This window comes from Equus caballus, chromosome 30 (genome assembly GCF_041296265.1).
Source record: "Equus caballus isolate H_3958 breed thoroughbred chromosome 30, TB-T2T, whole genome shotgun sequence".
Lineage (NCBI taxonomy): Eukaryota > Metazoa > Chordata > Mammalia > Perissodactyla > Equidae > Equus > Equus caballus.
In genome coordinates this window covers 8578002-8650090 of record NC_091713.1, presented here as the reverse complement: position 1 = coordinate 8650090, position 72089 = coordinate 8578002, and the positions used below count along the sequence as shown (strand labels likewise).

The window sequence follows — 72089 nt, the reverse complement described above, 5'->3', positions numbered from 1 at the left end:
TAATGGCCACTAAAATGTTAGGGCCAGATATATTTTCAAGGCTTTCCCGCCTGTGGAGGTGTGGAGAATTGATGGGATTTTGGAAGAGGTTGTCTCGTTATTGTTACCAAACCAAAGTGGGGTCCCCCCTGGCGAGTTAAAATCAGGTTCTCCACCACAAGTAGTTGTCACACAATGTCCAGCTTATTCGCAGCAAACAGGAGCCCAGGTGGAGTGATTTCCAAAGTTGTGGCTGTCCCAGCACATGGGGAAGTAGGGTCCTTTGACTTCAGGTGGGGAACGAACATTCAAAGGGCGAGGTGGGTGTTGGCTTGCGCTGCTCACTTGGCCTCTCTCAGCTCATCTGTGTGGGTGCTGCTCTTGTTCTGGGGCTCCGGTCTGGTTAAAGACGGCTGGTGATTGCATCTCTTAAGATAACCAAAAGAACAATTTGGAGAAACAGTTACATGCTTCTGAAACCCCCCTCAAGTTCCTCCGCGTCATCAGTTGGTGACATTATGACTTCCTATGCACGTGGGAGCCATGTTCTCCCAGCTTGTGGGTAGCAGCTCAGCACGTTGATCTTTTGCCTACGTGGCTCTTTCAAACCAGACAGCACACCCAGGGGAAGGTCCAGGCAGACGGAACTGGGTGCTTGCCCACCCACTCTCCCTTGGCTAAGAATTGCCCCAGCCCCCAGCCCTCATATTAAATGACCTTGCTCTTCCCAGGGCACAGAGGCTAGAACCCAAACTGCGTCAGAGGAATTTTCTCTCCCGGGAACTGGAATTGGGACAGAGGTTCTGGTTAGGTATGTGTGGGTGCGGGACCTGGACAGTCATGCCGGTTCAGGGGTGAGGGCACCTTCATACCCAAGCTTTACATGTATATAAACGTGCAGGCAGCTATCTCTTCAATGGACTACTTAAAACCCTTTCAAGCAAGAAATATTCATTTTGTTGGATAGGACAGACTAAGATTTTTCAACAGACGTGAAGCAATTTCTCAAGGTCATACAATAACTCGCTAGAAAATCAAAGTGGAATTTGGATTTCTCGAATCCAAAGTCAGCTTGTGCTCTGTGAAGGAGAACTGCTACCTCCCTTGGAATGTCACATATATGTAGCTCTCATCACCCAGATAATGAGAATTAAAATGTGGAACAGTGCTAAACACCAGGCAGCATTGTAACCTGAAAAACTGAGGGGGATCATCAAAACAGCTAGCATTCAGCAGGAAGTTGCCAGCCCCTAAAATCACTGCACCTAGCAGAACTTCCAAATTATGTATATTGGAGGAGATGAATGTTATCTTCAGCTCTATTTTTAGCTCTGCAATCCTACAAGATTTGTAGAACAGAGAAGATCTCTGTGACAGAATCTATTAAGTGTGAACTGCTTACCTGGTATCTCTGAGGCAGAAACACTACAATTTCGCAGGTTGCACTGTTTTATTTTTGGAAGGTAATACAAATAGATTTTTAAATTTTCACTTCATGGTAGAATACTTAACACTTTGTAATGGGAACATTCCTCAGGATCTCTAAATGAAATCATTAACACGTACTCTTCTTCAGGTATGAAGTTGTTGAGAAGTCTGCAAAAATAGGATTTCGTTTTCCTTGACATCCAAATTTAAAAACTGCAGCCAGAACGATGTTCACAACGAAGTATCGGGTTGGTAGCTTAGATTTCTACGACGAATGCACTGTGTTCACATCTCCGTGCAGCGTGCCAGGACCCGTCTCCTGGTGGATGGATCATCGGGGAGCCTCCTTAAACTCAACGTGACCCGGGCTGAATTCACTGTCTTCCACTTCAGCAACATCAACACAGAATTGATGGAGATAATCCATGTACAGAATCTAATCATTTAGGAATCAAGATTCAGGGAATGAAAACTGCAGTTAGGAGGTGAACTGAGGAGCAAAAGGAAGTGGGGCGTCATACGGGATATTCGCCACAGCGTGGGCTCTCATACTGAGGATTTACTCCCCCAGAGGTTATGAAGAGAGCCATGCCCGGGAACACAGGGGAGAACACCCCGTGAATTTTTCCACAACACCAGATGGCGATTGTCACCATCATTTCTAACCCCTGGGCCACTCTCATGGTTCTGATTAGGGAAGCCAGGGCCCTGATGAGGCCAGAAACCAGAAACCACACCCATCCCCAGTCACTGGTCACAAGGGACATCAGAGAAAGTGGTCCCCAGCTGTGGTTCAGAGGGGCCGTCCCCGCACCATGCACAGCACAAGCCCCCAGACCACACTGCAGGCTGTCGGGAGCCAAGGGTTCGCTGTCAAGGCCTGGCTCTGCCACGGGCCGGGCAGACTTCCTTGCTTCTCTGAGCCTCAGTTTCTTCATGTATAAGATGGGGAATATTTTAATATCATCCTCAAAAGTGTGAGAATTAAATGTGAAGTAAGACAGTACTTTGTTAAGAGCAATAAAATGTGAGATATCATTATGGTTGCACGAGGAAACTGAGGTTCCTTGTAATATAATAGCATCCAGCACGTGGTCCTTTATGCAGGAAGTACTTAATAAATATTTGAGGTCAAGGAGGATTATTATGATTATTTCAAAGTCTGTTGGTCCCCTACCCGCTCCTGCAGCAGACCATGAAGTGAACGGGATGCAAGTCATGAGTGCAGAGGAGGGCAGAGTGCCCTCTGATCTCTGGTAGGGGCTGGACATCCTCGGGGGTGGTCTTTGAGATATGTGGGAGCGAGGAAGCTTCCGTAGGCGCCTTCCATAGGCATCTGAAGCTTTCTTTCCTTAAAAACAAGGTAACAATCTAACGGGGCTTTAGTTTCCAGGCAACCACGTTCTGTTGAGTCCCCGGTTTTGGCAGCTCGTTGATGGGTGAGTCATACTTACGGTGACTGCAGTGAGTCCAGAAGAGGAATACAGCTTAGACCCCGACTGATGAGAACGTGGCCGACTTTCTTAACCTTTCCTTGTGCCATGGAACTGTTTGGCAGTCCAGTGAAGGTTATGGACCTCTTATAAGAATAATGTTTCCATATGCATTAAAAGTAAAATATATAGGATTATAAAAGAAAAAAATTAAATCAAATATTTTTAAAATAAAGAATCTATTTACCTCATTATTAACACATTTAACAGCAAGATCGAACAGCAGGTCTAATATAACTATCAAAGTTGTGCAAGTGATATTTCATGAGCTCCAGAACAGCTGTAACATGATATAAAAATGTCTGTGAGTTCCATGGGTGACGACGTCACAGGACTACTAATGCTGCTGTGGTTTGTGGCCTGCATTTACAATGGGAGGAAGTGCTGGGTTTCAGTGGGAGGTGAGTAAACTTCTAAGTTCGTGGACCTCCTGGAATCTACCCATCGCCCCAGGTTGACCTCTTCCTGACAGCAAACAGTTGGAGGTTCTCAGTAACTTCGGAGGATCTCCCTCCCAGCAGGACACAGGATCGACTCATTTATTATTTATTTGCTGGTCATTAAGAGCCCTGTCTAAGCAGAGCCTCAGGAAGACATACTGGTGGTGGAGTGTAGAGGTGTCATGGCAAAAATGAGCACAGAAGATGAAAGAATGATAACGGGAGAGGAGGGGAGGGCTGCGGAGGGAAAGACAGACGTCTGGACGCAAAAGCACCCCCCTCTCGCAGCCAGGGCTGCCTCTCTCTGATTCTCAGCAGGGCACTCAGAGAGGGCTGCCACCCTCAGGTCAGGCCCCTTTCCTTTACTCCTACAGCCAGGAGCAATGCTTCCTATATGCTCAGATTGCCTTTTCATCTCCCTTCCCCTCACCCCTCCCAATCCAAACATTTAACTCGGCCTGAGTGACAGCCCATCTCCCACCCAGCATAGCCTGTTCACTGCTGTCAGCCTAGGCTTGCTTCTTCATGTGGTTTACCCATGGATCCCTTTCTGTCCAGAGGAATCTGCTGGGCCTCTCCAGTATCGCTAGTCCCAAGGTGCACATCTCTTTCTGGCTTTTGGGGCCCATCATAATTTCACTCCATCCTGTCAGCCAAGTTTATTTCTCATCTGTTCTCAGCAAGTGCCCAGGTCCTCCCGGTACGCACACACACACACAAACACACACACACTCCTTCTTGCCATACTCATTACTTTGTTGATGCTATGTCCATACTCTGAACAGCTCTCCTTCCTACACTCAGCCAAACCGAATCCTGCCCATCCTACAAGACTCCCTTGGCCTCCTTTTCCCTGGCTGAGTCACACTGACCTAGCCCCGCTCTCAACCCTGACTGCGTGGACATTACCACACAGTTTGGTCCTGAAGTGTTTCCCCGCTATTTCCTGTACGTTCTCTCTCCTACTGACTCTAATGCATTGCGGACAGGGAATCATATCTTACGTCCCCCTATATTTCTCCCTGTGCCTAGACTAATGCTGAGATATGGAAAATTCATGTCATTGGTCAAGTTATAATGAGATGGGGAAACTTTTATTTCATTAGATCTCTTTGGGGAAGCACTGTACGTGCTTGGAAGAAGTACTCTGACCAGCCTCTTGAGGATCAGAGCAAGGCCTCCCAGGGCTTTCTCAGGCAACAGATGTTCGCTAAATTACTATCCATAATTTATGGAGCTCCTGAGAAGGAGGAAAAGCAAAAAGGGATGGGGACTGAGACAGGGCCACTGCACACTGTGTCACAATCAGCCACCCGTCCTCCAAAACCTTCAGTAAAATTATACTAAAATTCACAAAATAGTGGGTACAGATGGATTTCTGATGGAAACCAAGGAAGGGGCCAAGTTTTTTAGCCAGGGTAATGTGAGGTTTCGAGACATTCTATAGATGCAGGAGCCAGCTGGACACGGAGGCCTCGGCTGGCATGTCGATCAGATTCCAACGAATGATGGACTGACTGACCAGTGTGGACATTTTTCATGGAAACGCTTGTGGTGGCACACGGGCCCCAAATGTATCTTCCTGCCTCCTCCACCCCACTACTGTCCATTTGAGGAAGTATTAAAGCGAAGGCCAGGTGGGCCTCTGTCTGTAGCGTGACAGTCACAAGTCTTTATTAAGAAAACTCACTTGGAATTTGCTTCTGTGCGTTGGATCTGCTTCTTAGTTCACCTCAAGGCTGGGCAAACCATTCAGGGAGCTCACCGCTGACTGTTAGCTCGGATCGCGGGGGGCCGCGCCAGGTACAGCTCTGTGTATTCAGGGTGTAGGTGGAATTTTGCACTTACTCATTCCATCGTTTGTAACTGTCCTCATTTGGGGAGATGTGAATTCTGCCATCTCAGCTACATTGAAAACAGGATACGCAGTCCTCCGGAGGCTTCCATTTCATCAATATTATAATTCAAGAAGAAATACAATAGGAAAAATAAACATTTCATTTATAAGACATGACAGATGCCAGATAAAGACTCCACATACTCAATTCAAGTTTGTTAATTAACACAGACTTTGTTCATTACATTAAGCAAATATATTGCAAAAGCAAGTAGGGTATGTATTAGTCAGTGACTAATAATTAGTCACTGACTAATAATTAATCAGTGACATGACACACAAAGACATTTTGGTCATGACAGACCACATGTACGATGGTGGTCCCATAAGATTAGTACCATACAGCCTAGGTGTGTAGTAGGCTAGGCCATCCAGCCTTGTGTAAGTGCACCCTATGATGTTTGCACAATGATGAAATCACCCAATGATGCATTTCCCAGAACGTGTCCCCGTCATTGAGTGACGTGTGACTCTGTGCGAATGTCTATGTATATATATACATGAATGATGTCTCTCATTAGCCAAGTTATCGCTGCTTCCTTCCTTTGACATTTGCTGCGGGGGGTTGTTCCTGCCAGCCACAGGAAAAGACCAGAAGCTCACAGAGCAGTTGACCCAGTGCCCTGGATGGAGCAGCTCTGGAACCACCTGCATCCAGACGTCTCACTATGTGTGATAACTAAATGCCTGTTATTTCAATAAATTCAATTCAACAATGTTTTTTTAAAAATGCCTTAAAATATATAATATGCTTATATATTATATGTATATATGGAATTGGCTCATGTGATCATGGAGGCTGACAAGTTCCAAGATCTGCAGTCAGCAAGCTGGAGCCCAGGAGAGCTGATGTTTCAGTTCAAGTCCAAAAGCAGGAAAAACTTTGAGTCCTGGCTCAAAGGCAGTCAGGCAGAAGGAGTTCCCTCTTCCTCAGCCCTTTTGTCCCATTCAGGCCTTCACTGGATTGGGTGAGGCCCACTCACGCTGAGGAGAGCAATCTGCTTTCCTCAGTCGACTGATGCAAACGTTAATCTCATCCGGAAGCACCCTCACAGATGCATCCGGAATAACGTTAGACCCAGTGTCTGGTCACCCCACAGCCCAGTCGTGTTGACATATAAAATTAACCATCACAGGGCACAACAATTTATGCTAATTATATAAAGTACAAAAACAGGCAGAACGAGTCTATTCTGTAACAATTAAAGTCAGGAGAGTGGTTGTCCTGGAGGGCCTTCTGTTAGTGGTCAGTCTTATTTCCTGATTTGGTCCTGTTACACCAGTGGCTCACATTGTGAAAATTTATTGAGCTGTATACTTGGGATTTATACCCTTTCTGAATGTATGCTGTGCTTTGATTCAATGTGTTTTGTTTTCTTTTCTTTTTTTTAAATTGAGATAATATCTGTTGCCAATCTTTTTTTTTCTTCTTCCCAAAGTCCCCCAGTACATGGTTGTATATTCTAGCTGTAGGTACTTCTAGTTCTGCATGTGGGCCGCCGCCTCAGCATGGCTTCATGAGTGGTGCCATGTCAGCACCGAGGATCCAAACCAGCGAAACCCTATGCTGCTGAGGTGGAGCGCGTGAACTTAACCACTCGGCACAGGGCAGCCCCCAACATGTTTGCAAGAGGAGGGTGGGAGTGGGTACTTGGTCTATTGGAAACATCTGTTGAAGTGTCCTAAAACATAAATTTTATATATCCCTTACAAGAAACTTACGTTTTCTTGGATAGTATCTTTCAGCCTCTCATAATTCCTGGCCTGGGAACAGAATCTTAAGCCTCTTGTTTTGATTCCCTTCAATGAAAGCCCAGCTGGGTTGAGAGGCGTCTCTTTTGCCTTACATGGAGTCCCTGCCTGGAAGGACAACGTCAGGCTCTGGCCACAGGACACTCACATGACTGCCAGAAGCACAGGACCCCAGTCCAATCACAGTGGGGGCCACAGCTGGGAAATCTGGGCGAAGCTGACAAACTTGGTGACATCACTTGAGAACCTTGCTGGCGAGGTTTCTTCCATTTTTGTTGCTGTCCTAGTGCCCGGGAGTCTCCTTCTGAACATTGCTGCCTTGAGACTTCTGGGCAGAAAGAAATTAATTTAAGTCCTGATTCATAGCTGGCTCCAGGGGAGAGCCACAGCACCAAGTGAGCCTTGGATAATTTCTTGAAGACAGATGCCTCAAACTTTTTTCCTCTTAACTCTTCCAAGTGCATATTCTTTGAGACTCAAATCCACAGGCACTCAGTGAAACAGAAATTGACTGGTTAGGTTAACCAACGCAGAGTACCAATCTAAATGACTTGGCCTCCAAATTATAATTTTGGCCTGAATCAAGTGCCTTGTTAAAATTCTTCAAATTAAGTTTATCCTTTCATTTGGCAGAATATTTATCTAGGCATCATGTCAATGCTGGAAAGGGGTTGACCTGGTTTGGGACTCCAGCTCATCAACCCTAGCAGAGTGACCTTTGGCACATTATTTCGCCTCTTTAGGGCTGTTTCCTCAAACTTGCAGTGTTGTGGGATGGATTAAAATGCAGATATGCAAAGTGCCTAAGCACTGTCATTACTCAGATCAATAATATATGTTCATCATCATCTTCATCATCATTTCAATATCCTGCAAAGTCAGGGTAGGCCTGGCCTAATGGCATCAAGGTAGTTGAACTAAAATAGTGCATGAACTCCTTTATTCTTCAGGAATACACTCAACAGGACACATTTAAAAAGAATCTAGACAAAGTTGAAACTGTCTTCCAAGTTCAGTAGGTCTTGAATGGACCCAGATTAGAGTATTTGTGATTAGGTATGCTTAGTCTTCAATAAAATGGAATAAATGATATTTATTTAAAATAGCATTAGCATTGCTGCCTTGATGTTTTTATTACATTTGATTGATCCTGTTGATGACACAAGTGGTTGGTAGGAAAGTAGTGTAGTTAATTGCATTTTGATGAACTGATAGATTTTTAAATCTTGATAAACATAATTCAAAATAACAAATATAATTCAAAAATAGATAATAAATGTATGTTAGAATAACTAACGACAGTGAAGATATCTTGGTGGGGGGTTCGTATCAATTTAACCTTCTTCCTAGCCTTAGAAAAATTAATTTTTGACATAGTAATTTACAAAGTGTGACAATAACAGGTCTGAGGTTGATTTTAACAAGCATTTTGAAAATGTAATTACTGAAGAAAGTGATGAGATTTTTTTTCTTTAAAGGGGGGAGAAAAAATTTCTCTTCCTGAAATTATCATGTCATATCCAATCCAATCCAAGGTGTAAACTGAAAAGAAAATAATTATGTAATCCCTCTGCTTCATCTATCTCCTTGTTAAGGAATATAAACTATTATAAGATACTAGTGAGAGTTGTAATACATGAGTCATAGCCCGTGAGTCGTGGTAACACATCAAAAGGTTCTTACTGGGAAAAATTGACCATTCCCATTCCTACACTAACATAATAACCCCCTCCCCCAGGGGCTAAAAGAAAAACATGGTTTTTCAGCAATGAACTTTAACTTCTTTTCTTTATTTCTTCCTGGTTTGATTTTTATGGGAATCTGGTCTAGGATGGCTGGCTCCTCCAAGATTTATATTATTTAGGGCTTTCTTCCATCCAGGATGTAATTCCTGTTCACTTGCCCTCTCTCGGTCTTGAATTTCTTGCCTTCGTTTGCTGTTATCTCTACAAAGATAATAAAACATTAACAAGTAATTTGTTTTAGAAGCTTTACAGTTTACCAAGCACTTTCATAATTATTTGAACATCTTAGCAACTTTATAGAAGAATATAAATTATTACCCATTTCTGCAGATCGGGAAACTTAGGCATGAGAGAGGTGAAGTGATTTCTCAAGTTCCAGCGCCTCTTTCTACCACGTCCAGTAAATCAAATCCCTCATCACTCGGACACCAGCCTGCGTCATCATGGCAGGAAGAGGGAGCGGGGGATGGGGATGGCGAAAGGTTCACAGGCACGGAGAGCGCGCAGAGACTTTCTTTCATGGCAAAGAGCACAGAAACTTAGAGAGATGGCTGCCTGGTGCAGAAGACAAGGCAGCACACTCCCAGGCAGGGCAAGGAGCTGCCCAGGGCCGCAGGTCCCCATGCAAAATGAGGATTCGAGGACAAGAGAAGCTCACCCTATCTCTTCTCACTGGGCAGGTCGGGGAGAGCTTCCACCTATCTATCCTGTGCTGCACCCCCAAACAAAGCATCGCACTGAGTTGATCAGCCATTCACTGAAGAAGCAGTCATCTGTTGCCTATGGGTACGTAGTGGGAGATATGATTATGCAGGCAAGACCATAAATACGGTGCTCAATGTAAAAGCAGACTCTTTGCTCTGCTCCCCTCTCCCCTCCTCTCCTTCCTTCCGGCATGGTCACCTTTGATGCCCCTTCCCCAAGCAAAGCCGCTGGCACCTTCACGGAGAGGGCAATGCTTACTAGAGACTCTCTGTGAGGACAGGAGTTCAGACTGGCCTCCAGGAACACTGGGCAGCTTGGCTGGCTTCCCAGGCCCTGCAGCTCCTCTCCTCCTGTCTCAGCCACCCACATCCACAGTCATGCCTTAACCTTGTCGTTACCCAAACCTGTAGCCCCTCCGCAGCTCGCTCTTGGACCACCTCCTCCATCCGCCAGCTAACTCCCTCAGTACCCCAATTCCAAGGATGCTATGACCCCACTGAGACCTGGAGTCCTACGGTCTGGAGATCTCACCACCTTCTCACTGTCCCCCAGCATCCTCACGTCCTCCCCTCTCTCCTCATCCACCTCTTCCGTAACAAATCACTACCATCACTCACTTGCTTATCCATCCTGTGCCCCTGTCTCCACCTGAGACCTTCATAACCCTGATGAAATTTAACTCTCCACCTGCTCTGGGCCTGTTCCTCCCGATGGCTGGAGAAAAACACAATCACACTCTAGTCACCTTTAAATCCATGATAGTTCAGTGGGGCCTGAATGATGCCCCACACATGTTATACTCATCTAGTCTATTCTCTCTCCCACTCCCAGATGATTTCATATCTTCTCTTCTCTCGCCAACACCTCCTCTCCTCTTCAACACCTCCCCATCTTCCCTCTCAGCAGCCTTGCTTCTCCCCTCACCAAGAAAATGGAAGCAATTGGAGCAGAGCTCCTCTACACTCCCACCACCACATCCACCTGCCCCTGCTTCTGCGTCTACGTACCTGACCTTCCCTCATTACTGTGGGTGCCCCGCCCTGCCCTGCCCTGGCCAAACCCCGCCCGTCACACAATGGGACCCTCCTGGTAGCTACTCCAGGACGTGGCTCGGGCACTTCTGTCTTCTCTCTCCCGCACCATCACCTTCTCTCTCTCTCTGCTGAATTATTTCCATCCGCGTATAAATATATGCTATTTCTCCCATCTTAAAAAGAAAGAAAAAGTCTCTTCCTCTCACTTCCCCCTCCAGCTACCACCTTATGTTTCCTCCTTCCTTTACAACAAAATTCCTTGAAAGAATTGCCTGTCTGGACCTTGTGCCACATGCACGTCCTGTCTTCTCTCTCTTGACTCCGCGGCAGCCCGGCTTCCACCCCACAGCTCCACGATCAGTCCTCAAGGTCAGCTGTCTGCCCCCTTCTCTCTGGACCCGCTGACGACATTTAACCCAGCTGGTGTTCTCTCCTTGACTCTCTCTCTTTTCTTAGCTTCCCGGATACCACACTCTCCCGGTCCTCCTCTTGCCTTTTAGCCACTTCTTTAAAAGTCAGGGTGCGCCAGGGCTCCACCTTGGGACCTTTTCTGTCTTGAATCTACAGTCAGTTCTGAGGGAATCTCATCTCATCTTACGGCTTTCAATATGATGTACATGAGGATGATCCTCAAGTTTTTATCCTCAGCAAGAACCTTTCCCCTGAACGTCATACCCACATCTCCAACTGCTACTTGACACTCACTTGGACGGTTAAGGGGCATCTTAATAGGCCCCAAACTGAGCTCCTGATTCTCCAGTCACTAGCCTTTCTGGCAGTCTTCCCATTTCAGTTCAAGGCAACTTTTTTCTTCTAGTTGCTCAGAGCAAAGGCATTGCTACAATACTTCACTGTTTCTTTCTCTCCTCACACACATCTGGTGTGTTTGCAAATCTCACTGACTATACCTTCAAAGCATATCCAAAATCCAACACTTTTCCATCTCCCCCACACTGCCGCCCTGGTTCAAACCACTATCATCCCTCACCTGGACTGTTGAAACAACCTCCTCACAGGTCTCTGCTTGTATCTTTGCCCCCTACTGTCTATTTCAACACAGCTTCCAGAATGAGCTCGTTAAATTCCATCACCCCACTGCTCAAAACCCTCCAATGTGTTTCCATTTTGTGTAGAGAAAAGCCATAGACCTTAGCGTGAACCTACCGTCTCCCCCTGACCTCGCCCCTCACCGCTGGGCCCTCATCCCCTACTGCTCCCCACTCACTCTGCTCCAGCCACACTGCCCTCCTCTGCCTGGGATGCTCTTCCCCCAGGCAACTCTGGCTGTTGAAAATTTCATCCCTCCCCACATTCCTTATCCACCTAGCCTGCTTTCTTTTTTCTCCTCAGCTCGTACCACCACCTAACATACTATACGTTTCACTTCCTCGTCTGGTCAATTGTCTGTCTCCCCTCTAAATGCCGTTGGGGGCAGGGAGTTTTGTCTGTTTGGGTCACTGCCATATCCCAGTAACTGGGAGAGTTCACAGCAGCCACACGGCGGATGCCCACAAACGCGAGTTGTTTCATAGTTGGGAAGGCCCATCCCTAAGCCGATGGGATGAATCCCTCCCTAACCCTCAACAGTCACTGTGAGGCGTGGTTTTGGAGCCCACACCCTCACACCTCGCGTGCCGCAGAGAAGCGGGCATGCCGCTCTGCCCTCCCTTCCGAGAACCACAGGCGGCCCGCGAGGCGGTGAAGAGCGGGGTGTGTGGGGCCGGGCGGGCCTGGGCCGAGTTCAGTCTCCAGCACCTAGTAGTTTGACCCTGGGGAAAACGCTCTCTCTCAGCTTCAGTTTCTTAATCAGTACAAAGGGAATGATGCTACCTACTTTACTGAGGATTCAATGAAGCGGGTTGTGTATTTACTATAGCGCCTGATACACAGTAGGCACTTGAAGAATGGAAATTATTATTTCTTTTTAAAGATTGGCCCTGAGCTAATAACTGTTGCCAATCTTTTTTTTCTTCTTCCTGTCCTCAAAACCCCAGGACATCTAGCTGTAGGCCCTTCTAGCTGTGGCATGTGGGACGCCGCCTTGATGAGCGGTGCCATGTCCGGGCCCAGGATCCAAACCGGCGAAACCCTGGGCCACCGAAGCGGTTAAGCCCAACTTAACCACTTGGCCACGCGCCAGGCCCCTGGAAATTATTTTTATTAGTAGTCAAGCAAAGTTACAGGAGCTGCAGGCGCTTGGCCTGGGGAGAATTTCACTGGTGATTCCACACAGGCTTGTCTGTCGCCAGGAGGACGCAGATGGAGGAGATGCGCTTCAGCCACAACAGGGAAGGGTCGGGTCCAGCCTGGGGAGGACGAGCCAGCTGTGGGGGCGAGCAGCCACGGACCCGCTTATTCACGGAGAGGAGCCCTGACGGCTCATTGAGACGGATTCTAAAGGACTAATGTCCTGGTCCATCTAGTCGCAGACTCCTTGGGCCTTTCTGGCTGGGAAGTCCGGGATCTGAAGCGAGCCCCACCAGGCGGGCGGTTGCGGGCCCCGCGCGGGCTGAGGGCTGCGAAAGGCGTCTCGTCGGACCACACGGAGACCAGAGCGCGCCGTGCCTGGAGCAGGAGGCGCGCAGAAGCTCTTGGCACCTAAACCATCCTGGCAAATGCTGCTACCAGCGAAAGAGCTGGTAGGAGCCTGGGACTTCAGAGACTGTTTTGAAAATAACCTTTAACCCTTAAAATGTCTACAATACTGATTAGCTTACTCAATAATTAGCTTCTTGGCAGTAATTCCACTAACATTGACGTTTCTGCTTTCTAAACGCGTGTGAGTTTCCTTGTGTCAACCACGAAGAGGATTATTGTCCCTCCTCTTCCACATGCCAGGAGGGAAAATAAAACTCAAGATTCTCTTGAAGTTTTACTTATACGAGTTTGAGAGTCTGTGTCTCACTTGTAGTCGCAGCATTAGCGGATCAGCATGACCAGCGTCTCGGCTTCCCTTTGGAAGTCGGCGGCCCTCGGCTCCGGCTGCGTCCTAGACCGCCTCGTCTTGAGCAGCCAGACCAGTGATGAGGGAGTGGAATCACCGCAGGAAGTTTGGTGGCCCCAGGCTGGGCCAGTTAAAGTGAAATCAGGGTTTCTGGAGATGGGGGCAGCACCAGTGTGGTCTAAAAGACACCCTGGTGACTCTAAGGCTGCCGGTGAGAACCCCGGGTACAGCCAAACCAACCCAGATCCTGGAGATGGAGCAGAGTTTGAATGGAAGCTCCATCAGCAGAAAGATTAAGAAGATTAATCCAAACACATGCCATTTACGACTATAATTCCTCCTAATATATTATTTCCATAATCTCCAAAGCCCTTTTATTTTGGTGTTAAAATTTTAATAAGATCCTATTTTTAGGAAAAAACCCTGTTTCTCTTTTAAACACACCAACTTTTTTCTTTGCAATCAGACCTTTGCCTGGTGGTTAAAAATTTAAAGATAATTGACCTCTTTATCCTCATTAGGAAGAAAGACTTACTTTATATAGATTTCTCAAACTTTTCAAGATGATACCTTCTTTTTACTGCAACTCTGTCCTAGGAGCAGAGATGTCCCAGTCCCTTTGGCGTCTGTTTTTATGTTTTCTTTATAGAGCTGCTCTGTCTGATACTGTAGCCAATAGCCACATATGGCTGTTTATTTTACTCCAGAACATATAAAGAACCCTTACAACTCAATAATAAGAAGACAAATAGAATTTTTAAATGGACAAAAGATCTGAATAAACATTTTTCCAAAGAAGATCTACAAATGGCCAATAAGCACATGAAAAGAAGCTCAAAAATGTCTCATTAGTCATTAGGGAAATGCAAATTAAAACCACAGCAAGATATCACTTCACATCCACTCAAAAAGTTTAATCAAAAAGATAGACAGCAAATGTTGTTAAGGAGGTGGAGAAGTTAGAACCCTCATCCACTGCTGGTGAGAAAGTAAAAACGGTGCAGCCATTTTTGGAGAACAGTTTGGCAGTTCCTCAAAATGTTAAACCTAGAATTGCCGTATGACCCAGCAGTTCCACTTGTAGATACCCACCCTAGAGAACTGCAAACATATCCACACAAACACCTGTACATGAATGTTCGTGACAGCATTATTCATCATAATGGCCAAAAACTGGACACAACTCCCAATGTCCATCAACTGATGAATGGATACACAAAACGTGAGTATATACATACAATAATACATGCTACAACGTGGGTGAACCTTGAAAACGTTATGCTAAGTGAAAGAAGCCAGACACAAAAGATCTCTTATTGTATGATTCTGTTTGTTTGAAATGTCCCAAACAGGCAAAGCTATAGAGATGGGAAGTGAACTGGTGGTTGCTTAGGGTGTAAGAAGTGGAGGAGGCAGGTGACTGCTAATTTATATGAGCAGGTCTTTGAGGTTGTGAAAATGACTATGGTGATGGTTGCACAGCACTGTGAATACACTAACGCCATCGAGTTGTACACTTAAAATCGGTGAGTCACGTGGTCTGTGACTTATATCTCAATAAAGCTGTTTAAAAAACCCAAAAAATTTGGTTGGTGAGGCCACACCTGTGAGTGCTGAATGACTGTGCCAACGAGGACCTAGACTCTTCTCTTCAGAGGATGGAAGGTGGACCTGCAGCATCTCACGCCTCATGCCAGACCTACTAAATCTGAGTCTGCATATTCAGACCCCCCTGGGGATTCGTATGTGCACTGAAGTTTGAGAGACATGAAAAGGCTTCAAACTCTAAGGAAACAACATCTAGAGTGAGTCAGTAATTGATAAAGATTGAGAGGATGTACTTAACTTGTACTTAGCTTTTCTATTTCTTTATTACTTTCATCTTTTTTACTTACTTTGTGAATCAAGGCCAGTGCTTTGAGATAGTTAAATGCTTACACTGTTATTCAAACATAATAGACGTGCTCATAACTGACGTGCTCAAACCAGCTCCCCTCCCTTGCTCTCCATGCCTGCTCCATGTGCACTGCCTGGTTCTGAGCACCCTGCGCCTCCCTGTTGAAGATTTGCTCTTCCGGCACCAGGGTGTGTCTGCCCTCATCAGCTAGGAGAAGCATCCTTGGCTGATGTAAATTATTTGCTTGCAAACATCCAATTTTGTTGCTTACAAATTATTTACACTAATCTCACTTATTATTACTACGTAACCTAAAAAAATGTATGTAAACCAATAAAACAAAGGCAAAAAAATTCTACATAAACTAAGTGGAAAGCTTTGGAAAGACTAGATATATAGATGAGTTACTTAAAAAAAAAAATGCCATCTATGGGAAAGATTCCTGTCAAAAATTAGAGGAAGAAATTGTGATAATCTGGAAGGATTTGGCGCTCAGATTGTTTAGCATCTGTCTAAATTCTTGCTCCACTTATGTGACCAAAACTGGATACTGTTCATGATGAATCGTGAGTGCGGTTACACAAGCACACTCAGACACAACTCCAATCAACGGATCCATGCTCAGCAAGAAGGCCTGCCCTGCAGCAGGACATCAGCAAAGCAATGACCATTTCGTATTTGAAGTTGAAACGTTTGATATAAGGGGCTGTCCCCGTGGCCGAGTGGTTAAGTTCACGCGCTCCGCTGCAGGCGGCCCAGTGTTTCGTTGGTTCGAATCCTGGGCGTGGACATGGCACCGCTCATCAAGCCACACTGAGGCAGCATCCCACATGCCACAACTAGAAGGACCCACAACGAAGAACATACAACTATGTACCGGGGGACTTTGGGGAGAAAAAAGGAAAAAAATAAAAAAATCTTTAAAAAAAAATTATTTAAAAAAAACACAAAAAACATTTGATATAGATCTTTTTCTTTTTAATTTCCACTTTGACTTTATCAACTCACCAACTACTATCCTGGTTGCCTTGGAGAAGACAGCTTCCTCGCAGCTGTATCTACTTTAAGAGAAATCATTAGCTGGCTCTTACATTTTCTTGTTTTTCTCAAATTTGTCTGCCTCAGGAAAGCCTCTGAGGGGTACTTCACTCTTGTTGTTAAAAGATATCACCGTTTACAGCAGGCACGTACTGAGGGGAAATCAGCCTTCACAGGACGGCTTTAGAGTTTTCTAAATCAATTCTGTGGTATTAGTTACAAAGAAAACCCCCTTACACCCATGTTCACAGCAACATTACTCACAGTACCTGAAATGTGGAAGCAACCCAAGTGTCCACGGACTGATGAATGGATAAACAAAATGTAGTATATACATACAATGGAATATTATTTAGCCTTAAAAAGGAAGAAAATTCTGAGGCCAGCCCAGTGGCGTAGTGGTTAAGTTCGTGTGCTCTGCTTCAGGGGCCCAGAGTTTGCAGGTTCAGATCCTGGGTGTGGACCTACACACCACTCATCAAGCCATGCTGTGGAGGCATCCCACATACAAAATAGAGGAAGATTGGCACAGACGTTAGCTCAGCAACAATCTTCCTCACCAAAAAAAAAGGAAAAAAATCCTGACACATGCTATAACATGAATGAACCTTGAAGTCATTATGCTAAATGAAATAATCCAGTCACAAAAGGACAAACACTATATGATTCCACTTATATGTGGTATCTAAAGTAGTCAAGTGCATAAATATACAAAGTAGGATGGTAGTTGCCAGGAGCTGAGGGGAGGGGGAAGTGAGGAATTGTTTAATGGGTACAGAGTTTCAGTTTTACCAGATGAAAAAGTTCTGGAGATCAGTTGTACAACAATATGAATATACTTATGACTGCTAAACTATACACTTAAAAATGGTTAAGATGGTAAATCTTATGTTATGTGTATTTTACCACAATCCAAAATAAAAATAATAAAATAAACTCACTTGAAAAAATGTACTGCCAGCTTAAGGCCACCATATCACACACAGCAACCACTAAAACTTTTCTAAAGGCCACTGACAGCTCATGATCCCTTTAAGCTCATCTTATCTATCTCCAGGGCCCAAGAGTTTAACAACACTAAAGTTATGTTGATGGTATCATAATTTCCCTGAAATGAACATGAGCACCAATGCTAACAGTAGAATATGCCCAATGTGACTCTGAAATGGGTCCCACAAGGAGGATGATGGAATCAAATATGAATGATAGCAATAGCATAGCTTAACATTCGGTTCAGATAGTGAAATACGTAAAATCAGGCAATACTGATCATTGGAAAAGACTCTCAAATATTTTGTTTACAGATGAAAAGTCAGAGGCCCATATGGGAAAGATTATAAAATTTTGAAAGGCTTAAAAAATACCTAAGTAGATGGAGAGTGATACCATGCTCTGGATTAGAAGATTTAATACTGTAAAGATCTCAATTCTCCCCAATTTATCTATGGTCTTAATGTAATTACAACCAAAATACCAACAGAGTTTTTCATGGAAATTAATAAACTGACTTTGAAATTTATATAGAAAGATTAGTAAAAAGCCAAGAATAGTCAAGACATCTTAGGGTGGGAGGCTACCCTCAGCACACACTGAGACTTATTTTTATAAGTTTCTAGTTAGTAAGACAGTGTGGTATGGTGCAACGGTAGACCAGTTAACCAGTGGAACAGACTAGAGACCCCAGAAAGGCCACTACAACCACAGAGCTTTGATATGGGACGGGGGTGATACGGCAGATCAGCGAGGAAAGTGGTCTCTATTCAGTAAATGGAGCTGGGGAAAAATAGTCACACACACAGACTGAGACGCACACACACACACAAGAAATTAGAGCCCTACCTCTCTCCATATGCAAAAATAAACTCCAGGGTCATTAAGGGCTTAAACGTCAACAATACTTAAAGGAAAATGTGAGTGAATATATTTTGGACCTGGGGATAGAGAAGGATTTCTTAAGATGTAAAGTACAAAATACAAAAAAAAAGAAGGCTGATAAATGTGACTATGTTAAAATTAATAATGTCTATTTATCAAAGATATCGTAAAGAAAGTGGAAAAATAAGTTACAAATTGGAAGAAGATATTTGCAACAAATTAGTGTTAAAGATTAGTATTAAGAATATATGAAGAACTCCAACAAATCAACAAACTACAACAACAATGAAAAGGACAAATGACCCAGTAGGAAGAAAATGGGCAAAAGACATGCGCAGGCATTTCAGAGAAGAGGATGCGCACATGGGTAACAAACATACGGAAAAATGTTCACTCTCATAAACAGTCAGGGAAATGCAAATCAAGACCGCAATATGATACATTGTAACTGTATTCAAAGGACAAAAATTATAACTGACAACACTAAGTGTGAAAGAGGATGGGGATCAACAGGTTGTGTTATTCATTGGTAGAGGGAGCATGTATTGGTAGAGCCATTTTGGTAAACAGTTTAAGATAATCTTGTAAAGCTAAAGATTTATGTGTCCTGCAACCCAAAAACTCCACCATTAGAAATATACTCAAGGAAACTCTTATACTTGTACACTAAGAGACGTGTACAAAAATGTTCCTAATAGCAAAACCATGGAAACAACCCAAAAGCCCACTGACAGGAGAATGAATAAGTAATCTGTGCTGTATTCACACCATGTAATAGTAGTACAGCAACTTCCGCGTCAGTGTTTTTCAGTTATTTATTGCTGTGTAACAAACCACCCCAAAACTTAATTGGCTTAAAATGTAATGGCTTAAAACAGCCATTTTATTATATTTCATGATTTTGTGGGTCAAGAATTCAGACAGGGCTCAGCTCCACATGGTACTGACTAAGGTCCCTCAGTGGCATTCAGCCAGTTGGTGGGCTGATCTGGAGGGTCCAAAGTGGCTCCATTCACATGCCTGCCATGGTGGCAGGGATGGTTGGAAGATAGGGCTCAGCTTGGAATGTCCACCAAAGAGCCTGCATGTGGCCTCTTCAGCACAGTCGCCTCAGAGTAGTGGGATGTCTCATGTGGTGGTCCAGGGCTCCCAGAGTGTTCAAAGAGACAGGAAGTGAAAGTTGCCAGTTTCTTAAGGCCTGGACCCAAAACTTGCATGGCATCACTTCCACCATATTTTATTGGTCAAAGCAGGCACAGAGCCTGCCCAGATTCAAGGGGAGGGGCCATAGAACTCCCTTCTCAATGGGAGAAGCATGAAAGAATTAGTGACCATCTTTTATCTCCTGCAAATATAGATAAATCTTGAAATTAATTTTGAGTGAAAAATAAGTACTAAAAGACTTCCCACACAGGATGTCCTTTTCATAAAATTAAAAACAACTAGAACAAAAAATATATACTTTTTAGGAATAAATGTAAATGTGATAAAACTATATAAAAAGGAAAGTATGAGAATAAGATATGTGAGATTTAGAATGGTAATTTCCTAAGCTGGTGGGAAGCAGACAGAAGGGAGAAGAAGATGGGGGCGGATGACAAGGTAGTTGCAGGCAAATGTCAATGACCCGGCTTTTGTGTTGGGTGGTGTTTTCATAGATGATGAAATAGAAATGGACTTATGAATGAATGGAAAAGAGCCTTGCATGGACCAATGAATAAAATATGTCATGAACAAGGATTAGGATTAAGCCAATTCTGTGCACTCGAAGGACTTTTTTTTTTGGTGAGGAAGATTGGTCCTGAGCTAACATCTGTGCCAATCTTCTTTTATTTTGTATGTGGGATGCTGCCACAGCATGGCTTGATCAGCAATGTGTAGGTCTGCACCTGGGTTCCAAACCCGTGAAACCTGGGCCACCAAAGCAGAGTTCACGAACTTAACCACTACACCACATGCCAGCCCTGACATTATTTTTTTAAAGGAAGAAGAACCCACTACAGTAGTGACCCACGGAAGTCATATGGCTCATCTTCCACCATACAACTAGTTAGAGGTAAAGCCGAGACTAGAAGCAAGGTTTCCTGTCTCTGTCCCGTATTGTTTCCCTTGAGCCATAAGACGCAGTAAGAATCTTACAGAAAGCAGGATAGCGCCATGATCCAGGGCCTGGTTCCCTGCAGTTGTTTTTGCACTGTGCCCTCTCCACAGAGTGAAAACTGGGAAAGGACATTGCAGATTTGCCTCAGGCACAGAAATGTGACCAGAGCAAACATTTTAAACAATCATCTTAAAAGATTGGGTAGAACTTAAAATATTCTCCCAACTCAGCAAAAGCTTTCCCACCCCTCAAACCCAGTTGACCCCTGGCCTCTTGGACAGAGATGGCCAGAGCCCAGCATCCACGGTCAGCTGCCATACTCAGGCCCTTTGGACTCTCCTCCCTCCCACACTCATGACCTTAGCGGAGGGTGGGTTTTAGTTCCCGGCATGTTCACTTACTGACAGGAGGCCAACATAAAGGTTAGAAGGAGATTTTCAGCACAATTGCCTATCTTTGAAAGCGAATATGGAAATGTTAACACTAGACGAAATGACGTGTCTGGAGTATTACTGACATTTTATGCTGCTAAGACAGATGAATGATCATAGGATCATGGATGCCATGAACACAAATGACATGGAAGCAGGCTATTTGGCCTTCCAACGGTCAAGACCAAACCAAAGCCAGTTAGCAGATTTGGGCCAGATATTGAAACCAAAGCCCAACTTGCATGCGTCTCTAACCTTTTGACCTAGAAATCCCACTTGAAGGAGTCTATTCTAACAGTAGTGGACAAATGTTGCCTCTGTCCTGCATCCATCTTGGGGGAACAGCACTTCCTTCCCGTGTTGAATTTCTCCACCTCCTCTTCAACCACACGGTTCTGGTGAAACCTGCCAATTTACAGCGCCCATCCCCTGAACACAGATGTTGGTCCAAACTGGGTGTCCACATATATCCCAACCAAGCCAGAGAAGGAGAGCCCTTTCCAGGGATTTTTAAATACTGGGATAGAAATCAAGTATTTTCTTCCCTCTGGGATTTATGATTTGGGCTGACTCAACCTGGAGCTACCTCAGGGCACATCCTTGACTCATATAGGAAGATTATATAGAATAGGAGAAAATGAGACCAAGCCCAAAGGGAAATGCAGAGGACAGAGCTAGAGGGCCTCGTTTGAGCCCTTGGGACCAGTCAGTCATCCCTGGGGCAGGTCTTCCTCTGCCCATTATGTAGCAAAGAATTATCTGGCCTAAATGTCAACAGTGCTGAGGTTGAGAAACCCCGGTAGGGGTAATGAAAAGGAGAGAGTCCAGCTTTCTCTTTCCCTGCTGCTGTTTTCATCATCAGGTGGATAGTGGGTCATAAATGAGAAATTCTGCAACACATACATGCAAGTGAGTTCACAGAGCTTGCAAGGTGAATTTTATTAAGTAGGCATTATGAAATGTTAGCTTCTCTTTGTAAACTGTCTCAGCATGGATGCAATTGGTCATATTATTTCCTCCTCTTTTTACAGGGAAAGTGAATCCGATGTGAATAGAGCTTGACCTGGAAAGACATTGAGATAGACTTGTGGTAACCATTTAATGCACAGTTGCCTGAGGAATTAAGACTAAATGAGAGTTAAAACAGAGTGAGTATAATTTGTAACGGGCATATGCTCTGACAATGTAGATACAGTACAGTTGTTTTTAATGGGGCAGGAGCAGGGTGAGGGAGCATACAAAAAAATTTTTTTTAAACTGTTTTTAGTAATCATATTGGCAGTGGTAGTATTAACTGTTGCTTTGAGACTGTTGTGTGAGTAATATAGAATAAAGCAAATGACTAAGTATGGAATATTCTAATTCTATTATCTATTTTGTTTTTGATAATGATATTCTCAATTTGGAAGAAAGTATACAGGTGTAACATAGAAGAGGTTAAATAAAACTTTGTAGTCCTGAATTAGATGCATCAGTATGAACACATGGGGTATTTATATATTATATTACATTATATTATATTATTACATGTTATATATTATTATATATAATCTCCACTGAAAAGGCCCAGAAACCAAACAATGACCAACATAGTAGCAATGAGCATCTTTAGTACCAATTATTATTTTGAAATGCCATTTCCCACTAAAGGAAACCAAGGATTCTTGATGAAATAGCTGATTCCTGGTTTGGGGCAGGAAATGTACACATTGACCCTTGTTGTATCATTTTCTCATATCAGATGTCAGTGAAGCTATGAAAGACCACTAGGTCTTGTAAAAAAGATTCAGGAGCCAACTGGAAGAGGCATCCACTTGCCAAAGATAGGGTATGCGGACCATCTTCTTAGTGGCTGCCAAAATTCTATTTCTTGACCTTGGTGGTAGTTGTAAGGGTGTTATAATGATTCATTAATATATGTCTTATAACTAAATATTAACACATTAAATATTAATATTGTAGCAATATTAAATTAATGTTAATATATGCCTTATAATGATTCATTAAGCTGTACATTCGTTTTCTGTGATTTTATGTATCTGTTTTGTTTTCCGACAAGAAGTTTTAAGAAATTAGATGGCAGAAATTTGTGGAATCTTCGCACAGTAACGCAAATACAAAGTGGGGTTTTTTCTTTTCTTTTTTTTTTTTGAGGAACATTAGCCCTGAGCTAACATCTGCTGCCAATCCTCTTCTTTTTGCTGAGGAAGCCTGGCCCTGAGCTAACATCCCTGCCCATCTTCCTCTACGTTATATGTGGGACACCTACCACAGCATGGCTTGCCACGGGGTGCCATGTCCACACCCAGGATCTGGGCCAGCGAACCCCAGACCGCAGAAGCGGAACGTGAGCACTTTAACCGCTGCACCACCGGGCCGGCCCCATACAGTGGGGTTTTTAACTGTTTTTACCCTTATCTTTAGTTAATAATGTAACGATAATTACTCGGGTTGGCCACTAGGGTGCGCTATTTGTTGCCTACAACATCTCAGCCTGCGCTGATAAAAGGGGATTTTAAATGTGCGTGTAATGCCGTTGTCAGGAAAAAGCGAGCCGTTATTCATTGTCCTTTGATCATGATCTGCATAAATGAGTATCAGTGCTGACAGATTTCACTTGGAAAGTTAGATCCAACATGTAAATACAGTGCACATACTTAAGATACTGGAGCTTCCTCCTCCTTTAAAATAAGTTTTAATTTATTTAAAGTTATTCTAATAAAACCTTATAAGCCATCATAACAAAACAGTAGGACCTAGAATATGGAGAATGAAAGGTGACAAATTTTCGAAGTGGTCTTCTAATAAGAGTTGACAGAGCGCCTGCTGGTGCCGGGGGAGGAACACTGGAGGGCCATTCAGAGCCCCCCTCAAATGTGTCGCCCAGTCCTGGAAGGAGAGAGCGACACAGCAGGTGGCCGGCCGTGGAGGGAGGAAAGGGAGAGGGTCTCTGCGGGGCCAAAGCTTTAGAGCGAGGGCCGGGCCACGTGGCCGCTGACCCAGGAAGCGTCTTCCCTTACATGCAGTGTGGAAAGGCCTGCTATTCACAGCCTGTTATTGATCTGAGCTCAGGCTCAGCTTGACAGGCCTTCATCTCAGGCGAGCAAGGGGGCTCTCCCGGAGTCACTGCTTGGTCTTGCTCAAAGGGGAGAAGGTGATACGACCACTTTCTGGTAACAAATCATGGGCCCCAGATGCTCTGGATTGCTAAGGAAATAAAACGCTTATCAGGGGCTGGCCTGTGTGCACTCAGCTTCAGGGTTTTGTGAGTCTGGCTCCTGGGCGTGGACATGGCACCGCTCATCAGGCCATGCTGAGGCTGCAGCCCACATAGTTCAACCAGAGGCACTCACAACTAGAATATACAACTGTGTACTGGGGGGCTTTGGGAAGAAGGAGGGGGAGGGGGAGGAGAAGAAGATTGGCAACACATGTTAGCTCAGGTGCCAATCTTTAAAAAAAGAAAGCTTATCAATTGTTCACAGGCTGAAAAAAAGATGCTTTCAGGTTTAGAATTTTTCTACAAGTTAGAAATAGTACAACAGCAAATCTTAACCTTGAACACTAACTGTTGTGTCCTTCTGCCATACCTCTCTGGCCATCCCAAAGGGTGATACAATGTCCACGGGTATATATGTGTATCCGTTTGTTACAGTAGATTAGAATTACTCCTTCTGTTTACTTTTTGAGATTTCACACATTGGTACATCAGGGACACCCTGGGGTCCCATGTCCTTCCTGTTGTGATGATGTATCTCGTGGAGGAGAGGTGGGATGCTGATTGATAGTGAGGAAGTGGAGAGGATGACCGGGCTAAAGAATTCCCACTCCAGTGGACACCCTGGCTTGTCCCTAAACCCTAGTGCTCTCTAGGGACCCTAGGGACCCACCCCTAGAGCCAAATCCAGGATCTCTCATTCTACATTCTACATTCCCAGGAGCCTCAGGAACACACTTTGCTCTGGGCTTGCCCCTGGGTTAAGTGCCCCACAATGCCCCCAACATCTAGGCTTCCTCCTGCCCTGCCAACCTCAAGCCCCGAGGCCCCTCAGGCACCAGGCCCCTCTCCAGGGCCCTCCTGCGATGCAGGCGCACTGGTGAAGCAGATGAGCCTTGGAGAGAACAAGTTAGAATCCCAGTTCAGCCACTTTTATGTGACCTTGAGCAAATCATTTAACCTCTCTAAGCCTTGATTTCCTTTATCCATCAAATAAGGACGATAAGGATAATAATATTAACCTAATATTGATTGCTTACAAAGCAAACACTCCCCTGTAACCAGAGCCCAAATCAAGACCTAGACCAGCCGGCTCCCAGCACTGCTGGCGGCCCCCTCCACCGGCCCCGCCCCCAGCTTCTACTCCAGAGATTTACTTTGTTTTTGAACTTTATATAAATGGTAACCTACAGCACTTTTATGTCTGGCTTTTTCCACTCAACCTTCTATTCCTGAGATTCACTCAAGTGGGCGCATGAGCAGTAATTCTTTCCTTCTCATTCTCCCGCCAATGGGCTGTCACCAAGAGAGCTGCAAGCAGCCTGCCAGAGGTCGCCTTACGCAGCAGAAAGTAAGAATGCTAAGCCTGTTCTGAACCAGGGTGGAACGAAGTTCTAGACTTAAATACCACACATGATACAGAGTTGTTACTGACAGGTAACATGGCAGAATGGAAAAGAATATAGGTTTTAGACAAGACGACTTGTGATTGAATTCTGGACTTTCTACTTACTAACTGTGTGACTTGGGCAGTTACTTGACCTCTTCGAGAATCAACTGCTTCATCTGCAAAACAGTAATAAAAATATCTCTGTCGTTTGGCAGTAGAGATGGTTACACAAGAAGGTGTCTGCAAAGGCCCTGGCATGGCGCCCAGCACGCAGAGGGTGACGTGGAGCTCACAGCAGGTCACTGGCCAGAGGCGAGAACAGGGCGGAAGGAGGAGCCTCTTCTCTCCTGGATGCATGCACTCGAGGTATTCATTCAAACAGATCTCCTGGAAATATTTTTATTATAAAATTAACAAAGGGGAGAGAAATTCTTAAAATATCAGAATGCTTGAGCAACTGAAATGAATCTAACTGCATATCAAGTTGGTGGCACATCCTCACAGAGAAAGACTAAAACAGTGTTGACTGCACACCTAGTGGAAAGAGACAGGAGTATAAAATCAAGAAAAGTTAAGTAAAAATCCTGTAACCCATTAATATGTACTATTATTTAGTAAACAGTGACAGTCTACTGAGAAGGCCAAGAAGCGATGACACCTGATAGCAACAAGCATCCCTAGTGCCCAGACTGTCAGTGTCCTAAATTGAATATCAATGTGAATTCATGATTTAACAAAATTTTTCTTTCCATCTCTGCCCACTGAAAAAGCCTAGAAGCAATGGTACCCCTTGAACAGTGAGGTCACCTAACGACCAGTTCTTGGTTTTAAAATACTATACTCACTGGAAAAAAACCCAACCAAACAAACAGGGCTCTTTGGAGAAATGGTTGAGTACAGGTCCCTGGCAGAAAATGTACAAGATGTTGTTCCAGGGACATCTTTTGTGTCAGAAGGTAAGGAAACCATCACAGACTTCTGAGATCTATCAATCAGAGGTCTCTCCACCCTCCTGAGAAAAGTCACTGCTTGTCTTTGTAGGTGACTACGGTACCAACATGTTTCTGAAAATTGGTAAATGAACGAAGAGTCAAACATTTATCCTGTCCTCCTATTCGGCCTGTATTTCAAAGTAATCAATAGTTGATAAAGGAAAGCTCTTCTTTAAAAAAGAAGTCCAGTTAATAAATACAGAAGGAATGAATAATATATGTAGGCCACAATTATCAACAGCTACTAAAATCATCAGCTGGAAGGTTGATGGGAAACTAAAACGGAGGATCAATCTGACACCACTTCAACCACGTGACCAGTCTTTGAAAGGGAAAGAGGAAGTACACGGCACCACTATGAAGTATTCTTGGCAGCAAACCTGAACCTAATCAAGCCTACAGCACTACCTACCTGTTGACAGGAAATAGGAGGGTACAGGAACAAGTTAAATGACACAACAGAAACCAATCAGCCAAACCCAACATAGGGGGAATTCTACAGGCAAATGACCTGTGTTCTTCAACAAATAAATATCATGGGAAAAAAAAAAGCAGGTAAGAGGGTGATTGAAATAGACTTAAAAGAGATGATAGCAACCAAACGCAGTCTGTGAACCTTATTTGGGTCCTGACTTGAACAAATCAACTGTAAAAAGACATTTTTGAGACACTCAGGGAAATGCGAATATGGACAGGGCTCTAGTTGATATTACTGGCAATTTTATGACATATAATAATACCACTGAAGTTATATATATATCTATTTAATGCCCTTATCTTTCAGAGACAGCCACTGAAGTATTCATGGTAAAAATAATACGTCTGTGATTTGCTTTAAAATATTCCAGCAAAAAAAAAAAGGGGGGGAGTGATATAAATGAAATAAGATGGGTCAAAGGTTGATTTTTTTATTGAGATATAATTGACATAACATTATATTAGTTTCAAGTTTACACCATAATGATTTGATATTTGTGTATTGCAAAATGATCACCACAGTAAATCTAGTTAACACATACTATCATACATAGTTACAAAATTTTGTTTTCTTGTGATGAGAAATTTTAAGATCTACTCTCTTTGCAATTTTTGAATATACAATACAGTATTATTAGCTATAGTCACAATGCTGTATTGAAATTAGATGAAGGATACTTGAGAGCTCATTATGTTATTCCATTTTGGGGTATATTTGAAATCTTCCAAAATAAAAAAAATTTTTTTTTCTTTGAGGAAGATTAGCTCTGAGCTAACATCTGCTGCCAATCCTCCTCTTTTTGCTGAGGAAGCCTGGCCCTGAGCTCACATCCGTGCCCATCTTCCTCTACTTTATATGTGGGACATCTACCACAGCATGGCTTGCCAAGCAGTGCCATGTCTGCAGCCGGGATCTGAACCGGCGAACACCGGGCTGCTGAAGCAGAATGTGTGCACTTAACTGCTGCGCCACCGGGCTGGCCCCCAAAATAAAAAAAATTTTAAATTTTATCTAGAATTTACATTTATGCCACTGGTGTAAATTACATTGAAATCAAGGCCAGACTAAATTTTTTTTTATTTCCAGTAAGTTTTGAATAATTATATTTCATTTTAGCAGACTATCTTTATTACTTATAAACTGATGCAGTAACTTGGACTGGAAAAGTTTCAAAGAATTTGTAAACAAAATATCAATTCTTGTATCCAGATGTTAAATGTAACCCTTTCTTTTGTCAAGAGTTTCAGCAAGGACCCCAAAGGCCAAATAGTGAACAGATACCAAGCTCCCCAATTTAACTGAGAACTATCTGGCGAGACAAGACTGCCCACACCAGACTTGTAAAGGGGTAAATCCAAGCCAGTTCCACCAGCATTAGATGAGCACCCTCTTCTAACCTTGTGAAAGATCAAGAGACCTTCTTTGGAGCTGTACTGTCCCCCCTCCCCATTCCACCAGAGGGGGCGGGGGGAGGGTCCTTCCTTCTCATTCAAGCCTGTGAGAGGGGCCCCAAAGGCCCCTGAGAGAACTTAGAGTTGGGGGGAGATGAACGTGGGCAATGGAAGGTGAGAGGCCGTGCAGAAGCGCCCTGCCCGTGGGCAGAGTGAGGAGGAGCAGCTGGGAAGGAGCGTTCTTCCCCTGATGGCAGGGCAATGGGAAATGTTTCCATGGACCATCTGTGAGCCCAGGATGCAGTGCTCCCTGGAGTCATCTGAGGACTCACCTAAGAGCACCACCTGGAGGTGAGACGGCCTAGAGGTGGGGTCAGAAGGCCCCCCCCGCCCGTGCCCAGCACCTCCACAGACATCTGTTGCCAGGTTATACCCTCCAGCCATGGAACACACTGCTCTTTCCCCCATTCCACTCTCCCCTTGACCCCACCCCAGAGGGGTCAGAAACTGCTACTGGTTTCCCAGCCTTAAGTAGGCCCAAGCTCGGGAAGGGAGAAAATTTAGAATTTAAGTAAGTTTGGAATTTCAATATAATTCTTAATGGGACTTTAAACATTTCTGAAATGTAGGGCCAGCCCTGTGGCCAAGTGGTTAAGTTCACGTGCTCCGCTACCGTGGCCCAGGGTTTCACTGGTTGGGATCCTGGGTACAGACATGGCACCGCTCGCTCGTCAGGCCATGCTGAGGCGGTGTCCCACATGCCTAAACCAGAAGGACCTGCAACTGGAATATACAACTATGTACTTGGGGGCTTTGAGGAGAAGAAGGAAAAAAAAATTTCTGAAATGAGCCTATTCATATGACAGATATAGAAACCAAAAATAATTATGGGACATATCCATAATTTTATCCAAGAGACAGACAAAATGAGTCCACAGAGTAAGTTTAACAATTAAAATTTCTCTTATGCTTACCTACTAAGTCCAGCTTTTTCAATAAACCAATGAAAATACTTCTAAAATCTTGGCAATAACAGAGCACGAGGAGGGAAGTGGTACTGGATGTGACTGGAGAAGCAAGGGTCAGGTGCTGAGGCACCCAGGGCCTTGTAAGGCTTTCAGTCTTTATCCTAAAAACAATGAAGAACCACTGAAAGGCTTTAGGTGGTTGGATTACAAGATATGATTTCTATGATTTTGGCTGCTTTGGGGGAAATGGTTTAGGGTGGGACAGATGGGAGGGGGCTGGAAGCAAGAAAACCAGTTAGGAACTATAGTAACTATGGAAACCATCTAAAGGAGGATGGTGACTCTGATGGATAGGGAAGATGGAAAGTGAGTAGACATTAGATTTATTTAGATGATCAAATCTATAGGGCTTGTGGATGGTTAGCTATAGGGTAGGGGTGGGGGAAATAGACGGGGAAAAGGGATGATGCCTGGTTTCTGGATGAGCACGCGGGTGGGGTGGTGCCTTTTAATAGGGAAGAACACAACAGCACGTTTCGTGGGAAAGATGATGAGCTCAGTTTTAAGTCTGTCAAATTGGCTACCTCTGCGAGACCCAGGGAGAGCTGTCAGGTAGGGAGCTGGTAGCACAGCCTGGAGTTCAGAAAAAAGGAGGGGCCCCAGGCCTACCCTGGAAGTCACTGGAAGTGGACGCTGAGTGCAGCCTTGGGAGGCTGGGCTTGTGGGACAGCGTGTGCAGTGGCATCAAGGCCACGGGAAAAGCCCTAAGGGAAGGCCAAGAGAGTGGGCGGGTGGGGCACCTGAGCAAGACTGGCCAGAACTATCAATCTGGAAGCCGGGTACTGAGCAGGCAGGCTCCCTGTGCCGTGCTTTCTACTTATGCACGTTTGAATTTCCCATAACAAAAAGTTTTTTATCATTTTCCCATAATAAAATGTAGCCTTTGGACTTATCATCAAGGAGATCATGAGTAACCTCTGCATAGAGTTTTCATGAAGGCAGAAGGCAGGCTGAATGGGAACAGCAGTAACTGAAGGCTCAGCCATAAAGAGAGTGCAGTGCAGAGGACAGCCAGCCTGACGAAGAAACTGAGCAGTGGACGGGAGAAGGAGAGGAGACAACGGTGTGGAGGAGGACTGTCTCTCTCTCACACTGGAGAGATGGGAGCCTACTTATATTCTGATAGGGCTGGGCCAGCAGACAAGGAGAAGCTGTTGAATAAGGAAGGAGCCTGAGAGAGTAGGAGGAGATGGAATTAAGGTTCCAGATGAAGAAATTGACCTTAGATTTAAGAGGGAATAGCTTTTCCTCTGGTAGAGAAGAAAAGGAGATGTGGGTGAAGGTGCAGGAGGCATCTGGCTTCTATTTTCCCTCTCAACTAGACGGCAAGGGTACCTACTGAGAGTGGGAGTGGAGGTGAATGGGTCTAAGGTTTAAAAACAGTGGAGAACGACTGAAAAGGAGAGAATTCAGTAGGAAAACACTGCAGGGCAGTGTTGAGGGTCCAAATGACATTGATGAGCATGAAAACTGTATGCCCTGTTTTGTGGGGTCTTTCAGTAACATTTAGCAGCCTGGTTCTGAGCTCACAAAAGAAGAATGTTCAGGTTCATCTAGTTGTTGGAGGTTGGCCAACGTTGCTAATAGAAAAACAACTGAACACGAGAGTTTAGGACTGTAGTAGTTATATATTGTTGCAGAACAAATTACCCTAAAACTTAGCAGCTTAAAACCACAAGCATTTATTATGTCACCGTTTGTGAGGGGAATCCAGGAGCAGCTAAGCCAGGCGGCTCTGGCCTCAAGTCTCATGACTGCGGTGGCCATCTTCAGGCCGACAGGCTGGAGAGCCTGCCTCCAAGCTCGCTCATGTGGTTGTTGACAGACTTCCATTTACTGAAGACTTGGTTACAATCTCTTACCACCTGAGCCTCTCCAAAGGGCTGCGTATAATGTGGCACCTTGCTTCCCCCAGAGCGAAAGCTTGGGGCACGCCACCTGGAGACAGCGGCTTTCCACAGCACTCACCACCATCTCAAATTATTTTACTTGCATTTGCTGTCTCCCCTCTTAATCTCAGGTTTGTGTGCCCATGTGCAGCAAGGCAATCACTGAGACATGGTGCTGGGAGGTAGAGAAAGGTTTAATTCAAATTGGCCAAAACAAGGTGGGAGGATAGGGTCTCTCAAATGCCCCTTCACAAAAGAAGAAAGCAGGGAGTTTTATAGAGCTAAGGGGCGTGGCAGGAAGAATTTCAGAGAAACAAAGGGGAAATCTATGTTTCTTTCATTCCAGGTAAGCCCTTGGGCAATCAGACATCTGGGCAATAGCGCAGCTGGGGGCTGGTTGTCTGGTGATTGTAACTTCCTTGAAGGCACTCTTTTTCTTCTGCAAAACAAGCTCATAAATCCTTGTGAACCTTGAACCACCCCTCAGGTTAAAGAAGAAAACAGCAAATTAACAAGATTAACTTCTTTTCATCTGTGTCTGTGTTATGAGCAAGGTCAAAGGGTAACCATGTTCTTATTGAATATTTACAGTAACCCTCAGGTACCTGGCTTCAAAAGTTAGCTTTCTGAGAGAGGAACCTGGTCCATCTTACTCATTGCTGTTATCTTCTGGGCCTAGAGGAGTGCCAGGCACATAGCAGATGATCAAAAAATAGCTGTAAGTCAATGAGTGAGAGAGTGAGTGAAACCAGAGAAATTTTCAGTTTCAATTTAGTGACAAACTTTTTTTTTCCTGAGGGAGGAATGGAGTTTCCAAGGGCTGGACTCACAGTTTGCACAGAGTTTAAGGGCTCCCTAAGAGCGTGCTGCTATGTTTTTACCCTCCTCCTTCTGTCTTCCTTTTTTCAAATGTAATTAGTTTATTCTGCTGCCAGTGAAACAGTTCTCAGAGTTATGACTTAACATCTTGTGCCTTTGAGAAATCACCCTCAAATCCAAACACAAACATCCCCTTCTAAACGCAAAAGGTAAGTTCCACAAAGGCCTGCTGTGAAGAAAGTGGCCACTTAACATCCTCCTTTCCATGCACTTTCAATTTAAAATCAGAAACGAGTCTTGACAAGAAAAAAAAAATTTTGGCCCCTGGATGAATAAAAGCATACTTAATGATTCCAACAAACTTTTTGAAAATCACAGATCTTAAGGGAAAACTCCTTTTTGAAATATTAACATTCAAAATGTTAACCCTAGTGAAAAAAAAGAAGTAACATCTTACATGTTATTAGCACTGGGGTTTATAAACTCCTGCCACCCCTCAGTGTTATTTAGGACTGCAGATAGTGAGGGCCGCCAAGTGGCTGGGGGCTGTGGTTAAGACTAGTATCTTGGGCTCACAGCCCCAGCTCTGCTTTCTCTAGCTGCGTGATCCTGAGCCAGTCACTTGACCTCTCTGGGCCTCGGTATCCTCCTTTGTAAAATGAGGTATTGATGTCTCTGTCACAGGGTTGTGAGGATTAACTGAAAAGCCCTTAGAACACCTGAGATGTGTGAGTTAGCTAATATTGGCTACTGTCTCTACTTTTACAGAGTAGAAAACTGAGAGCAGAAATGTTCAGAGATTTGCTTAAGGTTACACAACCAGTAGGCATCAGAGTTTTGACTCATCCCCAGAATTTGTGACTCCAAATTGAGTGCTCTTTCCACCTTTGCTACAATTATCTCCCACTTTAACAACGAGAGTGTACAGCTGTGCTTAGAAAAGGTCAAAAATAAGAATACTAAAATTATAGCATGCAATCAGAAACTGACAGTAAGAATAGCTGTTTTACATTTCCACAGTGTCCTCATTCCAAGAGAGCGAACACTAAAGCTTCAGAGATTCAACTAAGGTTTTCCCAGCAACAAAATACTGTAACACTTAAATTACAGCTAAGCAGCACTCTTGGGATTGCGCTGTGTTTCTTCCCTTTTTCTTTTTAACGTCCCTCCCTCCTACTGGCCTCTGACACCAGCTGCAACTCTACAGCGTGTTACAGAAACACAGTCAGTTCCCATTACTCACCATGGCTGAGTTCTATACAGTTGCTGCCAACACTGAGTTAGCCATTTCCCAGGGGAAACACAGGGCGATGTTCCTGTGAGCCTCTGGTGACATTTCTGTCAACCAAATAAGACATAACTTTATTTTATGCGTTCTGTTTAAAGTCCCCTTATTTAATATCTATTGTTGATACACTAACACTGAACTCACAGCCACAGTACTGTTAACTCGTGCCTGAATGAAGCTTATCTAACATCTATGTTCTCCACAAAGCACTGCATGCCCTTCCGTGCTCAGGGACAGTGGACAGCGCTTCAGCATCACGCTTGGGAGCCATTCTACACAGCGAAATCATCAATAACAAGCACAAAAATGCAAAAAAAAGGCATTAGACCACAAAAGGGATACTTATTTACAGTTTTAGAGCTGACACAGACGGCAGCACGCCTTCTTGATCAACCTGTTGGCAACATGTGCGCTGCACAACTCAAAATTTTTGCCAGTCTGCGTATAGCTGTAAATGATTATAAAAGTGCAGTGGTTATTGATTTGGGGGTTACAAATAAATTTTAGCAAGGAGGTGACTTGTCAAATATGGAATCTGCAAATAACTGCAGGAAAGACTAAATATACTTGGAACAGAAAGAGGCAGAGTGCCACGAGCTTTGGGACTGGCTCTCCTGTTAAGGAGCTGAGTGGACAAGTACCCTAGTCAACCCTAGTTCTCTTGCCTGTGAAGTGAGAAGCCTGGATTAAAAGAAGCCTAAATTTCCTCCCAGCACTAACATTCAATGATCCATTTAATGACCTCATATAAGCACAAACAGACAACTTTATGTAGATTATGGATTATAAGGACTATATAGATTATAAAACCAACTTTGTGACTCTAAGCAAATACTTAACCTCTCTGAATCTCAGATGTTTTTCTTTACAAAATGAAAACATCTATCTCATAGAGTTGCTGGGGAAAAAAATGAAATGGAATAATAAAAGAAATCAGGGGCCAGCCCGGTGGCCAAGTGGTTAAGTTCGTGTGCTCCACTTCAGTGGCCCAGAGTTTCGTTGGTTTGGATCCTGGGCGTGGACACGGAACCACTCATCAGGCCATGCTGAGGCAGCATCCCACATGGCACAACCAGAAGGACCTACAACTGGAATATACAGCTACATACTGTGGGGCTTTTGGCAGAAGAGGAAAAAAGAAAAGGTTGGCAACAGATGTTAGCTTAGGGGCAATCTTTCAATAAATAAAGAAAGAAAGGAAATCATAATATATGCAAAGTACCTAGAACACAGTGAGCATTAAAATTCTTCTTTCCTGGGGCTGGCCCCGTGGCCGAGTGGTTAAGTTCTCGGGCTCCGCTGCAGGCAGCCCAGTGTTTTTTGGTTCGAATCCTGGACGCGGACGTGGCACTGCTCATCAAACCACGCTGAAGCAGCGTCCCACATGCCACAACTAGAAGGACCCACAACAAAGAACATACAAGTATGTACCGGGGGGCTTGGGGGCTTTGGAGAGAAAAAAAAAAAAAAAGGAAAAAAAAATCTTTAAAAAAATAAATAAATAAAATAAAATTCTTCTTTCCTAAAAATGTATAAACTATGCTTATTAACACAAACTTGTTCAACTGTATGCTGGAAAAAAGGGATATTTAATAACTTAATGTCCAAGAATGATCAATGACCAACATGTTTTATCAAGTACTTTATAGGTTTCCAAACCGGTAATAAAATGTGTCAAGGTTATTTCCGAGTTACTGCCAATTAGTAGATTAAATGTGGTCAGCCCAGCCATAGCAGGCAGTCAAAGTTCCCTGGCTTGCTCATTCACTGATTCACTCATTCCACAAATAGTTATGGACGACCTACTATGTGCCAGGCACTGTTCTAGGCCCTGGAGATAAAGCAGAGAATAAAAGTTAAAATAGTTGAGTCCCTGCTCTCCAAGAGCTTATGGTCAAGCATATGTGGGGCAGAGAATAAACCAATATCTACTGCAATGTCCAGTGACAATCTGGGTTAAGAAGAAAAATAAAGTGGGCTAAAGGGATAGGGAGTAATGGAATGGGGAGTGCTTCCTTAGACAGGGTGGTCAGAGAAGGCCTCTTTAAGGAGGTACATTGGAGCAGGGATCTGAATGGTGGGAAGGAGAGAGCCATGAGAAGATCCAGGCAGGGGAAGGGCATTCCAGGGCTTGAACTAAGAATGAGCTTGTGTGTTGCATTACCAATATGGAGGTTGGTGGGGCCCGAGCGTAGGCCAGGAGAGGAGAGCAGCAGGTGGGATCTGAGCAGTGAGAGGCCAGCTCATGGAGGCCAAGCAGGCCGCACTAAGCACTGTGGACTTCACTCTAAATGCCGTAATGAGCCAGCCACTGGCGGTTGGGAGTAGGTGAATGACTTTTCTGATTTGTTTTGAAAGAATAACTCTGGTTGTTGCACAGGAAAAAGACCACATGAAGGTAAGAGTGGAAGCAGAAAAGAACCACCACGAGGCTGCCTAGCAATGTTGGCTGGAGACAGCGAGGCTGTACGAGGGCAGTGAGCTCACGTGCACAGAACTGGTGCTGGATCAACCATGCTCACTAAAGGCCCCGCACGTGAATTATTTCCTAACAGGTGGTTTGGTGATTGGGACCTCTGGACCTGAGTTTAACTGTAACTGGCCCTATCAAATTTGAGGGAGAAAAAAAGCAAAAGTTCTCAAAACCACCTTTTTTTCCTCTTGCAGATCTCTTTTCCCAATTTAAAGGAGCTCTTCTCCTTCTCCACTACGCCCTCACTCTGCAAGACCTTGAAAAAGTACAGAATATATGTGAGACTTACTTCATGAATTCTTTTTTTCTTTTGAGGAAGATTAGCCCTGAGCTAACATCTGCTGCCAATCCTCTTTTTCCTGAGGAAGACTGGCCCTGAGCTAACATCCGTGCCCATCTTCCTCTTCTTTATATGTGGGACGCCTACCACAGCATGGCTTGCCAAGTGGTGCCATGTCCACATCTGGGATCTGAACCAGCAAACCCTGGGCCACTGAAGTGGAATGTGCGAACTTAAGTGCTGTGCCACCGGGCCAGCCCAATGAATTCTTTTAAATTGGGTAAACTTTCGGCCAACCTGGTGGTATAGTTGTTAAGTTTGCATGCTCCATTTCAGCAGCCTAGGGTTCACAGGTTCAGATCCTGGGTGCAGACCTAGCACTGCTCATCAAGCCATGCTGTGGCGGCATTCCACATAAAATAGAGGAAGATTGCCACAGATGTTAGCTCAGGGCCAGTCTTTCTCACAAAAATAAATAAATAAATAAATTGGGTGAACTTATATTGGAGGACTTTAAATTGCTTTTTTCCTTCTTTTATTGAGGTAACAGTGGTTTATAATTATTTATAAACCATTATTTCAGGTGGACATCATATTTTGATTTCTGTGTTGACTACACCTGTTCATACCCAAAGTCTAATTACCATCCATCACCACACATATGTGCCTTCTACCCGTTTCACCATCCCTCATCCCCCTTCACCTCTGGTAACCAACAATCTATTCTTTATATCTGTGCTTGTTGATGTTTATTTATCTTCCACATGAGTGAAATCATACAGTAGGTATTTGTCTTTCTCCATCTGACTTATTTCGCTTACCATAATGCCCTCAAGGTCCATCTATGTTGTTACAAATGGCAAGATTTCATCTTTTTCATGGCTGAATAATATTCCATTGTGTATATATACCACATATTCTTTATCCATGCATCTACTGATGGGCAGTTAGGTTGTTTCCAAGTCTTGGTTATTTGTGAATAATGCTGCATAAATTGCTTTACTTTGTGACTGTGAAATACTTAAAACCTTTGAAAAACATAACCTATAATAATTGTCTGTTTATCACCTAGCTTAAGTAATAAACTATATTTGTATTTGTTTCGTTTGTTTATTGGTGAGGAAGGTTGGCCCTGAGCTAACATCTGTTGCCAAGCTAACATCTGTGCCAATCTTCCTCTATTTTATATGTGGGATGCTGCCACAGCATAGCCTGATGACCAGTGTGTAGGTCCTGCGCCCAAGATCCGAACCCGCAAACCCCGGGCCACCAAAGTGGAGTGTGTGAACTTAACTACTACACCACTGGCCTGGCCAGTAATAAAGTATAAAGTAGAACAGAATTCTCTTAGTTACCTCTCCCCAGTCACATACCCCTCCTTTGCCACGAGAGGAAATCCTTGCCTGAATTTGGTATGTATCATTTTGAGGTGTGTCTTTACGCAGTGTCAACATCGCCTGGGAGCTTGCTAGAAATGCAGGATCCTGGGCCCCACACCAGACTTACTGAATGAGAATCTGCATTTTAACAGGGCTCCCGGGAAATGTGTGTGCACAAAGCAAGTTCCAGAAGTATTGATCTAGAAGAAGCGGTACTTCTTAAACTATCTATGATGAATCAGTTCTGTTTTGGTTTTTAAATTTTCAACCTGTTACAGCCTGACATTTTGTAAAATAGAAAAATCATATGCTTGGATGTCTCAGCAAGGTTAAACTGCTACGAAGCCTTCCCAAAACTTGCTCTCCATTTTGTGCTCACCTCCACGTGGACAAGCCACAGCGATCTTGTGGACTGGAAGAGCCAGCACATAACACAGGGTGTGTGCTTAGGAGCGGACTCACTGAGCATCTGGACACTGCTCCTCTGTTGGGTCATGCCAAATTGTTTTCCAAAGTGATTGGATCGATGTATGTTCCCCCCAACAGCACATAAGAATGAGGGGTGTGAAACAGTATCCCACTGATCTTTTAATTTACATTTCCCTGTTACTCTGATTTTAGAAGACTATACTGGCAGTTTCCAATAATATGTTTTTCCAATGCATAATCTTCCCAAAGGTTTATCTTCATTATTCCAATTTATAATTATTTCCAATTTATAATTATATTATTGTTAGGACTATCCTCAACAATAAGGTTCAACCACTGGAATATGAATATTTGCTAAAATATGTCCCTTCTGTTGCTTATAACAACTATCCCATTCTGTTTTATTGGTTTTTCAAATATGCTTAACTCACCTACATTTTCAAATATGCATAATGTTCAGTCTTTAAGGTTGGGAAGGAGTGGATAAGAGTTATGCTCTAAATAAAGTGTAAGCTTCTTTTTAAAAAATGATATTTTAGTGTTATTTTACAATATGATTGAAAAATAATAATACAGAGCACTAAGCAAATACATTATTAAAGTAATGAGCTGGACTCTCCTTATATTACTTACTATAGAAGAGACTATGGTATAAGGTGAATTGAACAGTTAAAAAGGGGTTGTGCTTTAATTTTTTGATAAGGGAGTGAGAAAGGGCTCCCAAACTAGGAAACTCCTGCCACATCCTAGAACTCACCCATGCGGTATTTTAGGAAGACCCGCTTGAAAGCGGGTAGGTCCACGGCATCCTCTCCCAGAAAGCCATTCCAGTGAGGTTCTGTCAGAGGAGGCACTTCTTAAGAAGCTCGACTGCTTTCCTTGCTGAAATCTAGACAGCTGGAAAACCTCCACTCTGCTCCGCGGCACCCCCTTATTCCCTGGTCCCCACCCGTAATCCACTCTCCACAAAGCAGCCAGAACAGTCGTTTCAAGATATAAATCTCACCACGTCTCTTAGCTCCTAATGCCTTTCCATGGCTTTCATCACACTTAGAACAGCACCCAGACTCCCTGCCTGCAGTCCAGCCCTGAGGTCCTGGCCTTCCCACCTCTCCACCTACATTTTCCACACTCCCCTTATCCACTTCGCTCTCACGACGCTGGCCCCCCTCTATTCTTCCACACAGCCAGTTTACTTCCACACGGGGCGTCCGCACCAGCTTTTCCTCTCTCTGCCTTTTTTTTTCCTTCAACCAATTTTCCAAGGCTGGCTCCTTCTTGTTATCTGTCCCTTCAAAGCCACCTCCTCAGAGTGGCCTTCTCCTACCACACAATCAGAAGTTGCCATGAGGCACTGTAATTTACCACCACATTTTAATTCTATGCAAAGCCCTCATATCTTAGTTAGAGTAATTTGCTGGGGCCGCCCCGTGGCCGAGTGGTTAAGTTTGCACGCTCCGATTCGCTGGGGTTTTGCTGGTTTGGATCCTCTGCCGGGACATGGCACCACTCATCAGGCCATGCTGAGGTGGTGTCCCACATGCCACAACCAGTAGGATCCACAGCAAAAATGTACAACTACGTACTGGGGGGATTTGGGGAGAAAAAGCAGGAAAAAAAAAAAAGATTGGCAACAGTTGTTAGCTCAGGTGTCAGTCTTTAAAAAAAAACAAACAGTAATTTGCTTATTGTCCATCAACCCAAATCAGCAGATAAGCCCCATGAAAGTGAGGACCTTGTTTGTATTGCTCAGTGCTGCATCCTCATGCCTAAGACACTGCCAGGCTCAAAGCTGGCACTCAATACATGTTGTACTGATAGTGTACCACTGTTTGAATTTCTAGATGTACTCAATCACCTAAACAGAACAGCACTGTATTAGATGTATGTTGAAGAAAAAAGGCAAAGATATGGGGCCAGCCTTGTGGCCAAGCAGTTAAGTTTGTGCACTTCCCTTTGGCGGTCCAGGGTTTTGACAGTTTGGATCCTGAGCGCAGATGTGGCCCTGCTCATCGGGCCATGCTGAGGCAGTGTCCCACATGCCACAACCAGAGGCACTCACAACTGGAATATACAACTATGTACTGGGGGGATTTGGGGAGAAGAAAAAAAAAAGATTAGCAACAGATGTTAGCTCAGGTGCCAATCTTTAAAAAAAAAATAATAATTATATATGGAAATCAGTTGTCATGTCTGGCAGAAGAATAAATGAAAATCTTTGATTCAGACAGTTTACGGAGTACATTAAGTGTTCTGAGACCAGCTGAACCTCCTACGTTGCCTCAATTACAAAAACAGTGGGACAGATTGTAGGGGAGGAAGGACTATTCTTCTGCCCTCTAGGTCCTTCTGGCTGGTCTAAGGATTAAATTGACATGAAAGAGATTAACAAGAGAAAATCAAAGTTTAATAACATTTAAACATGGGAGAAACCCAGGAAAACTGAGTAACTGGCCAAAATGGCCAAAGCCACCACCTTGAATACCATCTTCAGCTACAGACAGAGGAGGATGTTGGGGGAGTGGTTTGGGACATGAAAGGGGAGGAAGGCAATTCACATGGAGAGAGAAAAGCAAATGTTTGGCAAACAAATGTTTGCTGGGCCATCTGCAGACAATAAGAGAACTTCGATAAAAAATGGGGCTAGCAAAGTTCCTCCCAGTCTATCACACCTAGAGTTATCTATGGTGATGGCCCGTCCTGGGACAGACCTATCTGAAATTCTTTTAGGCAGTTAGGGGTAAAGTCAAAGTTTCTTTCTGAGTCTTTTATTCATAATAATCATGCCAGAGAGACACATTTTCGGAGTGGCAAATTCTGATCCTCCACAAAACAAAACAGACAACAAAATAGAACACGATGAAGTAAAACAGATGCCAAGGCCCAGGCAACATCTGAGCCCACTGAGACAAATAATCTCCTCCAGCTCTTCAGTAATTTACTTAGATAACCTGATGAAGAACAAAGGCCTTCTATACACCTTGACCACTTCTCACCACCTCACCTCAAGGCCTTTTATCGAAGAAGGACAGCCCCATCCACAGGGGCTCACATTCGAGACTAGAAGTGTATTAACTCACACACCCGCAGTGCACCCTGTCTGTCACAATGATACGAGAGAAAGGTTTATGGGATTAATCCTTAGTACCTTTAATACTTATTAAATTTCATTTGTCTAGTTTATTTCCTAAGGAAATCACCTTATTTGCTCCCATTTGAACCACTTTACCTCTGAAAATTTAATATATCCAGAAAGCAGGACATTGTATGCTGGCTTATCTTGTGACCATATGCGCACAAAAACCACATGTAAATGTATACTGGCTTAGGTAGGAAAAAATAATTTAAAAAGTTGAAAAAGGAATTATATCAAAGCAGTTAAATATTGATACCATAAGAAGTTAATAACTATTCTTTCATCAGTGTTTAATAAACTTACAAGAGAACATGGGTAATTTCTGTGCACTCTGACATAATTGATCTCAAACTCATAAGGATATATATCAGGAAAGATTATTTCCAAAATAAGCCAAGGAGTTATAAAAATATCACTGAGATTTTTTTTAAAAAAAGAGATGGGAACCAGGGGAGACGATGATGATGGAGGGGGAGCAGAAGGCCCCAGGGACAGGTAGAGCTCCTAGCACACAGTAACAAGAATGAACCCAGAACTCTGCACCTTCCATTTCTTGTCCTCATTTTCAGAGAGGTATTTTAACCTCAATTTTGCAAATGTGAAACCTAAGGCTATCCAAGGCTTTTAACATGCATTGAAGAAGATAACAGTTTGAGGTGTAATGCTTTAATTCTATGATCAGCAATATAGAGGCAATTAACATGTGCATAGAAAGCGTTAGCAACTATCTTGAAAAAAACTGTGTCAATGTTTTTCTTGTATTTAAAAAAAAGATTCATCTCGGGGCTGGCCCCATGGCTGAGTGGTTAAGTTCGCAGGCTCCGCGGCAGGGGGCCCAGTGTTTTGTTGGTTCGAATTCAGGGCGCTGACATGGCACTGCTCATCAAACCACGCTGAGGCAGCGTCCCACATGCCACAACTAGAAGGACCCACAACGAAGAACATACAACTATGTACGGGGGGACTTTGGGGAGAAAAAGGAAAAAAATAAAATCTTTAAAAAAATAAAATAAAATAAAATAAAAATAAAAAAAGATTCATCTCAAATGGCTTTAAGAATCAAATTTAATCCCCAGTAAAAGGAACAAGAGGTCTTTGAAGAAACGGTTGATTACAGGTCTGGGACAGGGAATATACAAAGGAAGTGCTCTGAGCATCAAAAAGAATGACTGTAATTGTAACACATAATCAATCAATAATATTATATTGATATATAGACACAGGCATAGATGTATGAAAAGGGGAGGAGTGAGGAGCTCTTCTTTACAGAACAATGCCAGCTAATAAACATAGATAGACTGACAAAATAACAAATTCACCATTTGGCAACCTCCAATGTAATCATTGATTCAAGGCAAAGATCATCAAAAAATATTAGGTGAATATTCTTCAGTAAACAGATATCTGCATGGATTTTTAATTGCAAAGAGGGAAGTGTATTTTTACAACGGGGAATTCTGGCAGTCTCCATCTTAACCGAGGGACAAAAGTTAGCCTCACTAATAGTGGGACAGTCTGACATACGTGCCTTCTGATGTAATGCAATTTCAAATACACAGCATCATCGAGAAGTATTCTCGCCAAAAATGCTTAACTTGAATTTAATCAGGCTGCTAGACCAGTACATATCAATAGAAATATAATGTGAGCCATATATGTAATATTAAATTTTCTTGTAGGCACATAAAAAAAAGTAAAAACGAAACCAAAAAACCCACAGGTGATATTAATTTAATAATACTTTAAACCACTATATCCAAAATATTAGTATTTCAACATGTAATCAATATAAAAAAATTAATTTTACTTTTTTTATACTGAGTCTTCAAAATTCAGTTTGTGTTTTTACACTTAAAGCACATTTTTTTAAAGCACATTTCAATTAGGATGCTAAATTTTCCTTGAAAATACTTGATCTGTGTTGAGATTTCATAAAATTTACAGGTGAAAAAGTATATTTGCATACCCAAGTTGTTCCAAATATACTTATAATTTTTCCAATGACAGAACTGAGTATGAACTTTTAAATCTAAACTCAAATTAAATTAAATTAAAAATTCAGTCCCTCATTTGCATTAGCCACATTTCAAGTGCTCAACAGCCACATGAAGCTAGTGGCTACCATATCAGACAGTCCAACCTTAGACTTACCTAACTTCCAGCTTATAGGAAATAAAGGGGATGGTAGATAGATAAGGTAAATGACGCCAAGAGACAATCCAGAATGTGGGACATTCTACAAAACAACTGTCTTAGAGTTCCCAAGAAGTCAATGTCATAAGAAAAGATAACGTGAGGAGATTGTCCTAGACTGAGAGACTAAAGAGACTAACAACCAAAGGCAGTGTTGGATCCTTGTTTGAAAGCAAAAACAAAAGCAAGGAAACTGGGAAAACTTCTTTGAGCTGGGGAAATTTGAATATACACTACATTCTAGATGAATTATAGAATTATTGCTTATTTTCTTAGGTGTGATAATAGTATTATGAGTATGTAGGAGATTGCTATTTCCAGGAGGGATAATAATTCTGGTCGGAGAATAATTCTAGAAATGCAATTTTAACCAAATATCAATAAAAGTTAACAGGAGAGAAAATATTTTGGAGCATTATGATCTCAAAATATTTACCTTCTATGCAACTTTTTTCCAGGAAGTCACTGGAAGATACACTCCTCCAAGATGAGGGAATAAACCAAGAAAGAGGAGGACAAGAAACTGAGGAAGCAGGTGATCCAGCACAGGCATGAGGCGATGAGACGCCCAGGCTGATGGTTGGGAATCAGTCTTGGAAAGCAACCATTACAGACTGGACAAGAAGAGAAAAGCTCCAGGGCAGACATCCTCAAAGAAGCAACAGCCAGGTGGATGGTAGTGTCTGACCACACTCCAGAGAGTTTCAGAGCTTGCTGGGAGAATTTTGAGAGAAAAATTAATGATTCAGTGGTATACTGGTGAACCACATCTCTGAAGAGAAGAAAAAAAAGAAAGAAGCCCTGATTTGTATGTAGCCTTTGCTGATTTCCATGGCATAAATGCTTCCACTATAGCCGATTTCAAGCTACCAGGGTGAAGTCACTGAACACAGGGCGGACAAGAGATACCCACAATTGGCTCTCAAGAGCCAGTAAGGAAAAGAAAAGAGCATATAATACTCGTTTGTCCTATGAGGCACATGAGTATGATATGCTAAAATTCAGATAATCTCTCATGCTAAAGAAAAAAAACACCAATAAGAGCTAGCTCCAACAAAACCAAGCAAATAAACAAATAAAGCAATTATTAACTCCAGGAAAAATAAAAAGTTTTACAAGAAATGGCTCATAGTACTCTGCATGGCTCAGCTATGAACATTTACACTGTCATAACAAAGCATACACTGAATGCTGGTTTAACTTCTTAAAATGTGATACAACCATATTGAGAGGATGAGGGGAGGGGAAGGGATGGAAAATACAGTTAAATTTTCATTATCAATAAATAATGCCTAAAACTGAAAAATCAAGAAATAGAAAAATGAGCATTTTAGGCCTGGGCCCATGGCCTAGTGGTTAAGTTCGGTGCACTCTGCTTTGGCAGCCTGGGTTCGGTTCCTGGGCATGAACCTACACCACTCATCAGCGGCCATGCTGTGGCAGTGACCCACATACAAAATAGGGGAAGACTGGCACAGACGTTAGCTCAATCTTCCTCAGCACAAAAAAAAAAAGAAAGAAGGAAAGAAAGAAAAAAAATGAGCATTTTAGAAATATGAAGATAAACTACCAGAAGAAAGGGCCAAAAGAGATAAAAGTCATTGCCTGTGGAGTGTGGAACTCCAGAGTGGAGAGAAGTGTGTCAGGAAACAGCTGGGCTTCTTCATAAGCTCTGTAGTACCCTTAGGCGTAGACACCTGCACATGCGTGGATGTGCAGACACAAACAGGAAAGAGGAGGAAAATTCAGGCTCCGGTTATAGAGGGCTGACAACACAACTTTTTATCACTTCTTCCTCCAAAACCTATTGAAATGACAGAAGGAATATAAAAATAAAAATAAAAATAAATCCATACCTCTGCTAGGAAGACAGGAGAATGCACCACAGCAGACGAGGACAGTCAGGAATGTCTGGATGATACACAGGAGTTGGGATCAGACTGATTATTAAACCCATACAATATACCCAATTAAAAAACACCCCACACAAGCCTAAGAGAGAACCTCAAAAAATGAGTTTTGCCAGCACAGCCCCACCAAACCCCTAAAATGGTATCTCCAGTTCCCTCCCCCGAAGTTGCCACCAGCAGATAATGACAGCTCTCTAGGAGGGGACTGCTGAGACTGGGCGCCCCTCCCACAGGGGAGAGTGAGGGCAGACGCTCCAGGCAGCGTGCCAGGATGTCTACAGCCACCAAGAGGGAAGGAAGCCCTGGAGAAAAGTTTTCCTGGCCCCACACCACCCACTATGCTAAACCACCACCTCACTCAGGGCACCTGCATCAACCGTGAGACAAACAGGGAGTCTTAGAACAGACAGCATGGTTGAAAAGCAAAGCACCATAGCAGGAATAAGACTGAATAGGTCCCTAATCGTGATTCCTTGCTTTCACTGTCATCCTGAAAAGCCACTCCTTTATGGAGACCACGGAACTGTCCTTGATGCTGTCCTTTTCAAGACCTGGCTCTTCAACTTTCTATCAATTCGAGGAGTTTCTCCACATGTTCCCAATAAATTTCTTTCTGGTTTAAGCTAATCAGACTCCGAGTCTGTTGCTTGCAATGAAAAAAACCCTTACTATACAAAACGATGGATGAATAACAATCAACAAGCTTAATTTAATGCTATTATGTCGTTTATATACTTATAATATACACAATATACTACTATAATTAATAAGCTTAACTTTATGCTAATATAGAGAATGCTCGAATGCCTATGGAACATGTACAAAATTTCAGGTACCACACACGCACAAAAATCAATAATTCCAAAAAGTAGAAATATATAGCCACAGTGCAAAATAAAAACAAAAAAACTAAAAATTAATACCAAAAGCATATCCAGACTTATTTACTTGTAAATAAAGGCTGAAATTATAGAAAATTTAGAAAAGAATGGTAAGAATCTGTCAAAATCTGTAACATACCATAAAATGATTCCCAGAGGAAATTTCATAGCCTTCAATATACTCATTAGAAACCAAGAAAGATGGAGGATAAGCGAACTAAGTAGTCAATTCAAAACGCTAGAAAAAAGACAACAAAATAGAAACCAGGTAAACAGAAAAAATGTAAAATATAAAATGAAATAGAAAAAATAGACTTGGTCAATAAGATCAAAAGTTGGTTTTTTAAGAAATAGGAAAAGAGATAAATAATCAAAATTATTGAGAAAGGGAGCATATGAAGATTATTTTCAAAATTATGAGAATACTTTTTATTATGGGAGTCAAGAAGGCCTACTTAACGCAAGACACAAGAACAAAAGCCACGAAAGAAAACACTGACAGATTGGGTTCCATGAAAAAAACAGTTAAGTCTGAGAAATGAAAGATTCCATAAACAAAATAAATAAGGGAACTACAAGAAAATGTTACAAATATAAGAATTAAAAGCCACAATTGTAAAGAGCTGCTGTAAACTGATCAGAAAATCACATACCCAACCACCTTTTTTAATGCACGAAAGTTAGACAAAGTGAATTCGTAGAAAATGACCAGTAAACATTTGAAAGAATGCTCAACCATACTAATAATCAGGAAAGTGCAAAGCAGTAACACACGATTTTTCACCTATCAGATAAGCAAAAATTTTAAAACGTGCCACCAGGCAGCGTTAAAAGGTTGTGAGGAAACAGACACTCTAACGCTGTTAACGGGGAACGCAAACTGGCAGTATTTGAGGAGGACAATTTAGCAGGGTATTAAATGTTTCAAAGTGCACACCCCTTTGAATCGGGCCACTTCCAGAAATCTACACCACGGAAATCCTCGCACATGTGCACAAGGATATATGCAGAAAGATGCTCACTCAAGCATTTTTTTGGATTAGTGAAAAAATTGAAACCTTCTATATTATCAATCAGAAGGAAAACGATTAAAGGATTGCTGAGCAGTCTTTAAAATGAATGAGTAAAACTACAGGGACTTACATGAAAAGATTTCTAAGACATAGTGTTAAACGGCAAAAAGTAAATTAGCGAATGCAAATTACATAGCGCAGCCGTGTAGACGCGCGCGGCCACCCCCACGCGCCCCACGTGTGGACGGGCAGGGGCCCCCGGGCGCTCGCAGCGTTCACCCCACGGTCCCCCGCTGTTTTCCTGAGGAAAAAGAGCCCAGTTTGGAACGAGACACATCACCTGTTGGCTGCGTTTACCTCAGACAGGGAGAAACAAGGAGTGAAAGTGAGAGAATTCTACTTTCCACTTTATAATAAACTATGAAACTCAAAAACAAAAAATCAAACGTAAATATTATGCAACTTTTGTGAAATTTCCAATTTTTTAACATCAAGAAATAACACACATGTAAATACTTTGCAAAGACAAATGAAAGGACCCCACTAAGCTTACCCTAGCAATTTTTCAGTCACAATAAAAACAAACTAGGACGGCACATGGCGTTTTACCTGCTACTCCTCCAGTTCACCTCCTTCACAACGTAACTAGGAGCTACTTCAAGGGCCGCCCGCGCTCCGCGGGGACCGCCGCCCCAACACGACGGTCCGGGGCAGGAGCTCCGCGGCCAGCGCCAGGGCGTCAGAGCATCCCAAACTGGCGACACATCGCTGGGAAGGTGACTTGTTTTCTATTCCTAATATATATTAGCGCAGTGTGTGTTTTTTCTGTAACCGTCCAACGTCTCCAAGAGTTATGCATTTAAGAATACAATAACTGTCACACATAAATGGGTGATTAGCGCCGTCTCTTCCCGGCACCGCAGAAGAACAGCGGCGACCCAGAGGCCGCGGACGCGGAGACGCTCAGGGACCCGGCGCTCCGGCCGGCGCCCGCCCCTGGCACGCACGGCGCCCCCGCACGCACGCACAACGCCGGCGGCCGCGGGGGCGGGGAGGCCGCGGGGCCTGCGCGACGGTCCCCTCCGAGGCGTCCGCGTGTGCTTAGACTGAACTTGAGCCCTACGCGTACACGAATGAAGGCGGCCTGAGGTGGCGACGGGCACGTTTCCCTTAGGGTGGACAAAAGGCAGGAGGGCTCGCAGCCGGGGGAGTCGGACGGGGAAGGCCGCACGTCGCCGACCTTCCCTTCCCGACCCGCGGGCACCGCCCGCCCTCCAGCCGCGGAGGCGCGCGCGGCTGGCGCATGTTCCTGGCGAGCCGCCTCCATTTTGTCCCCCGTCTCCCCTAGGCCAGCCGAGCGGCGCCGTTTAACGAAGGGAGGCGGCGCGGGGAGCGTGGGGCCGCCATGTGGTGGAGGCTGGCGCTCGGGGCCAAACGGCAGCTAAAGCGAGGTGGCGCCCGGGGCCCGTTCCGAGGCCGGAAGGACAAAGGACACGGAGGCGCCCCAGGCTCGCTCGCGGGACAAAGCAGCGCGGCGCGCGCCCTCCGCCCCGCCCGCGGCCGTGCACGCGAGCGCGAGCGCGGGCGACGGTTGAAAATGGCGGTTGGGGCGGAAAGCGGGGGCGGGGCGCAGTACGGAGGAGCCCGCGCGAGGTCACGAGTCCTCCTCCTCCCGCGGGCCTGGCCCGCTGGGCTGGAGAGCTCCTAACGGGAAGGGAGGACCTGCCCCACCGAACAAAAGAGGCCGCGGCCGCGCCCGCCCGCGCGCGGAGGAGAGCCGGAGACCGACCCTAAGATGGCGCCGGCGCGCGGGCGGGCGGGGCGCAGGGGGCGGGGCGGGGCCACCGGGCGCGCCGTGCGGCGTGGAGGCGCCGACTCGCGCCCATGGCTGGCGCACCGGAGCCGGGCGAGCCCGCGGAAGGGAAGGTACCCCGGGGCGCGCGGCCGGGGCGGAGGGCCGCTGGGGAGGGGGCCGGGCCCGGGGCAGGGACAGCCCGCGCAGGGAGAGGGCGGTCTCGGGCTCCCTGCGGACAGGGCCGCGTGCTCACGACGCCTAGCAGGGGCCGAGACCTGCGCAGGTCTGACAACGTGGTTTATTCCGTGGAATCTGCGCCCAGAGCAGGCGGAGGAAACGAAGGAACAGAGGTTCTCCGTGAACCTTCCTTTCCTCGACCGGCGCCGCGTCCCCCGCGGCCGCCTTCCACAGCGGTCGGCGCGCCGGCCCCAGCTGGCCCTCAGCTCTACTTCCCGTCCGGGCGCAGCCCCCCCCGCCCCCCCCCCGGTGACATGCAACCCCTTGGCGTGTGAGTGAAAGCCCCTCACCTAGCCCTCGCTGTCGGCCTGTCTGCCGGCTCGCCCTTGCCTCTGCGGCGTCCCGAAGCTGCACTAGCTTTCGGGCCCGGCCTCCCGACCCCGCGGCAGACCGAGCGGCGTCCGTCCCCGTCCCCGCGCAGCTCGGGCACAGCCGAATCACAGCATCTCTTATGCCGGGAGTTCATACGTTGTCTTGTCTTCCTCGGGCTCCTTAGGAGCAGGGAGCCCAGTTTTTATCTTTAGTGCCGAGCACGTAACAGATGTTCAGAAAAGAGAAAAAAATATTTTCAGTAGTAAGCTAGATTAACATTGGATCAATCATGAGTGTTTACTGAAGACCCACTGTGTGCCAGATTGCTCCTATAGTTTTAGGATATACTCTGCTGAGCTTAGAAATTTTTCTCACTTCTTCAAAGTTCTTCTCTGGGGACTTTTCCATCTAAATTTGGCCAAGATAGCAGATCTTCAAATGGTTAATATGAACAAGTGTTGGATAAGTTATTTGCATATTTAATATCAAAACAAATTTTGTCAATTTATGCACCATTGGTGCCTTTTAATGTCTCGTAGTATGTGGAATATGCTTAGTGTAACAAAACATACCCTCGCTTGAAACTTACATATTTCGAGAAGCACCGTTAAGTACAAACGCAAAATTCCAGACTGTTTTGTGAGAACACTGGGATCTTGAATGGGGCTTTTTATCTCTTTTGTACCTGATTGTTCATCTTTGATAGGAGATAACTTGTCATTTAAGGGGCCTAGGGTGGTTTAATCCATTAAGAATTAAAGAATTCAAGACAGAAAAGAACCACTATCTTATCAATTAAATTGGTCCGTCATTAGCAAAACAAAATAATGTATTTGGTGAAATGAAGTACAGGTCACTAAAACTGAGGACTGCCAGTTTAGTGGGGCAAGGTTAAAAAAATGGCCTGTAAATAAATTGCTCTTGAAACACTAGTACCTATCAGGGCTCATCAAAGAGATTATAACAAAATTAATACAACACAAGCAATGATTAAACTAGCCCAGGGTATCTTAAAAAAATAAAAAATAAAAAAAAAGGAGGCCTGAAAGAATTTTTCAGTGATCCTTCCAGTACAATCCAGGGATTGTTTATGAGAATCAGTAAACCTGGGTAAGTTATCAAGTATACATGATAGAACTAGTCCTTAAACACTGTCTGCTCTCATTCTTTGCTCTTCAAGAAAACTTTAAAATATGAAACGTGTTACATGTGTACCAGGAAACGTGCCCCAGGTAAATTCTAAATTTATTAATTCACCCATTCAAAAAATATTTATAGAGTACCTACAAAGTATTAGACAGTAAACTAGGTGCTAAAGACATAGCTTTAATCAAAACAGGCAAATTCTTGTCCTTGTGAACATTCTGCTGGGGGAATCAAACAAAAAGGGAGTAAGAATTTCATTTACTGAGCCAGCCACGCAAAGGTCCAGGAGAAAAGCATCGTGTGCTAAGCAATCCATCCAGGCTTGTTAGAGGAATGGCCAGTGCGCCCAGACTAGGAGACCAGAGAACAAGCGGGATACGGAACAAGGGTAGGTGCAGTTCAGGTAGGACCTGCACAGCACGAGTGAGGAGTTTCATGTGTCAGATATCTGAGCCTCACTGAAGGTCGTGGAAGCTCAAAACTGAGAATGTCATCTGAGTGATACCATGGCAGGTGACGGCAGCTTGGTAGTAGCAGCAGTGAACGTGAGAAGTGGTTTGGTTCAGGATGTATTTGGTTCAGGTGTATCCTTCGAGACTTGCTGATACTTTGGACACGGGTTTGAAGAACAAAGGGAATCAAGGATGACTCTGAGGTTTTTGGTCTGAAACTTGGTTGATTAGGGATGCCTTTGAAAATAATTCTGATTTGGAAATATTAAGTACAAGGTGTTTGACATATAAGAAGAGGTGTCAGTAAGCAGCTCTCTCCCAAAAGCTTGGGAGATCAGAGTTTGATTTATAAACTTGGGAAGTCATCATCATATAAATGACATTTAATTGAAAGCCTTCAGACACCTAGGAAGAGACTAGATTTCAGGGGTGGGGGACACTTCAACTTTTAGGGGTCATCAGAGGGGACAGCAACAAAGCTGCCAGGAATGGCCACTGAGATAGAAAACCAGGAGACACCGTCATATTTGAAGACAAGAAAATGTTTAAAGAACAAATGATTATCGGCCACACGTGCTGATGTAGAGTACAGTGGATTTTGCAAAATGGATGTCTTTTAGAAGGGTGCTGTTTGAGTGGGGTGTAGCGGATAAATGCCTCATTGATGTGAGTTAAAGGGAGGACAGGAGATTTTTAAGTGGGGCAGCGCACATGAGTCATTTTAGTTTTGCAGTGAAAGGGAGCAGAAAAATGGGATGGTAGCTTAGCGGGGGAAGGGGTGTCGAGATTTGTATGTTCCTTGGCTGGAGACTATGGGTAGAGAGGAAAAAACGATGCAAATGAAAGAAGGGGTAACTATAGGAGCAAAATCCTTGAGTAGTCAAGAGAGCAATCAACTGCAGTTGGGACTAGTTTTAAATACGAACAGGGCCAGTTCGTCTTTTGCAACGAGAGGAATATGGGCACTGGTGCAGATATGTTTGGCAGTGGGAAATGAGGTGGCTCTTATTCGATCTGATTTCCTCTAAGTTACTAAGTTGGCATTCTAGCTTAGAAATCTCTTCTGAGCTTCCCTTAGTTCTGTCAAGGTGAGCTGGTGAAACTGCTTTTCTAAATCGAAGCTTAAAAATAGTCTACAAAAGGGGGCCGGCCCAGTGGCACAGCAGTTAAGTTGGCACGTTCTGCTTCTCGGCGGCCCGGGGTTCACCGGTTCGGACATGGCACCACTTGGCACGCCATGCTGTGGAAGGCGTCCCACATATAAAGTAGAGGAAGATGGGCACCGACGTTAGCTCAGGGCCAGGCTTCCTCAGCAAAGAGAGGAGGATTGGCAGTAGTTAGCTCAGGGCTGATCTTCCTCAAAAAAAAAAAAAAAAAGTCACTCTAAAAGTTCCTTAGTTTATATTTCAGGCCTAATACTTGTTAATGGCAGAAGTTAAGTTTGCAAACTACTAGGGAATAAAAGAAATGTTTACATGCTCGTACATTATAAATAGTACTTCAAAGGGACTTAAGGCTTGGACCCTTTGTTTCCTTTTCTGAGAATCTCAGTTCAGTTTACTTTCTAAAAGTAATATATGCTGAAGACTGATTTCTTCATTTATAGTGTTCCAGATCTGCTTTTAAGTCACCAGTAATCAGTAGTCTAAGCTCCAGCTTTACGAGGAGGCTGAGAATTCTCTACTAGGAAAGTGAAAATTGTGGTCTTCAAATGTCTTTGTATAAGCTTTCCCAGTTTTGATGCAAATCGCAGATGTACTGTCATGTCCTCTTACTCTCTAGATGTGAGACCTTTGGAAAATGACTTCTACCTGAGTGAGCCCTGGTTTTTTCATGTATAAAACCCCTAAAGGGTTACATGATGCCATGGAAATGACAGGCTTTGGGGGTCAGATTGACTTCCATCTCCACTCTGCCAGTACTTAAAAGACCCCCTGGGCCCATTTCATAGAGAATCTCAGAGGTTGTGGGAATTAAAAGTAAGAGATGTAAAGGGCCTGGCACCAATAGCCCCTGCCAGCCCTAAATTATGAGATTGTCTGAATAGAAGACTAATGTTGGTTTCTCAACCTTGGCACTGACATTAGACCAGTTTTGTTGGAGGTGGGGCTGGTATAGGTATCGTAGAACAATTACCAGCAGCATCCCTGGTCTCTATCCATGTTGGTTTCAGGAGGTACCATTTTAAATAGAGTGTTTGTCTTTAAAAGGTAAGATTATCCCATTATTTGCATTTTTTTAATTTATACTTTTCCAAACAGTATCTAAAAGCAGTGTTTCCCAATCTGATTCATCAAGAAAAAAACTCCAAAATTTCTAAAAAGATTCCAATGGCCTAGCCTAGATCTGAATCAGAATCTGAGGGGGGGATTTGAAAATCTCTAAAAAAAAACTCAAAAAGAGACTTACCTAGCTGACTGAAGCAGCACTATTTCAGGTACTTGGCAAGTATATTTTACTCTTAGTAAAAAACGGGGGTTGATAGCATTTTGTCCAAGTGAGTGAAAAAATGTTTGTCTGCAGATTCTAGTGTATCCTGGGGTCACACTATGGCTCCATTATGGGAGGGAATCCAAATGAAAAAGCCCAGAAGCCTTAAAGGAACTCGTGCTGTCTTTGGCAGAAGTGTGCAGTGCTTGGCATGCTGTGGCTAAGCCTTGATGGGTCCTTTTATTTTCTCTGCTTAGGATTTCTTTGCCCAAACGTGAAAGCCATCCCAACATTCCACCCTGTGGCAGAAACTGCTGGTCTCACTTGCAGATTCTAAGACTTGATTAAAACTGGCACTAACCGCAGCGCCCCCCCACCCCCCCAGCATCCTTCCCCCAGGGAAGTAGGCTGCTTTGGAGGTGGGGCAAGTACTTCTGGACTGGACCGTGGAGTCCAGCAGTCCTATCTGTATAGCAGCTCACACTCTCCCCCCACACAGTTCCCTAGGCTCTTGAGCTGATAGGGTAAGAAACAAGTTTTTTCCTAAATGAAAATGAAAAGGCAGAAACAGAATCTCCCAACTCTTTGCATATGAAGATTTGTATTGAAGAGCTTTTATAATTAAAGTCCGCAACATTACTGAGCATCTGCTGTGTTAGGTATGTGGGGGGAGGGTAGCATGGTGAGACAAAAGAAAAAATGGAATAGAATGATGAGTATATAATTTTTGCTTTACTATGAACCAAGTCTTTTCTGGCAGAAGCTTGGGCCAAAGAAGCAAATACAGGAGAAAACACAATATTTTCGTGTTTCAACCTATAATCTGACTTGCCTTATCACTGTCCCCCATTCCCTCCTATTTTTTTCCCTTCTATTACACCTTCTAGGCATCACCTCACCCTTTAGTCTCACACCATACTACCATTTAAAAAGCGAAACCTTTAAATGGACAAGTGGCTGCCTTTTAAAAGCTACATTACTGAAAACTTGCATTTAATCAAGTTTTAGAAAACAGTACCCTACATCTTCTAAGATTTTATTAACAATACTTTAGTGAAATGTAAGTGACTTTTAAAAAATGTCTGTCCTGCCCTCTCCAGACTCCTAATGTACAGCTAGTAGAGTGACATTCAAGTTTAAACATACTAAGCTTACGGTAGGAGTATGTTTTTAATGAAGATCAAGTCCATAAATGCAATGAAGACTGGAAAAAGAATTTAAGAACTATTCATTTTAGCACTTGAAGGAACTTAAATTATCACCTGGCCCAACCCCTTCATTACAGATTGAGGGCCAGAGAGATAATAAAATATATATATCTCTTACAGGTTACAGAAATTAGAGGCAGAGGTGAGACAAAAATCCCACTCTCTGGATGTCCAGCTTTTTTTCATCACACCTAGATGTGGTTACCATATACTATCAAAGAACCAAATACAATCAAGTGCATGCAACTTCATTATTGAAAGCAAGGGGAAACAGACCAGAAAAGAGAGATTTGCCCACGTTTATCTTTACATGAAGTATTTATTATAAACACAACTGATGTTCAGCGAGTTAACGCCAATAAAATCTGAAGTCATTGTTAAAGGAATTTAAAACAAAAAGCACTATACTAATATTATAAGCAAACACAGAATAATTTTACTTTTCGCATTTATGCTTTCTAATTTCAGTAATAGCCAAACTTCCAAATTCATAGATATTTAAAGAGCTCATAAAATAATGTATGCTCTTATTCTGAAACCAGTCGATTAGCAAATTATGGCATAACACCACAATTTAATTTATCCTACTGCTTAGGGCTTTCTGGTCAAATTCTCAAGGTTTCCCAGGTAAAGATTAAGATTGTATACCAAAGGAGGATGATCAAAGACAATGTAAACGGATTCGTAGTTGTCACAAAGCACATTTATTCTAGTTGAATCTTTACTAAACCACCCTGAAATAAAATACTTCCTTGTTCAACCCAGGTTCTTTTTTATTTTATCCTAGCCCTTTAAACTCCTAGGAATTTTAGATGTCGAAAACATTCCCTGTGCACGGGATTCAATACTATATGGTTCATTAGGATCTGTTGTGGCTGGCCTTGGACATTTTTTGTTAACTAGTGAGTATCTGTTTTTATATACATTTCTCTGTGTGGTGAACCACTTTTTTATAGATTAATATATGTAATGTATGTAATGTATAATTATAATTAATTATGGTGGTTATGTCTCTTTTTGACAGGTAGAATTAGAAAATCATGTGATGTTGGAGTAGGAGGATTTATCTTGGTGACTTTAGGATGCTGGTATGTACAGTAAATATTCAAGAAGACCCACGATTGTAATAAGTTTTATTTAATTCCAAAGCATAAGCTCTTTTCAGACCAGTCTCCCATTGGGAGATTCCCACCCTCAGTGAAGAATCTTGATTTTTATTGTTTAAAAAAGTACTTTTTAATGGAAATTTGTCTTACAAAATGATATTGCTGGAATGCCTTTTAAAATGTACATATATTTCATACCATTTATCACATGAACAGATGCATGACATTAGACATTCTATTAATGTTAAGTTATGGTTTATACTTCACTTAGGAAGGCCTCAATCTAGTGCTCATTTCTTCCCTGCTTATGGCATCACATCTGAAAATGCTACTTGAAGAATGTGTTAACAACTACTGGTACAACATAGATGAATCTCAAATATGTTTTCTTAATCAAAAAAAGCCAAACCAAAGAGTACATCCAAGTGGTTCCATTTATATGAGGTTCTACAACAAGTGAAACTAAGCTGATAGAAATCCTCATTTTATAGAAAATATACCTTAATAATAATAAAACAAATGTGTTCATAGGTTATTTTTGACACCAAACCACCCAAAAATATAACTATTCTAATTTGGAGTGCTATTTTCAGTCTTGAGATAGTCACCTAAGCTTTTTAAATTTTGTTATAAATTTCAAATTAATTTCTGTCTATTAATGACTTATTCATGTTCTTTTTCACAAGGTTTCATTGTAGGTATAATCATGCAAAGCTGAGAATCCAGGAAAGAATTGCCAGAGAAGGAATTAAAAATAAGATTTTATATGAAAGTACCCACCTTGATCCTGAAAGAAAACAAACCAATGGCAACAACAGCAACTGAGCAGAGTCTTGAGAACAAAGCTGAGGCCAACTATATATATAAACATTGTATGTACCATAAAGCTTTCAATGAAGTAAATAAAGTTATGTGTAAATGGTAGTCTTTTCTTTTTTTAGTTACGTGTAAATGGTAGTCTTTTTTTTTTTTTTTAACACTCGTATGAATACTTACAAAGTTGTTCTGACCCTGTATCTACTGCCAGTACAGCATAGAGTGGACTTATCATACTTAATTTGTGATAAGGAATGAATGAATACAAATGACAGCATTTCAAGAAATAAAATCTCTCCCAGTTGGATTCTAAAACTTGCCTTAAAAACAACAAACTGTATTACTGTCCCGTTAAAAATTAGGGAATACCTCCTGGTTTCTATAGCCAGTACTATTCTAAGACAAAGTAATGGATTTTATCACTTTGCAAATTGGTATGTTAAAAAATGTACCCACTGCTTGACACTATTCTTCCATTTCTTACAACAGGTAAGTCATCTTGCAAAAAATAAATGTCTTTAACTGCTCTAAATATTTTTTGGAAGTATACAGGGTTTTAATTATATAAATAGAATTTAAATATGCACATGGCATGCATGAAAATATTTTCAGAACTTGTTTGGTGCAAAGGAAAAAGAAATGCAGGATTACACTCATATTATAAAGGTCTTATTTACATTAATGTAACAATTTAATCGGCTGCCAGAAAAACAGCAAACAAGGCACCCAACATCAAACTAAGTCCACAGAATTTATTCATTCAGGAAAAAATTCTCCCTTTCCAAAGCAATTAAATTATTTTTGGTTTTAAAAAAACATTAACATTACTTTTCAAGAAAATCTTTTAAATATGACAAAGCACAAGCTGGAAGTCTTCTTGGTTAAGAAATGATAAATATGAAAAGAGACACCAGTGGACAGGATTATGGCATCATTATTGGTTCTGTTACTTAATATGGTGAGCTAAAGAAACAGAGCAAGGAAGAGATGTCCTGAAACTTTGTTCTGTATCCCTTTTCATAAGGTAAGTGGGGCTTGCTCCTCCAGGTCAATGAACCAGAGATGTAGCATTTTCTTCCCACATCCACCTTCTTGTGGCTGTCGTCATGAGGGTGGGGATGCACAGGCTATGTGGTTTACCAAATGCCGTAACTACTGGAGAATAACATTGTGAAGCATATCCTAAGAGATTTTTATTGATCCTAATTATCTGGCAGCCACCAAGGGTAGGACTTGGACATTGATTAGGGAAAGTTAATTACAGTAAATTGCACAATGTGCAAGAACATCTGCCCACTCTTACCGACACAAGTCAAAGTTGAGTGCAGTCTATGTTGTTCAAATTATCATGACCAAATAATTATGTTAAAATCTCAGGGAGTGAGTGTCACTCGTTTTAAGAGGCAGCACACTGCATGAGTAGGGGAAAAAGTGATGAGTACGAATCAAATCTAATATTTCATAAGCTGTTTGCAGGCCACTTATGTTCTCAGCTTCCGTTTACTAACATATGTAACAGAAAACCGGGCAACTGGATTAAAGAAAGTCTCTTCTAGCTCTAGCACACTACGATCACATCTTACCCTGAGTAAGAGAGAAACCTCTTTTTCGGCTGGCAAAAATTTCCAAGGCCTTCACCAGTAACAAGGTTAGTTCATGTTCACAGCAGAATGATTGCATAAATTGGAGGAGACCTGGGTAAAAACAAAGTTGTGACATACTCGTTTCATTGGGTTACCTTTTTAAATTTCATTTTCTAAGTTTATCTGATCAATCCTTTATATTTTCTTCTGGAACTATTAAGATGTTACAACAAATATATTAATGAATTATTAAACTATGTAACATACTCCAGGGCCCTTATCCCATTGATACTAGACACCTTCAGTGAGGCCTCCAAGTAGGTCTTGACACCTCCACTTGCAGTAGCCTCTCCAATCCAATCTAATTTCACTCTGTCCCTCAACTTCAAGTCCAAACTATATCAAGTTTTGCCAATCCTGTCTCTAGTGCGCCTCTGGCCACCGTGACCTGAATTCATGCCTCTGCTCAAACTATTTCACTCCACTGAGAATGCTTTTCTCCTACCTTCTCTTTATAATGCTCACTAACCTCTAGGAATAAGAATTACCTCATTCCGGTTCCGTGTGTTTCATCTGATACAGCGGTTGCACTTTCACTGGTCACTGACTTGTGCTACAAGTAGAGCCTAAGCTTCTCATCCTCAAGAACCCTGTCAATTTCTAAGCTTCTCGTCCTCAAGAACCCTGTCAATTTCTATCTTTACATTCCCAACCAAGTGTCTTGACAGAAAAGTCAGTACACGCTTGTTAAGCTGAATTACTAAATGTTTACAAGCAAGTAGAGTTCCCTTTCATCCAAATGCTTAAACCCTTTGCAAATTTAAACCAGAAGAGTAACCTACCTTCCATGCCCACTTGGAGCCTCCAGCTGCACTGCTTCCTTCATTGTTCCATTAATTCCGAAAATTCACACTAGGTGATATAGCAGTAGGTACCAGCTAAATAGCTGATTAAAATAGAATTGTAGTCATTAGTAGTTTTAAACACTTTTTAAGGCTTATCTATCAAACCGACTGTTCAATCTGCTAGTGTTTTATGCATTTCCCCCTTGCCTCACCCCTCCCTCTGTTTCTTCTTGACTGCTTTCTTTTACATCTCAGTAAAAGGACCTCGGGGAATTTAAAAATTAACTAGTAGCTTTTTGACTGAGTTTGGCAACAAGAAATTTTTGACTATCCCTAGTAACATCATTTGATTTGCAAGCATCTCTTTAGTCTACGTACCTCTACTCCATCGCTGGTTTCCCTTTGCTTCGCTTATATAATGCGAGGAAGTCTATATAATAAATTCAGGATTCCTGTTTATGCACTTTTCAGCAAAGAGCTAGGGATCAAATAGGGTTTGAATCCTTCTATTCCTAGATAAAAATCTGGTGGATAGGGGTCAAGACACCCCTTTGAAAGTCACGTTAATATATACACTATACTTTGGATAAGCAGAAAACTTTAATGAATAAAGTAGAAAACTTAAAACGATTGCTGATATTCAATGGTCCTCTAGAATAAAATATTCCTTGGAAGCATCTTAAAATACAGTCCAGTGGTCATCAAATCAGGTCAGTCTAACATACGAATATTTTCTACCACCCAAATACTGGTATCTTCCATAGCTTGTTTTGAGCATTAAGTTCCGTCTTTAAATTTTCTCTTAAAAGGGAAGCTTTAAATTTTAAAAAAACTTATGACGAGGTATTTTTCAAAGTATCACATTTTAAAAGTTTGTAACGTGAGTACTACAGATTAATGTGTTCCAAATACGAGAGTCTTCAACCACTGCATTCACCTTGCTCTTCATTTTCTACATAAGGATGACTTTTTCCCCTAAGTATTTCTATCTTGAGAAAGTTACATTACGAGCAAGTACTAATTTAAAGAGGCTTCTACTGTTCAGTTTAAAAGTTTAGGTCAACTTAACAGGTGTTATCTGCTTTTTTCTAGAAGTAACTTCCATTAAGTTCCATATGCTATAAACCATCTATGACATGGCCTGCCCTCGGGATCAAAGTAAACACCTGCATATACTGGTTTCTTAGAAGATGAGTTTCCATAGAAATGTTTCTTCTCCTTAGACTCTGAGGATGTGTCATGTGAAATGAAACATATGCTTTACTATCCAAATTCAAAGCTTACTTTTGAAATGAATATTTTTTCAGTTTTATGGGTTTTTTCCTCAAATGAACAGAAATGTTTATGATTTTGACCTTTTACTCTGAAACCGGGTTGTCTGCTCTTCAGAAGCAATTGGATTGTTTTTAGTTGACAAGAGTAGAACTCTATTTCATTGAGCAAACCCTGAGAGCTACATTTCAAATTAGCATAGCACCCAAGTCCTCTCATTTCACCAAATACATTATTCTGGAGTATGTAGTGGGAAAAACGAATTTCTTCTAGGCTTTATCATCTTTAACTTCAGGTCACGAAATTACATGCCCTGGACTGGCACAAAGCTCACACTGAGCTTTCTTATTCCTTCTGTCTTCACAATTTAAATTTACTTCCTAGTTGGTTTTATATACTTTGATAGGAATTTGTATCACTTTACTATCCAAAAGAATCTCAATTTTCAAAGTTTTTATAACCTAATAAAAATATTTGTGCATTTAGTACAGACACAGACAGATTTGGGGAAACCAAGGACATAGGTATCCTACACTCACTTTTTTGCCTCAGCATATTCTAAGTATTTACACTCTACAAGTTGGGAGGGCATTAAAACAGATGTCTTGCAAAAAGTTAAACAGAAGGAATCTGAACCATTAGAATAAGGATGAAAGGACTTGACTCATGTGCATATACTACCTTAAACATATGCAAGAGGACCACCAACTGCTAACACTCAATGCTTCAGGTATGCAATGATCAGACAACTTTTTTTGCTTGTTACAGAATGTATCCACCTGGTTACCCATTTCTCCTTTTCCTCTATCTTTTAAAAATAAGTCCTAATTAAGGTGATCCTGGAAGCCCAACATAACAAGTGTTAAATGTACAAGCAGCAATTAATTTGGAATACCTATTGGAATCTCTGGAACACATTTAGTTGGGCCCTTTTACTCTTCCACACAGCACATTCACATGGACAGACTAAGGAAAAGGAGATGAAATTTAAATCAGCATTTTTTTTTGCTTTATTACTTTTCAAAAAAGAAAATAGTAAGTTGGAACCTTCATTGTACTTGATAACTCTCCCATCTCCCTCAACTACAGACAACAGAGATACAAGGATACCTTATTAACAGCTACCTTAAAATTATCCTATTAGTTATCATTCAAACAAACTTCAACCATTCTTCTGAAGTATTGATTTCCTCTCTGTATGTCTTAATACTTTAAAGCTTCTATGTCCCACAAATTGGACTGTACTGGCCATCTCTCTGTTCTCGGTGGCTTCATTTTTAAATGTTTTTTGGCTGATACTAATTTGTGGCACTGCTTCTAAGTGCTTTGGCAAGTATACAATATCTTACTGCACAAAACTGATTTTACTTCCTGTAAGGCCAGGGACTGTTAAAGCAGTGGCAGGAAAGAACACACCAAAAACAATAGTTCAAGTTTTATCAGTGAGATGCACTGTCAGCTCTCCAGCCTGTAATCCCTGCATAACCTCCAGTAAAGGAGATATTCCAACTGGACATGCTCAAGAGTAACTGCTATGTCACAGTACAGCACTGTGATTGGAACAGTGCCAACAAACAAGGAACTGAACCTTTCTCTAAGACATTTCTCTACTTGCCTACCCTGTGTTACCATACCTCATCACACTTTTGACTATAGTTTCTCATACCCACAGATCCAGCTTTGTTTAAAAGCAAAACCCCTGTTTCCTTGTCAAGATGCAAGTACGTGTTGAATCCTGGCATGAAAAGGGAGAAAAAAAGATATTCCCAGGCAAAAATTAGAAAATTACAAATTAAACACATGGTTAAGTGCCTTGTCCCACTAACTCACCTAACCAAAGTGATTATTGATATCCTGGCTTACTGAGCACATGCAACATTTGTTCCCCTAACAACAATGGATCTACAATCACAACTGAAATTATCCAGTCTACATAATGCCCCAAAGTTGTACTTATTCAGCTTTCCACATGGAAAGCAGATTCCCAACCTAAGCGCATAAGATACCTGTGTGTGTTACATTTGAGAAATACTAGGTTAACATTATGAATACAACATTTCTACCTATTTCCAATCTACTATGCCTCACAGACTAAATTAAGTTCTTTGGGCAAACTAATTAAACATATTCCATCACCTATATTTTTAGTCAATAGGCCAAAATGTATCATCATTACTTAATGTAATTGCATAGTCTGTTAGCCATTTCCCACCTATCTAAAACTTATTTTCTGAGCTCCAGTTGTCTGCATGGGTGCAACTAAGTGCGACCACCAAACAAAGTAGGATATATATTTAGCAACACATAATAAAGACTACCCATTAAGGCGGGTTACTTCAACTATTTAATTTCACAAACATATATGTAATTTAAATTTTGGAATGTTAAGATACCTAGGGATCCTGGTTTTTATTTTTTCCTCCTCCTCAACACACTCAAGCAATACCTACTCCAATTGGCACTGTCGTTCACTTCCAGTAATTCTCAAGGGTTTGCTTTAAATAGCAAGGTTAGTAAAAAGGGTTAATGAGAGAGTCACTTCAACACCAGTAAGCTGCACAAAGTATTCTAACATTTGTCTTAAACACGTACTTGTGGCACTGGATAAAACACTGGGGATTCAAGCAACCTCAATAAAATCTCAAGCACCAACCTGGCTAGACCTGCCACCTGCATGTTTTAGTGTAGAAGTTGAGGAATGACAGGGCCAAAAACAACTCAAATCTAAAAATTATCCAAGGAAAAGGCTCTCCACATCAGAAGAGTATTGTAGTTTACTTTTAGTAAATTTAGGCAGATAACTATTTGAAGAGACTGTGGTTTACATGACAAATTCAAACTGCTGTTTAGAGATGTGAGGTAGTTGATAGGTTCTTCCTGAAAGTACTAATGGTCCCTTAAAACTTATGCATGTGTTCCAATGCATAAATACTACAACGTATTTCCAGGCCCTAACATCCATATCCTTGCTTTTATTAACTATTACTAAAATGTTAAAACTTAAACCCTATTTTTCTCAGAGCCCCAGAAATATTAAGAATGACAAAGTTTAGACTCAAACCCTTCCAAGAGTTCTAGGGAAAAATGGCTTTAGAAAGAATATTGTCATCATCTTTCCAGGAGAGTATCTCAGGAAATACTCTGGAGGGTTGGGGAGTAGAAATTGTTCTCTGCTGCAAGTTCCATCCATTTTTAAAAATAAACGTTTTATAGTTATGTGTAGGAAAGTAATTAATGGAAATATGTTTTTAAGATGTGCATTTCTATGTCTAACTAAAACCAGTAACTAAGACTTGGACTATAAAAGATATGTTTATGCCTTCCTTAGAATAAGTTTATTCTGGTTTTGGCTTTTTAAAAACATCAGATATACTCTCATAGATCAGTTCTTCGTATGTGAGAGATGTCTGTACCACTGCCTATAAAGCTATTAAAATATTTCATCATTTTTATTTGTGCAATTGGACCTATTACAAAAGTGATCCTAGGATAAAAGCCAATTTATATTTTTATAGAAAAACATGTCAATTACCACAACTGAGACAAATCTCAACTACAGAACACAATCTGTCCATGAATGTAAACTCCCCAAGAAGTGAAAAACCTTAAAATACTATTAGCTACATTTCCTAGAAAAACCTTAAGTCATTTCTCAAAGAAAACCACCTTTAAGCTTAAATACCTTGTTGCTAGTGCTCAGGACAGGCAAATATGAGCTTATGATCTTGTGCATTTAGTGTAGCTTCCTTGGGTCATTTCAATGTCAAATTGATTTGACTTGGATTTCATTGTAAGATTTCATCTTGCTGTCTGGACATCAGGCCAGAAGCTGGTACTGATTTTCTCGGTCAGAGCCAGAGCCCTCTACCAAAGGCTCAATACGAATAAGATGTAAGACGTTTCTATCTTGTAGCATTTTGTCTTCTTTCCTCATTAACCTTTTTGTGCTCTTTTCCTACCACTGTGGCTCACCAATCTGATCCTACTGACTCAAGATGACAGCTACAGGTAACTATCTGTAAACTTCCTAGTGAAAGCACCCCTTAAACTAACAGCAATCAAGGGTGAATGTTCTCCGGGTACAGCTGTGATATTTGCTCTGAATTGTATCTGTTATGTTTTTGTTTATTTGGTGTTTTGCTTGCCATAGAGGGGAGGTAGGCAAGGGGAGGGGCTCACAATAAACCAAGTTTCTCATTCACAGATCTTATTCCGTCAAACTCTGCATTTAACTTATTTTTCTTCTGTTCGCTTGCTATTTGGTGCACTCCCTCGAGTTTCTTAAATACTTACTAAAATTATTTCTTTTTATACAAATGTAGACCTTACTATGAATTCTGATCTTGACTGCTCCTTAAAATTTTAACATTTTCTTAGACAGCAATCTTCTCTCATGTCTCTTCTCAAAATTTTCTGGGCCATACAGGCATGATAGTCTACCAAATGGTGTTACTTGACCATTATTCTCCCATTACAATTATGAGAATGAGTTCCTTAATAAGCAATTTTAAACTGGAGAATATATTCAAGAAGTTTTAAAGGCACCTAAACATTTAGGACACCTAAACATTGATTAGTAACAAAGTTTTAATTTTTTCCCCTGGGTAAGTCCATGCAATCCTACTAATAACGTATACTGAGACAAGGAGCTCATCATGCCAATGGTTGCCGAAGTTAACTGCTAAAAAGACAAAAACCCTTGAGACACTACCTTGTACTGTTAACTGTTCTTACAATAATTATACGATTAGCCTTTGTTTCAAAAATTTCTCAACTGAACCTATACCGTCGTCTAAAACTCAACTCCAGCTCAGCTTGTAGCAAGAAAATTCCTAGGAGTATGAACAAATTAAAAATCTGATTTAAAATGGCTAAATCAAAAATCTAAGCAATAAGAAATATAAACAAACCTAAACTTACCAGAAGCAACCTAAGACACCAACAAGACACTAGACTAAAGTCAAGTTTTAGTTCTACAGTTTGACTCCTGATTCCTCACTTGACATTAGTGAGGGTCCTTTAGAAGATTAAAGTGTTCTGTGCAAACCCAATAAAATTACAATTCGGGGATCTAATTTTATCACATAGCTACAGTAAGTTAGCAGTGTTGTGTAGTAGTGAAATCACTGGCTTGCATGACGGCTTCTAAAAGCATCCGTTCCCAGAGTTTCATGTATTATATATATGTATATAAAATAATCAGTTGAGGACAGCCATTAGCATTTTGTAAAGATGATAAACTGCGTGTTAACTTCTCCCAGCCAGCAGCACCTTTTCCCCTCATTAAATGTTAAGTCATTTGGGGGGGGGAGGGGAAGGGAAGATTTCAACTTTACTTCGTAATTAAAATCAATTGTCAGTATACATTTAAGTTTTTAAAACCTAAATGTTCCAAGTACAGAGTAAAGAATAAGCTGTCCAGAAAGCACACACTTAAATTTTCTCCTCTTGGGAGTCTTATAAAGGGATTTTGAACCTTGATGGCGAGAATCCCAAAACGAGAGTAAAATGAATTCTTTTTATTGCAAACAAACGTCTAAATTAATTTCTCCACCCACTTTCTTTAGAAAGAAAAAGAAATCAGCAGGCTAAGGAGATACCCATTCAAGAACTGACATGATTAAAAATTAAGATATAAATGGGTGACTCACAATTTCATTAGCTTACAAAGATGGTGGAGTTAACTACTACAAGCACACTAGTTATACAGTATTTTGTGGGAGAAGGGCATACAGACATAGCTAACTTCATATAGATCCCATTAGACAACTGGATTTACAACAAGTTTTTTAATAAGAAATGGGCAAAGCCAGCTTTCTTTTCAGAATCAAAATGCAGAACAAATGGAAAAATTATGGTATTTAACCTTCACAAGTTTGAGCCTCCACAAATAATGCAACCAAGTTTTACATTTTTAACAGCCCTTCTACATACACTCCATCTTCTCTATCTCGTTCCAAGCTTTATCTTCAGTTCCAATTATGCCAATTCCATTGTTATTTAAAAGAAAAAGCCTTCCCAGTTATTGTCAGAAACTACTATTTAGCTCACCCCCTCCACTATTCAACAAACTACAGAGAGGATGGAGTGTAATATGAGCAGTACAGAGTCTTATGCAATTCATGAGGACCACTTAGTCCTTACATGAATCTGGTTGCTAACATTTCTATTATATTGTGACAATGACTCCCGACTGTTATCTCTGTGAGAAATGAGGGGAGTAAATTCTTAATAAAAGACACCAGGTACAAAGCAACATTTTACTTTTGTTGTGATAAAAAAAAAAAGTCACATTTTACAGATAAAATGTAGAACCCTGAAATACTGACACATTCTCTTATCGTGCACAATGCTGAGGTTCTCTTACGATTCACTTTAAAACTGCAATTAAAAATGTACAAAAAAGAAAAGAAAAAAAATCAACCCACAAAGCTTCTAAAAAAGGAACCCGCAGGCACTTCCTCTTGTGGAATGTTTAAAAAGTTAGCCTACTAAAGAAAACAGTCGACTTCTTGTGAAGGTTTTGGAGAAATATGTATCAGTTCGTTTTATTTGGGTATTCAATAATATCCTTGGTGATAATGCTGACTCCATGGCTTCTGACCCCAGAATTGCTGTAAGAGAAAATTTTTTTTTTAAAGAAAAAACATCAATAAGCCACTCAAACTGCTTTTAGGAATTGACAATGAATCTAATTCAGAGTAATTGCTGGAAACAAATTTATACCTGTCATACCTGATTTCTATCAAACCAGATTTAGTTAGTCTTAATATCCCATTATCAATAAACACATTACAAAAAGAAACACATCGTAACTTGGTTAGTTTATACAACTTAAAGCTAGTAGTAAAAAGAATCAAGTGTATTAAATAATATTACTTTATTAAAAACATACTAAGTTACAGCAAACTCCAACCTATTTTTCCTTCAAAAAATAAGATTATGGCTACAACTTCAACACAATTCATTCACACCTTGCCCTGTAACACTTATAATCATTTCAATCCCTGGACAAAATCTTTTCCAAGACTGGTTCTTATGAACTCAAATACAATTAATGCACGTAAGAAATTACTTACACCCTGCTGCCACTGGTTGTAGCCCTGAGATTGATTTTTGTAGCCGCGATTGTTTCCTCGTCCTCTGAAGTTCTAAAAATAGGAAAAAGAATCTTTAAGAACTCAGAGTACAACTTGTTAGAATGTTTGTACGTGGTGGGGAGGAAGGGGCACAGCACAGAAGTGGATGGGCGGGCTGCTAGCCACTAAATTCTAGGCCCCTCTGCTGGTTTGTTCTGAGGTGTTTGTTATAAGACATCACCTGACTTGTGCATCTGGAAATCAAAACTAGTTAAGTAGACTGATTTTACCATCACTAGTTTAATTTTACTTATGTCAATGCATACACAGTGTTCCTTACAATTCTTACTGGGGCTATGCAACATAAGCTTACAACTTCCCAGACTAGACTATACAGAAAATCGGTCCCTGCAGGGATCTTAAAGCATTACCTGGTTGTAGTTCCCTCTGTTGGGCATTCCACCTCTGTTGTAGTTCCCTCTGTTTGAATAACCACCTCGGCTGGGAAAAACAGGGCCACGAGGGTATGGATAGCCAATTCCACCACTTCCACCACCGCCACCACCTCTCTGTGGCATATTGCCCCTCCTATTATATCCACCACGATTCCCAGGAGCTAAAGACAAGAAACGTTTACTTTAATAGTGCGTTGTACTTCTTTTACATATGATTTATGGTCCTTCTGGACCGTTACTTTACTTTAGGGGAAAAGTAATATTTAAAGACAAAAGTAACATTTAATTTAACCATTCACAAAGCCTAGCTATGTTTGCTATCAAATCACACAAAGATTTTAAGTTAGATACCGGGGCGGCTAGGATCAACATGAGGATCAAACTTTCTATGTTAAATTCAGCTAAATCACATATAGACCCAAACTAGAAGAGTACCATGTTTCCATTTTGAATCAAATAAACAGAATACTCAAAATTAACTTGCCTCCTCCTCTGAAATTTCCACCACGCATATTGAATCCACCACGTCCTCTATGGCCACCACCTCTGTTAAACTGGTTCTTGCCACTCTTATTTTTATTGCTCTTCTTTGAGCCAGTGTTCTGTTTCTTTTCTGGTGGAAGAGCCTTTTTGCTTTCTTCCTTATACTGCTCCAGAAGTTTCTGGGCTTCCTCCTTCTGAAGTTCAACATAGGTTATTTCATCAAAGCACTCAGCTACCTCTGGCAGCGTAAAGTTTCCTATAAGGAATAAGGTCAGATTAACTTAAAAACCCACCACATACAGTCACAATCCTAAAGTCTACAATTCTTGAATGGCTTCAGTTCTTTCAATACACAATACAATCTACTCATAGTTTACTAACATATTTTCCTAAAAACAGAAATAAGCCAGACACTCATTTACAAAGAGTTAATGTAACTCCTAAAACCGTATTACTGGCAGAAAACGTTAATTTGAGCTTACAGATACAAATCCTAAGATTCAACATAGTAACAAGAGAATTAAATTTCATGCCTTTCATTTTGAGGACTGCATGCTCTGGTAGGTCTTTCCCCTCCACTTCTGCTTTCTTCTGTGTTCTCTGCTTATAGTCTTCATCTTTTGGGCAAACTACGACAGCTTTTCGTTGGAAGCCTGCAAAGAGGCACATTTTTCTCCTCTGGGCAGCAGCAGATACATTTGTCTTAAAAAAAAAAAAAAAAAAAGTTAGTTTATAATTCCAAACATTAATTCTATGCGAAACCCAATCATCAATTACTTCTTTTAACTTCAAGCTACAGCTTACCTGATCCAGAATGAAATTTCGCTTCTTACGGGCAGCAATCTCAATAAACTTTCCAAGACACTGTGGAGCTCTCTGCAACAGCGTGTTGAGTTTTCCAGTATCTGCCATTTGCTTCTTAAAACCTGCCACCTATTTTTAAAAGTTAAAATTTCCTTTGAACTTATGAATCTCAGGCTAAGCTTTTAGTATCAGCTTAGATCTATATGGAAGGCAGGCACTTTAAAATTTAAATATGGTCTTTTCTCATTCCTACACAAAAAAGATCACTTTATCATGTAACAAGACCCTATGCTATTCTTTTTTATCTTCTGGATGTTAAGAATTCAAAAAATTATATAGAAAAGACAATGAAGACTAGCCAATGGAAGGCAGTTTACTTTACAGATAAAGAGCCTACTTAAGTAACCAATTTAACTTTGTCCACACTCCTACCTCTAAGATGATCAAGCCTTAAACATTTTACTCACCATCATTTTATCCATTATGGTATTTGTTCCAAGAATGTTGTATTTACCAGGATTTTCTGCTGCATGTTTAGTAACCCAGGTTGTTTTTCCAGCTCCTGGCAAGCCAATCATCATAACCACCTACAATGGAAAAAAAGGTTATTTCACTGTCTAATCGCCACTTTACAATTCTTCAAATATATTTTTAATACACAACCACCCAGTTGAAATGACTAAATTTTCACAGCCCTGTAACAAGGGAATTCCTGTTTGTGGAAAATTTAACATTCTCCATCGACAGAAAAGACAGCTACTAAGAGAAAAATCACTAGCTGAGAACAACACGTATGGCAGAAAATAAATGAAACAGACCAACCAACCAGCTCTTCTAAATGTCATTTATGCCAAGCAAAGGCAATCTTCACACTATTAAAAAAAAAAAAAAATCACTTACTTCACAATCTTTCTTCTCTTCAGGCCCCTTCGGTCCTCTAACTCGATCCTCCAAGGGGACATTCTGGATAAAAGTATAGTCTTCAGGTATTGGAAAATATGGCTTTTCCTTCTGACCAAAATTAAATTCAACTGCACAGTTGTGGCAGAGAACATGTGGGAATAGTGGCCGCCCAGCAAGAACTTCCTTACTGATTTTAAAGGCAATGCCAAGATCTTGTCCATTCTTTGCATAAGAGAGTTCCACTTCATCGCTTTCAAAGTTCTGTTAATTAGAAGAGAAATCAGCGGTTTTAATCTGCTTCCTATAAGCCATCTAAGAAACTTCAAAATACAAACTAGGAGTGAAGCTTATCCTGTGGAAAACATATTTAGGTTAAATGTTAAGAGCTTTCTGATGGTTATAAACAATGAAACACCTATATCCAGAAGCAGAAACAATACCCTAGAAGATAGACCTCAGTTTTAGATCAACTTCCTATTAAGTAGTTTTCACTCAAAATGAGTTACTACTGAAGAGTCACACTGATACGGCTTAACAAAGAATCCTGGCTAATAACTTGCCATTTATATGTGGAAATTTAGCTATGACTTACAGCAAAACATGTAATCACATCATTTTCGTCAAACTTCTCTCCATAATCTTCAGTCTCACAATTGCAGGTTTTTATTCCTTTTAGAGAATATCCATAAGAAAATTCTTCCTCACCTAAGAAAATAATTAACTTTCATGAAGCTAATCTCTAAAAGCAGTCCAATGACCCACATATTTTAATATTCGAGACGCAGGGTTCAACAGAAATGAATATATAATCTAACATTCTTTCACTTACACTGACTTTATACTAGATACAGAATTAATGAGAGCTAGGTGAGTTTTATAACTAGTCAATAAATTGCATCCCATGGAGAACATTCTATTTTAACCACTGGTCGTAAAACAACTCCTAACCATAAAGGAAGAAAAATGGAAATTTACCCTGTGTCTACTACATGCTAACATTATTCATCTTGACAATATTAAGATTGGATAAAAACAGGCAAAAGGTTCAGAATGCCTTCTAGTCTAACTACTGAAATCAGACCCTAAACACTCATGAGCACATGGTACTCAAATGGAAACTTTACCAAGCAACATTCCACTTGTGGTTAGTGACCAGCCAATACGAACTTCATGTATGTCAATATCTTTTGTATATAAATGCCTCACTGGGATCTTCTCTGTAACCTGAAAATCAAATCGTTAAGTGATTAAACCATAAACCAAGGAAGATAAACGCTTGAACCCTAACTTATATTTCATTTGGGCCATGGGCTAATATTTCTCTAACTACTAATACAAAAAGACACCCACCGTACCCCACCACCCCCAGCACTAAACTTTAAAAATTGATGTGTAAGAGCTTATAAATTGAAACTGAAAACAGTTCAGGTTAAGTACTTGCTTGATCCACACTTAGGAGAATTAATGTTTAATAATTACATATTCTGAATTCTCAATTTAAAACCAATTAAGGTATACCTTTAACATGTTTTCTCGGGAACAAAACCAGGAGCCTAACCAAATTTTTATTTTCAAACCCTTGGTAGGCCTTTCAAGTGCCTGATTTAAAAAAAAAAAAAAGAGCACTCTAAATAACATGCTGGCTCTCTATCACAAATTGTGATATAACAAACATGTTCAACTATTACGAAACTAAGATTCCAAGCCCTTCTTCTAATCCAAAGAAACCACAAAAAGAAAAAGTTCCACTAACACTTAATAGTGTCAGGCAAATGAAAACTGAAAGGCTCTTAAAAAAACTACACAAATCAAAAATTGCCTTTACCTTCATCTCAAAACAGACTTTGCCCTTTGACACACCATAAGATGCCCTTCCTCCAGCCCAAAGAAAAGCAAAACTCTCCATAGTAAGGGAAGAAGCACTGAGACGATCTCTTGATATTTTAAAATGCAGATCACAATTATCTGTAATTATATCAAATACCATATTATTTCTTTTGACATCCAATGTAAATATATTTGCTATGTAAACAAAACTTGGTTATTAAATTTTTGCACATGTTAATGCTGAATAAAACGTTTTTACGGATCATGCTGTTGTAATTTTCAATTTACACCCCACTCCCACCAAGTCACTGTTGCCAAATTATGAATTAAAGTGTAAACTACCTATAAAACTAAGAAGGTTTAACACGTATATTTTAAGTATATAAAATAA

The 72089-nt window shown here is 41.8% G+C and overlaps 2 protein-coding genes and 1 long non-coding RNA gene across 5 annotated transcripts in view; 1 reads left to right on the top strand and 2 right to left on the bottom strand.

The window, feature by feature from the left end:
- Nucleotides 1-25653: 25653 nt before the first annotated feature.
- Nucleotides 25654-47973, bottom strand: LOC138921504 (uncharacterized). Of its 2 annotated transcripts, none has more exons than XR_011434138.1 (5): nucleotides 47555-47973; nucleotides 44998-45052; nucleotides 43578-43855; nucleotides 33207-33301; nucleotides 25654-25753 (listed from the first exon to the last, which is right to left on the bottom strand). It is a non-coding gene; the product is annotated as an uncharacterized lncRNA (long non-coding RNA). The 2 variants fall into 2 exon arrangements; XR_011434139.1 differs by lacking the exon at nucleotides 25654-25753 and adding an exon at nucleotides 30917-31860.
- Nucleotides 47974-48713: 740 nt separating this feature from the next.
- Nucleotides 48714-56555, top strand: COX20 (cytochrome c oxidase assembly factor COX20). Its single transcript, XM_023632756.2, has 4 exons — nucleotides 48714-48871; nucleotides 55313-55427; nucleotides 55550-55613; nucleotides 56318-56555. Exons 1-4 carry the CDS (start codon nucleotides 48830-48832, stop codon nucleotides 56454-56456), a joined length of 360 nt encoding a protein of 119 aa, XP_023488524.1. The 5' UTR covers nucleotides 48714-48829; the 3' UTR covers nucleotides 56457-56555.
- Nucleotides 56556-65651: 9096 nt separating this feature from the next.
- The window catches only part of HNRNPU (heterogeneous nuclear ribonucleoprotein U), a 9983-nt gene continuing 3545 nt past the window's right edge, over nucleotides 65652-72089 (bottom strand). For both annotated transcript variants that reach the window (XM_023632755.2, XM_023632752.2), the window contains exons 4-14: nucleotides 71697-71836; nucleotides 70996-71095; nucleotides 70464-70576; nucleotides 69869-70132; nucleotides 69436-69555; nucleotides 68969-69097; nucleotides 68698-68866; nucleotides 68166-68420; nucleotides 67658-67842; nucleotides 67227-67298; nucleotides 65652-66761 (exon numbers count right to left, since the gene is read on the bottom strand). In XM_023632755.2, coding sequence (XP_023488523.2) covers nucleotides 66708-66761; nucleotides 67227-67298; nucleotides 67658-67842; nucleotides 68166-68420; nucleotides 68698-68866; nucleotides 68969-69097; nucleotides 69436-69555; nucleotides 69869-70132; nucleotides 70464-70576; nucleotides 70996-71095; nucleotides 71697-71836 — 1601 coding nt within the window. In that variant the 3' untranslated portion in view covers nucleotides 65652-66707. The remainder of the gene's footprint in view (nucleotides 66762-67226; nucleotides 67299-67657; nucleotides 67843-68165; nucleotides 68421-68697; nucleotides 68867-68968; nucleotides 69098-69435; nucleotides 69556-69868; nucleotides 70133-70463; nucleotides 70577-70995; nucleotides 71096-71696; nucleotides 71837-72089) is intronic.

Bases quoted from the DNA above. Each gene is read 5' to 3' on its own strand.
- COX20 (XM_023632756.2), top strand. From the start codon at position 48,830: ATGGCTGGCGCACCGGAGCCGGGCGAGCCCGCGGAAGGGAAG. The intron at 48,872-55,312 runs GTACCCCGGGGC...ATTTTATCCTAG, and splicing joins GCGAGCCCGCGGAAGGGAAG to CCCTTTAAACTCCTAGGAAT. The intron at 55,428-55,549 runs GTGAGTATCTGT...TCTTTTTGACAG, and splicing joins TGGACATTTTTTGTTAACTA to GTAGAATTAGAAAATCATGT.